The sequence below is a fragment of the Tachyglossus aculeatus genome, chromosome 4 (genome assembly GCF_015852505.1).
Source record: "Tachyglossus aculeatus isolate mTacAcu1 chromosome 4, mTacAcu1.pri, whole genome shotgun sequence".
Classification (NCBI taxonomy): domain Eukaryota; kingdom Metazoa; phylum Chordata; class Mammalia; order Monotremata; family Tachyglossidae; genus Tachyglossus; species Tachyglossus aculeatus.
Window position 1 is genome coordinate 44,742,913 of NC_052069.1, and position 72,089 is coordinate 44,815,001.

The window sequence follows — 72,089 nt, forward strand, 5'->3', positions numbered from 1 at the left end:
GCGCTGGGATTTGAACCCAGTTCTGACTCGCAGGCCCGTGCTCACCCCAGTAGGCCACGCTGTACGGACTTACCTGAGATGATATCCTGAAGATCGGTCGGAGGATCTTCGGGAATGCACAACTGGTGCCTCAGTTTACAGAAGAAACCGAGGAGCCGGGAGAATGCACTACCGCAGACCCCTGGAGAGGCCCGAGGAGGGGCATGGAGATCATCATCAATCGTATTTATTGAGCGCTTACTGTGTGCAGAGCACTGTACTAAGCGCTTGGGAAGTACAAATTGGCAACACTTGAGCACACCAATCAATGGTATTTACTGAGCACTTACTGAGTGCAGACACCTGAACTAGGTGCTTGGGAAGAGTACAGTATAACAGAGTTGGTAGATGACGTTCTCCGCCCGTGAGCTTACTGTCTAGAGCAGGAGACAAAACATTAATATAAGTAAATAATTTTGGGATACGTACGTAACTGCTGAAGGGCTGAAGTTGGAGTCAATCCCAGATACCCAAAGGGTACGGATCCAAGTACAGAGACAAAGCAGTGGGAAAAGGGCGTTGGAGGTAAGAGGGCTTAATTGGGGAAGGCCTCATGGAGGAGATATCATCATCAATCGTATTTATTGAGCGCTGTGTGCAGAGCACTGTACTAAGGGCTTGGGAAGTACAAGTTTGCAACATATAGAGACAGTCCCTACCCAAGAGTGGGCTCAGATATGACCTCAGTAAGACTTTGAAGGCTGAGAGAGAGGTGGTCCGGCATATATGGAGAGGGAGGGAGATCCGGGCCAGAGGGAGGATGTGGGAAATCAATCAATCAATCAATCGTATTTATTGAGCACTTACTATGTGCAGAGCACTGTACTAAGCGCTTGGGAAGTACAAATTGGCAACATATAGAAACAGTCCCTACCCAACAGTGGGCTCACAGTCTAAAAGGGGGAGACAGAGAACAAAACCAAACATACTAACAAAATAAAATAAATAGAATAGATATGTACAAATAAAATAAATAAATACATAAATAGAGTAATAAATATGTACAACCATATATACATATATACAGGTGCTGTGGGGACGGGAAGGAGGTAAGATGGGGGGGATGGAGAGGGGGACGAGGGGGAGAGGAAGGAAGGGGCTCAGTCTGGGAAGGCCTCCTGGAGGAGGTGAGCTCTCAGCAGCCTTGAAGGGAGGAAGAGGGAAAGGGGTCGGCAGTGAGATGGACCAGACTGGCGCACAGTGAGCAAGCTGAGGCTACAAGAGCAGAGCAGAGAAGTGGAGGAAGTGAACCTGAGAGGCCTAAGAGGAGAAATACGACAGTGCCAGGAGAGTGCCATCCAGGCCATAACCCCAAGAAACAATGCCTCTGCCCATGATACTTCCTGCTGCTGCTACTGCTTCTTATCACCATGGTATTTGCTAAGTGCTTACCACATCAATCAATCAATTGTATTTATTGAGCGCTTACTGTGTGCAGAGCACTGTACCATTGGGAAGTACAAGTCTCAGTGGAAAGAGCACAGGCTTTGGAGTCAGAGGCCACGGGTTCGAATCCCGACTCCGCCACATGTCTGCTGTGTGATCTCGGGCAAGTCACTTAACTTCTCTCCCCCTCGTTCCCCTCTCCATCCCCCCATCTTACCTCCTTCCCTTCCCCACAGCACCTGTACATACGTATATATGGTTGTACATATTTATTACTCTATTTATTTATTTATTTATTTATTTTACTTGTACATTTCTATCCTATTTATTTTATTTTGTTGGTATGTTTGGTTTTGTTTTCTGTCTCCCCCTTTTAGACTGTGAGCCCACTGTTGGGTAGGGACTGTCTCTATGTGTTGCCAATTTGTACTTCCCAAGCGCTTAGTACAGTGCTCTGCCCATAGTAAGTGCTCAATAAATACAATTGATTGATTGATTGATTGATTGATTGATTCTCTGGGCCTCAGTTACCTCATCAGTAAAATGGGGATTAAGACTGTGAGCCCCCCGTGGGACAACCTGATCAGCCTGTATCCTCCCCAGCGCGTAGAACAGTGCTTTGCACATAGTAAGCGCTTAACAAATGCCAATTATTATTATTATTACAAGTCGGCAACACAGAGAGACGGTCCCTACCCAACAGCGGGCTCACAGTCTAGAAGGGGGAGACAGAGAACAAAACCAAACATACTGACAAAATACTGACCACATGCCAAGCACTGCACTAAGCGCTGGGGGAGACACAAGACAGTCGGTCTCGACAAGGTCCCTGTTCCCACAAGGGGCTCTTGGTTTTTAAGCCTCGAGTTTCCCCTCTAGGACAGGAAAGCATGGCTGGAAAGAGACAGATGACACCCAAAATTGAGATCAGAGGTAGAAAACGCTTCAAGATGGGAACCACACCACAGTGTCTCTGGCAGATAGCCATTGGAAATTTGTAGTTCCGAGTCTTTCACAGAAGAATACCTAACTCTGATGAGCTGTTGTGTCCTTGAGAGAAATGGAGATTTATCTTTATATATTCCCTAAGTGCAAAAAAGGTGACTTTCAAATCCACACAAGTACATTTTTACTTCTTAAAGCATCCTTATCGCTTACCAAACATCTATATGCATCATCAAATGCCATCAGCATCATCTATACCGAGTAGATATGTCTACACACGTATAGAGAAGCAGCGTGGTCAGTGGCAAGAGCCCGGGCTTTGGAGTCAGAGGTCGTGGGTTCGAATCCCGGCTCTGCCAATAGCCAGCTGTGTGACTTTGGGCAAGTCACTTCACTTCTCTGGGCCTCAGTTACCTCATCTGGAAAATGGGGGTGAAGACTGTGAGCCCCCCGTGGGACAACCTGATCACCTTGTAACCTCTCCAGCGCTTAGAACAGTGCTTTGCACATAGTAAGACTGTGAGCCCAATGTTGGGTAGGGACTGTCTCTATATGTTGCCAATTTGTACTTCCCAAGCGCTTAGTACAGTGCTCTGCACATAGTAAGCGCTCAATAAATATGATTGATTGATTGATTGATTGATAGTAAGCGCTTAATAAATGCTATCATTAAATGCTATCATTACACACACACACGCCCCCGCATGTGTGTTAGAGCTCTGACTGGGGGTGGACTCGATAGCTTCCTCTCTCTCACAAGAACTAAAAATGTGCCTTTTCTTCCACCGCCTCATCAAGTACAGCACTTTGCTTCTCAAAGAGTGGCGTCCCACAAACAGAGTTACGTACCTTAACATCACCGAGGAGGGAGTCCAATTTTCATCAAGAGAAGCCAACTTCAAATGGGCTTTTTTCCACCAACGATGCAAATAAGAAATGCTTCACATTATAGCCATTTACATTTTCTTTAAACTGTTTTATTTAGAGATTTTTCTGGTAAGGAGATATACCATAAGAAAGCAATTTCACTGGCAGTGAGGTATGTATATACTCTACCAAAATACTCCTCGTTTTAACTGCTTTTAACTTTATTTACATATAAAGAAAATATCAATGCATATCCTTGGTTTAACTACAGTATTAGTTATCCTACATGAATAAAATGAAATGGTACTTGCATACAAAAACTGGTATTTGTAAAGGAACTTGTTTTACGGATTAAAAAAAAAATTAATTCACTTTTGGAGACAGCTTAAATGAACATCACAATTTATCGTGACCAAGACACCTGCACCATATTTTCCATCCTCACAGCACATTTATTTCATTAATTCCTTTAAGTAGGTCCTTAGCATGAGCATAGTGTTACACAATTTTCATACATATAATCACATCCAAAACAAGTTCTAAAATTTAAATTGTAAACATTCTCTTCATATGTAGAAACATTTCAATCGGTGTATTAAATTTTGCTAAAATGATCAAATTTCCAACAGAATTATAAATGAAAAAAGTCTACTCTAAACCATGTAGTGAGCATTGTTTATTATTAGTACATTTCTACAGTGTTAAATAAAGTAGCAAAGACGCAAAACTGTCCTGTAAGCAAGTCAAACTTTAGGTAAAACGTTACAAAGAAAACAAACCTGTTAACAAAAGAATGTCTTGCAATAAAGAAAGGTCGGAGTCTAGTATGATACAAAAAGGTAAAGGGTAAATACCATCTTTGTTGACAAAGTCGGAGGTAGCATGAACGCACCACTTTATTGTCTGAGAAATGCAACTGGAGTAAAGAATATTTCCTTCTCACAAATAATTTCCAGTAACTATGTACATATTTCTTTTAGAAATATCTGTTTAAACAAATCTCCCTCCACTTTTTAGTACAAAAAAAACCTTTTCCATGTGATTTTAAAAAAAACACTGACACATCGAGATAGAATAGTACTCGTTGCCCTATTTGAATGAACAGTCTCTTGAACTATGAAGTACGTATTTAATGCCCTAAACTGAGTAGATTTAGTTAGCAGTTTCTGGTATTGTACAAAACACTACATACATACAAACAAAATATAATATCTTATTTTACTATGCAAGTCTCTCTCCCTCTTTCTCTCTCTTTATTTTTTTGGAACAGAGCCGGGGTCTGGTAACACTGCAGAGGGCATCTTTTTCCAATAAAGTCTGCCTGTAAGTACCCATGTGCAACGATTTAAAAACGGCTGCTTGCGTGTAATGATCTCTTACCGATAGTGAACACAGCAACTGACAGAAACTTAGTAAACCTTAAAAACACATCTTCCACCCGATATAAAATATAAAGACTACTCACTGCAACTTTTTAAGTACTCAATTTGCTTCGATGTCACCGTAATTCGCTTTCCCCATTTTCCTCCTTTAGGATTTATAAACAGATAATTTAACGTTAGCAACTTTAAAAAAGGACAGAGTATTTCAAATGTACATCCAATTCAAATTTATTTAAAAGATGCCTTGTTCTACGACGCTGCTTCAGCCACCAATAAAGAAAACGACGTTTCGGTGATCGAGGCAGGCTTTTTAAGTAGTGATGTGACTTCCACCATGCCAGCTCCAGTCCGTGGAAGATTAGCGTTGACAATATGTCGCTGTAAGTGCTTTATCCAGTCTTCCTGAACAGACAAGGGTCCTCGAAAGACCAGGCCACAAAACCTGCAGACAACGAGAAAAGAAATTCTCAAAATCATCTGTTACCCCCATTTGAAAATTTGTATCTAGGGGAAACGTGACTAAAAAGGTAATCTTCTTCCAACAACAATATACTTAAATAAAATCACAGACTTCTTACTACACCTTGGACTATCCCAATTGACTCTATGCTTAATCCATTATGATTTCTGCTGCTCTCGTGGTGGATGAGTTTTAAACTGCTTAAGTTTTCAGGCGAGCGTTTTTTGACAATGTTCTAAAATATCTGAACAGCTTACAAAATGCTAAAGCTGTCATTTTTAATAATAATAATAATGATAGTATTTGTTAAGTGCTTACTATGTGAGCAGCGTGGCTCAGTGGAAAGAGCACGGGCTTTGGACTCAGAGGTCATGGGTTCGAATCCTGACTCCGCCACATGTCTGCTGTGTGACCTTGGGCAAGTCACTTAACTTCTCTGAGCCTCAGTTACCTCATCTGTAAAATGGGGATTAAGACTGTGAGCCCCACGTGGGACTTGATCACCTTGTATCCCCCCCAGCGCTTAGAACAGTGCTCTGCACATAGTAAGCGCTTAATAAATGCCATCATCATTATTATTATTATTATTCTTATGTGCAAAGCACTTCCCCCTCCTAATCCCATCTTTTTTTCTAAAAATAAATTTTTGGCTTCAAAACAAAATCTTAGGAGGTGAGCTGAGTTTAATATATAAACCATTCTGATATATACCTGCATCGGAGAATGTAAACCTCGTCAGCGCTATGAGGTAATGGTAGCACTTTTTTCTTGCTTCCAGATCTTGACCGTGATTTCTTTTGCTTACAATCTAAGGCTAAAAAGGGAGGGAGAGAGAGAGAAAGTTGAATTTTCTTATATAGCTAAAAAAATGAACATCTCATCCTTTTCCAATTCAATGAAAATATGGCCAGTTAACATTTTATCACACTATAATGAATGTATTACATTGTTTTGTTTAGGCCACATAAGCTAATTGTTATAAATTGTGCTTCTGGCAAATAATACACCTCATTGCCAATGCTTTATCAAACAAGAAAACAGAAACGCTGCAAAAAATCTAAAGCAGCTTCAGTATCACTTTAGTGACTGATCCCCATAGGCTCAGTCAGATAAAATTTTAATATCTCAATAGACCTCTCATTTTCAGGTAGACAGTGGAACATTCAAAACAATTGAGGTCTGAATTCGATTCTCATATAATTTTTTTTACAATATATAAAGGAAATTTCACCCCCCAGTCAAAGACTCATGAATACAGACTATTAATGTATAATTTTCAAATGATGAGCAGTTTTTCATCATCTGATTTTGTATTAACATAATTAACTGTCAAACTGGTATCTTGAGGCTTAGCTAAAAGAATACAAGCTCACATTAATTTCCATCATCTAAGCCAACATTTAATGTTCTATGGGAACCAAGATCAAAAGTTACTTAAGATTAAAACTGTCCTGACTCAGATGTTTCACAACTATTGTTTTCACCACTGCATTTTTCCCTTACAAAACAAACCAAACCAAAAAACAAATAAAAACCACCCTTTCCCAAAAGGAGGTGGAAGTGGCATTTTTTTAAAACCATTTTTCAGACTCAGGAATGAGGAACAACAGTTCCCTGGGAGAAAGGGAAGAGGCAGGAATCCAGAGTGGCAAACCTACTGGGGTTAGAGAGGTGCTAAACATGATGGATGTGATGAGATGAAAATCAAGAGCCAGCCACGATTCTTCTGCTGCATCTGGATTTTCTTTTGGAACAGATCTAGATGGCAGTGACCAAAGCTGGTTGTCCAAATGTCAATTTGAGTTCACGGCCCTGGTTCTGTTTCCAAAGAGATAACGTAGACAGCAGAAGACCGCGTCTACGGTTGTTGTTAGTTCACCTATATTGGTGGGGGTTCATACTCACACTTCGATTGAAGTTGTGCCGCACAGGCACGACTGTCTCTTCCAACATCGCATTTGTATTCTATCCTGAAAGACAGAGCGACGAGGAAAGCACGTTCTCCGACGCCCACCGGCGTTCTACCCAAAACGCAGAGTGAAAATACGCATTTTGGGAGAACTGACTATACAACCCTGCATAAACTCCATCTTCGGTAATTTGATTCTCATAACCTTGGTTTTAACTTCCTTCACTATCTACTAAGGAGCAGCAACGTTGACTGATTTGAGTTTCACCAACTTTTTTTTCCTTCGCTTAGCCTCCAGAAGAGGGAAATGAAATGGCTAGAGGTGAAATGGGATGAGGGGACCAGAGAGAGAAGAAGCAGTGAAAGACGAGGATACTTCAGAACTAAATAAAATATGCCTGGATAATCAAGAGTTGTTTATAGGACATTTATCTCAGAGAGCATACATCATTATCTTCTTGCTAACTGGTATTATGGTATTCCTTAAGCACTTCCTGTATGCCAAGCACTATGCAAAGTGATAGAGACAAGACAACCGCATGGGTGTGTATATTGTCATGCTTGGGGAGGATAATTTGCCCCTTGTACACAAGAAAAGGAGACAACAGACTGTTAAGTTACACCCTGACTTTGAAGATCCAGGCAAAAACTGCTAGCAACATCCCTGGGCAGGGAGTACGCCTACTAGCTCTGTTATTACAGTGCTCTGCACACAGAAAGCGCTCAAAACATACTGTTGATTGATCTGGGAAGGCCCAGGCCAGAGCCCAGAGAGGGGCTCACGAATCCATGAGGAGTGGAGAATCATCAGGGAGTCATCCCGGCAAGGCGGAGAAGCCTCTGAAGATTTTCTGGTCCTAGAGGAAGGCCCAGGATCATCCGCCTCCAGAAGTGGAGACTCAGGTTGTGGAAGAGGGTTGCCTGTAGTCTTTAAGGAGTCAATACGAAGCAACAAGGACGTGGGGGATGAAGGGGAGCTTCATCAAGACCCGTGCACAGAAGTCCCAGACTCATTTACAGTGAACAAAGAAACAACGTGCTAATACCGCAAGTTTGTAGAGCTGAGAGCTGACTGGATAAATGGGGAAGTATGTGTGTGTCTGGGGTTTTTTCCTGGCGCAACCCGGGGGGACGGGACATGCGGAGCTGTTTGCTATTTTAGGAGGAGACTTCCAGAATGGGGTCCTTGGGGCTGTCTGTCTCTGGGCTGGGGACCAAGTCCTCATTTCATCTTCTAGACTGTGAGCCCACTGCTGGGTAGGGACCGTCTCTATATGTTGCCAACTTGTACTTCCCAAGCGCTTAGTACAGTGCTCCGCACACAGTAAGCGCTCAATAAATACGACAATGAATGAATGAATTCTCCCACTCCATTCTGCATCTCCCTTGCGTTTGGATTTGCTCCCTTTTTCCAACCCTCCTTCAGTTCCGTGGCACTTATGTACACATCCGTAATTGATGTATTTACAATAATGTCTGTCTCCTCCACTAGGCTGTTAGCTCAGTGGTCATTTTATTTTGTTAGTATGTTTGGTTTTGTTCTCTGTCTCCCCCTTTTAGACTGTGAGCCCACTGCTGGTTAGGGACTGTCTCTATATGTTGCCAATTTGTACTTCCCAAGCGCTTAGTACAGTGCTCTGCACATAGTAAGCGCTCAATAAATACGATTGATGATGATGATGATGATGGTCAGGGAATGTGTCTACCAGCTCTGTTGCATTGTACTCTCCCAAGGGCTTAGTACAGTGCTCCGCACACAGTAAGCTCTCAATAAACACAACCGATTGATTGGGATGCCCGCATCTTCCTAACCGCAAGGCTCCCAAGATGGCAAATAAAACCTTCCTGCAGCCCACCTATGACAACCGTCTATCGAATCTGCATCCTGGGAATCACCGCTGGCCGGAGAGATCTGCAATAATCAGGTCAGACGATCGATCCCTGTTCCCCATGGGATGGCATCTTCTTTACCTTATCCCCATTTTACAGACAAGGAAGCTGAAGCAGAGAGGTTTGGACTGTAAGCTCATTGTGGGCAGGGAACGTGCCTATCAACTTTGTTCTACTGTACTCTCCCAAACACTTAGCATAGTGCTCAGCACACAGTACGTGCTCAATATGATTGAATTGCCCACGGTTATATAGGAGGTTAGTAACAGAGAGAACCCAACCCTCCCATCAACACCCATGCTCTTCTGTTTAGGCTACTCTCCCCTTTCTTTGATGTTGAAAACGAGAACATGATATTCTTAGAAAAAGGTGTCATTTAAATGAAAAAAAGTGCTGCCTAAATATGAGAAAACTAAGCTATGATAACATGTAACTTTCCAGCACGGTACATATTAAACAAGTTCACGACTAGCTAGGCCAAACACACTGTCTTCATTTTCTGATGTCCCGGGAGCCAGGCAAAGTTTTTGTACTTCCAATTAATACACTCATGAACAGAATCTATTTGGAAAAAAAATAAAATATAACAGACATTTAACTGAATTTTTGAATCTCTTAACTAGATTAGGGCTAACTAATAAGCAATCAGAGCCACGATACACAATTTTTCATAATTTGAAAAATAAATCTCACAGATCTAGTTGATGGTCTCTTCACAACATTATAACAAGATTTACTCACAGCTTTGCATTTTCTCAATACAATTTTAAAGTTAAACATACCCTCATTTATTTTTCATTCACTTAACCTGTGAAGTTTATGTGACTGGAAACATTGAGCTTTGGTTTAACAGCCCTGAGCTACACAATATGGTTGGGTAAGATCCCTCAAGACTGGTTTAATGAGGGAGCTTGCACTGCTGTTGACAAATATCTATTGAAGATAGCGAAGTGCTCTTCCCGTTGGACTGTTGATACTACGTTCCCCGCAAATAAGAAACGTCTTCTAAAATCCTCTCCTCCTTTGCCTGCCTCTGATTTCATCGGTTCTCCAAAAACGAACAAGCCCAGCCATCCAAATCTTTTATAAATTCCAATTTAGGATGGCAGGAAGTTAACCAGTGATCAATTCAAACTAAAAAGCCTGTCCAAAAAAAACCCTTTGAAGAGGTCAGATTTCGAAGGGCCCTAAACTGCCTCTCTGAATATCCTGTTTAAAAAAGGAAGTGAATCAAGTATTGGGGTAACACATTTAAAGTGCTCTGGAATATACCGTTTTCTGATTAAACGAGAGGTGGATAAAAAGGAACAATAAGAAAAACACATACAATAATATGGATGTGCCCAACAAAAGGAGCATTACTTCCATGCTGCAGATAAAAAATGTGAACACGCTCGTCGCCCGAGGGCATGGAGATCAATGAAAAACAAGCCAGTCCACCCAAGGGACCACAATTAAAAATGCTTTGCTGGGACATACAGGTCTTCGGACAGAACAGGGTGCGAGACCTGGGTTTTTGGACTGGTGTTCTCAAATGGATTGAATCTTTTACCCTTTTCACCTCATCCCAATTCTTTGGATAGGAAAAACCCTAATCGCTGCATTTAATTTAATTGCTGTGTCTGCTTTGGTGTCCAAGGGCCCCCCCCAGGCACATTAAACATATCTATAAGAAGCTGATAGTTTAGCTAAAAGAAGCCTCACACTAATTGGTACTGATGACAAGAATGATAAGACGTTTGATTGACAAAATACATTTCAATCAAGGACCCTCAAACCACCATCAGATAAAATTGTGGCATTTCACCATTGGATAAATTAGGGCAATTCTAGAGATTAGCATAATGGGAGGCTAACAAACCTGCCCAGTTGATCACAGAGAGCAAAGTAGCAGAGCTATAGGTAGGCTCCATTCTCCCCATTAAACAAGAATGGCATCACATTCAAGATCATGCTCAATGTAATAATCTTATTTTAAGGCAGATTGCTTTTACCCACAAATACAAAGCCTTCTTAAAAAGTTACCACTAGTAACAGAGGGAACTAAACGGTTGCTAAATCAGTTTGACTTAATGTAAGATACCATTCAAGGATGGCAGCAGAATGATTCTAAACCTTGAACTGGGAGGATGAAAAAAACAAAAGTCAACAGATAATAGCAAATGTGTCATTTATTTTTGGCACCACCTAGATGGATAATGATAGTTTTATGCCCTTTAAAGACCATATATTTGCAAATATAGTATTGGAGAAGTACTAGAAATGGAAAATGTTTAAGATGAAAATCACACCAAACTGGACAACTCAAGTAATACTTCTAAATTGGCACATATCATTGTGTTAAAAAAAGTCTTAGTTTTTTTTTCCAATCTGAACTGATAAGAGCCATTACAATCAAATGAAACAGACAGAATTTGTCTTATAGGACTGAATGAAAAGAGAACACTAGTAAACGGCAAGGATTCAAGTACTGCGTCACTCAAAATCACAACCAGGATCTAATACGCAGAGTCTTTGGAAAGTCATACAAATCTGCATTATCACACTGAAACAGCTAACCATTAATTATACCTTAAAGCAGATGAGGAACAGCGACAACTTTAATAATCATCATAATAATGGTATTTGTTAAGTGCTTACTACGTGCCAGGCACTGTACTAAGCGCTGCAGAGTATCTGGAAAGTCATACAAGTCCGCATTATCACACTGAAACAGCTAACCCTTAATAATACCTCAAAGCAGATGAGGAACAGCGACATCTTTAATAATCATCATAATAATGGCATTTGTTAAGTGCTTACTACCTGCCAGGCACTGTACTAAGTGCTGCAGAGTATCTGGAAAGTCATACAAGTCTGCATTATCACCCTGAAACAGCTAACCCTTAATTATACCTCAAAGCAGATGAGGAACAGTGACAACTTTAATAATCATCATAATAATGGTATTTAAGTGCTTACTACGTGCCAGGCACTGTACTAAGCGCTGCACAGTATCTGGAAAGTCATACAAGTCTGTATTATCACACTGAAACAGCTTAATAACATTAATTATACCTCAAAGCAGATGAGGAACAGTGACAACTTTAATAATCATCAAAATAATGGTATTTGTTAAGTGGTTTTGTGTGCCAGGCACTGTACTAAGCGCTGCAGAGTATCTGGAAAGTCATACAAGTCTGCATTATCACCCTGAAACAGCTAACCCTTAATTATACCTCAAAGCAGATGAGGAACAGTGACAACTTTAATAATCATCATAATAATTGTATTTGTTAAGTGCTTACTACGATGTCAGGCACTGTACTAAGCACTGCAGAGTATCTGGAAAGTCATACAAGTCTTCATTATCACACTGAAACAGCTACCCCTTAATTATACCTCAAAGCAGATGAGGAACAGTGACAACTTTAATAATCATCATAATAATGGTATTTGTTAAGTGCTTACTACGTGCCAGGCACTGTACTAAGCGCTGCAGAGTATCTGGAAAGTCATACAAGTCTGCATTATCACAGTGAAACAGCTAACCCTTAATTATACCTCAAAGCAGATGAGGAACAGTGACAACTTTAATAATCATCATAATAATCAATCAATCAATCAATCGTATTTATTGAGCGCTTACTGTGTGCAGAGCACTGTACTAAGCGCTTGGGAAGTACAAGTTGGCAACATATAGAAACAGTCCCTACCCAATATTTGTTAAGTGCTTATTACGTGCCAGGCACTGTATTAAGCGCTGCAGAGTATCTGGAAAGTCATACAAGTCTGCATTAGCACACTGAAACAGCTAACCACTAATTATACCTCAAAGCAGATGAGGAACAGTGACAACTTTAATAATCATCATAATAATAGTATTTGTTAAGTGCTTACTACGTGCCAGGCACTGTACTAAGCGCTGCAGAGTATCTGGAAAGTCATACAGGTCTGTATTATCACAATGAAACAGCTAACCCTTAACTATACCTCAAAGCAGATGAGGAACAGTGACAACTTTAATAATCATCATAATAATGGTATTTGCTAAGTGCTTACTACGTGCCAGGCACTGTACTAAGCGCTACAGAGTATCTGGAAAGTCATACAAGTCTGCATTATCACACTGAAACAGCTAACCCTTAATTATACCTCAAAGCAGATGAGGAACAGTGACAACTTTAATAATCATCGTAATAATGGTATTTGTTAAGTGCTTTTTGTGTGCCAGGCACTGTACTAAGCGCTGCAGAGTATCTGGAAAGTCATACAAGTCTGCATTATCACACTGAAACAGCTAACCATTAATTATACCTCAAAGCAGATGAGGAACAGTGACAACTTTAATAATCATCGTAATAATGGTATTTGTTAAGTGCTTTTTATGTGCCAGGCACTGTACTAAGCCCTGGGGTGGATACAATCAAATTGTTTTGGACACAACAGTCCCTGTCCCAAGTGGGGCTCCCAGTCTCATTCCCCATTTGACAGATGAGGTCACTGAGGCACAGAGAAGTGCAGTGATTTGCCCAAGGTCACGCAGCAGACAACTGGTGAAGCTGGGATTAGAGACCACATGTTACAATTGATTGGACCAGTTTGCCCCACATTTGTTTGTGAAGGAAAAGCATGGCTTTTTTTTTATGGTATCTGTTAAGTGCTCACTATGTGCCAAGGTAATAATAATAATAATGATGGCATTTATTAAGCACTTACTATGTGCAGAGCACTGTTCTAAGCGCTGGGGGGATACAAGGTGATAAGGTTGTCCCACGTGGGGCTCACAGTCTTCATCCCCATTTTACAGATGAGGGAACAGAGGCCCAGAGAAGTGAAGTGACTTGCCCAAAGTCACCCAGCTGACAAGTGGAGGAGCCGGGATTTGAACCCATGACCTCTGACTCCAAAGCCCGGGCTCTTTCCCACTGAGCCACGCTGCTTAAGTACTGAAGTGAAATGCAAGCTAATCAAGGGTGGACACAGTCCATGTCCCACGTGGGGGCTTTTAATCCACACTGTACAGATGAGGCCCAGAAAAGTGAAGTGACTTGACCAAGGTCACACAGCAGACAAGATTAGAACCTAAGTTTTTCTGACTTAATGCTCTACCCACTAGGCCATGCTGCTTCTCTGTGTTTCCAGCAAAGGCATGACCCTGCCAACGGCACAGCCCCTCTGCTGACAAAAACAAGGGGGCAGCCAAGAAAAGGAAATGGCCCACATCAACAACAGTGGTTCATGATGAACTTTGATTTTAACTGAGCAGCAGCGTGAAAGTCACAGACCTGCAAGTCAGAAAGACCTGGGTTCTACTCCCGGCTCTGCCAATTGCTTGCTGTTGGGACTTTGGGCAAGTCACTTCGCTTCTCTGTGCCTCAGTTTCCTCAACTGTAAAACCCGTCCTATTTAAAACTGTAAGCCCCATACAGGGCAGGGACTGTCCCCGACCCAATTAACGAGTACCTACCCCGGTGCTTACAATGGTTTTTGATACACAGTAAGCGCTTAGCAAATACCTTTTTTTTTTAAAAAGATTCCCATCAGTTCCCTTATCCCATCTCATCACAGGCCTCTTTGCTCGCCCCAAAATAATCTTGCAATTTCCCTCCCTTGTCTCTCCCGCCTCCAGCTTACCGCCTTTCCCTCCCTGCCCGAATGCCTCCTCATGATGCTGTTGGAGGAAATTTGTCATCATCAATCGTATTTATTGAGCGCTTACTGTGTGCAGAGCACTGTACTAAGCGCTTGTCCTGGATCGAACACTGCACATACACAGGTGGCATTTTCTAGCCGCTTGTGGGGGTCAAGTTTGGAAAAGATGCTCCAGCCCCACCCTACCTGGGGTTGAGTCGAGGCACAGCCCCTCCCAGCCTCCCCGCCGACAGTGCTTTGCACATAGTAAGCGCTTCACCAATACCATCATTATTATTATTATTATTACCTGCCCTTCACCAGGCCGGCCTTCTCCACCGGGAAAAGGGTCAACATTTGGGCCGCTTCCCCCTTAGCTACCCCTGTCCCAAGCAGCTCTGGTTAGTCCTCCCCAATAACGTCTATGTAGTAGCATCCTGTTATCTTGGGGTCTTGAAAGATTTGGACCCCCAAGAAGAAACCCTCAGGGGGCGGCTGCTCTTCTTGCCCAGTCGGCTCAGCAGCTGGTTGGGGAATCAGTCGTATTTACTGAGCGCTTACTGTGTGCAATGTACTGTACTAAGTGCTTGGGAGAGTAGCATTTAAGAGTTGGTAAACAGGTTCCCTGTCCACAATCAATCAATCGTATTTATTGAGCGCTTACTGTGTGCAGAGCACTGTACTAAGCGCTTGAGAGGTACAAGCTGGCAACATATGGAGACAGTCCCTACCCAACAGTGGGCTCACAGTCTAAAAGAGCTTACAGTCTAGAGGGGAAGAAAGTCAACGGCCTCAACTTCATCCCCAAAGCAGCACAGGGGTCTCCCTGAGATAAGAGGTTCGCCACGGACTTCCCACGTACCCCTCTTTTTACAGAAAAGTCACAAAACCACTCACTACAGATGTGCTCCACTCTGCCACAATGACGATTTCACTATTCATGCCGACGAGACTGGGTGTAAGAGAACGAGGAAAGACTGGTCCGGCAACTCAAGGATGCTTGGGTACGGCGTGGCCGAACTGGACATGGCGAGTCCTGCGATCTGAGTTTTTCAGACCGTGGGGTTTTAAAGAAGAAGGGGACCCCTCAATTTAATAAGAGAACTGAGTGTTCAGAGGCATCAGAATTCATTCATTCATTCATTCAATCGTATTTATTGAGTGCTTCCCGTGTGCAGAGCACTGTACTAAGCGCTTGGGAAGTACAAGTTGGCAACATACAGAGACGGTCCCTACCCAACAGCGGGCTCACAGTCCAGAAGGGGGAGACGGACAACGAAACAAAACATATTAACAAAATAAAATAATCTTAAATCTCCTTTAGCTGGGATTACGTAACCTCCCAGTAACTGCAATTCTGCAGTAGGGACTTTAAACAAAAATCCTGGCTTTAATAATAATAATAGTACTAAGCAGTGGGGTGGATACAAGCAAATTGGGTTGGACACAGTCCCTGTCCCACGTGGGGCTCACAGCCTCAATCCCCATTTTACAGATGAGGGAACTGAGGCCCAGAGATGTGAAATGACTTGCTTAAGGTCACGCAGCTGACAAATGGCAGAGCTTGGATTAGAACCCATGACCTTCTGACTCCCGGGCCTTCCATTACACCAAGCCACTTCAAATTGACCACTGTATTGTACTGGTATTCAAGGTGGGTTACCCCAAACCAGGAACATCCACTTGTCTTTTCTCTTTGTGACACATGGAGCATCTTCTCTGGCTCCAAAAGGCAACGGGCTTGCTGGCTTCTGCAGATCCAGGGAGGCAAGACAGAGGCATAGCCTCTCCCGTTTGAACCTTGTCTTCTGACCTCCTTTTTGCCCACTCCTTCCCTGGAATTAGTTCAGCTCCAGCAGATGTCCAGCGAGCGAGCTCCCCTTCCCCTCCCCACAAAAGTGATTGACATGACATGAAAATGACCACCCCCCTCCCCTCCACCAACAGTCTGGGTGCCACACAGCGGAAAGGCCCCTTTTCTCATGTCCACGCTCCCCACCTCAATTCAACAAACTAAATTCCTTCTCTCTTTCATAGTACTTCTAGAAACTCCTCTCTCCAAGACAGAGCCCTTGATGGACTTCTCCCGACGTAGTCCACTCCAGTCCGTACTCCACTCTGCTGCCCGGATCCTTTTTCTACAAAAACGTTCAGGACACGTCACCCCGCTCCTCAAAATCAATCAATCAATCACATTTACTGAGCGCTTACTGTATGCAGAGCACTGTACTAAGCGCTTGGGAAGTACAAGTTGGCAACATATAGAGACAGTCCCTACCCAACAGTGGGCTCACAGTCTAAAAGGGGGAGACAGAGAACAAAACCAAACATACTAACAAAATAAAATAAATAGAACAGATATGTACAAATAAAATAGAGTAATAAATATGTACAAACATATATGCATATATACAGGTGCTGTGGGGAAGAGAAGGAGGTAAGATGGGGGATGAAGAGGGGGATGAGGGGAAAAGGAAGGAAGGGGCTCAGTGTGGGAAGGCCTCCTGGAGGAGGTGAGCTCTCAGTAGGGCCTTGAAGGGAGGAAGAGAACTAGCTTGGCAGATTGGCAGAGGGAGGGCATTCCAGGCCTGGGGGATGATGAGGGCCGGGGGTCGATGGCGGGACAGGCGAGAACGAGGTACAGTGAGGAGATCAGCGGCAGGGGAGCTAATCTCCAGTGGTTGCCCATCCACCTCCACGTCGAACAAAAACTCCTCAACATTGGCTTTAAAGCAGTCCATCACCTTGCCCCCTCCTATCTCACCTCACTTCTCTCCTTCTACAACCCAGCCCACAAACTTTGCTCCTCTGGTGCTAACCTTCTCACTGGGCCTCCATCTCGCCTGTCTCACCACTGACCCTTGGCCCACCTCTGGCCTGGAACGCCTTTCTTCCTCAAATCCACCAGTCACTCTCCCCCTCCACTTCAAAGCCTTATTGAAGGCCCATCTCCTCCAAAAGGCCTTCCCAAACAGAGCCCCATTTTTCCTCTTCTCCCACTCCCTTCTGCAGTGCCCTGACTTGCTCCCTTTGATCTTCCCCCTCCCAGTCCCATAAGCATTTATGTACAGATCTGTAATTTTATTTACTTGCACTGAGGTCTTTCTCCCCTCTAGACGGTAAGCTCGTTGTGGGCAAGGAATGGCACAGTTTATTGTTGAATTGCACTTTCCCAAGTGCTTAGTACAGTGCTCTCAATAGCGCTCAATGAATACGACTGAATGAATGAATGGACGGTCATGCCATCCTAAAAAGCTTTCATCACTCATTCATCCATCAGTTTGTTTATTCACTCATGCATTCATCTCCTCTCTCCCCAGTCCCTCAGCACTTACATGTTGCCAACTTGTACTTCCCAAGCGCTTAATACAGTGCTCTGCACACAGTAAGTGCTCAATAAATATGATTGAATGAATGAATGAATGTACATACCCAACTGTAATTTATTTTAACATCTGTCTCTCCATCTAGTATGTAAAGCGCCTTATGGGCAGGGATTGTCTATACCTACTCCTTTGTATTGTGCTCTCCCAAGTGCTTAGTACAGTGCTCTGCATGCAGTAAGTGCTCAATAAATAATAATAATAATAATGATAGCATTTATTAAGCGCTTACTATGTGCAAAGCACTGTTCTAAGCGCTGGGGAGGTTACACGGTGATCAGGTTGTCCCACGGGGGGCTCACAGTCTTAATCCCCATTTACAGATGAGGTAACTGAGGCGCAGAGAAGTGAAGTGACTTGCCCAAAGTCACACAGCTGACAAGTGGGGGAGCTGGGATTTGAACCCACGACCTCTGACTCCAAAGCCCGGGCTCTTTCCACTGAGCCACGCTGCTTCTCAATAAATACCAATGACTGACTTTACCTGTTTTCTCAATTTAACTATGGCACATTCCATTTGTGGCTATACATTCTCCTATTCGATTATACTTTTTTTGAAGGTAGAGGCTGCTGTTACTTCTTTTGTATATCCCCAAGGAGCTTGTGCAAGTGTTCTGCACAAAGTAAGCACTCGATAAATACTGCTGATGTAAACTGTGCTGTGTGATTTAAAAAAATATATGAAAGACTATAGGAACAATAACAGGACCATAATAGGAACAATAAACAGTAAATACCTGACAGTAAACTACTGAAGGTACAAAGGCAAGAAACCCAAGGGAGAACTAAAATATTTACCTCATGAAAATCTAAAGCAACTGGGTGGTCTAAATTTGTAAAAAGACAGGTAATTGGAGAGAGTCCAGAAGTGAGAGTTGAACTAAAATATTTAACTCATGAAAATCTAAAGCAACTGGGTGGTCTAAATTTGTAAAAAGACAGGTAATTGGAGAGAGTCCAGAAGTGAGAGTAGATAGCAATTAGATTACTCTTCCATGAGTAATGTAAGGTGTTGGTTAAAAACAAAAAAAAATCTCCCAAACTCCCTGATAGCTAGAGTTATTCTGGACTCTTAAAGTATGGCTGACATATCCAGAATGAGAGACAAATACTCAGTTCCCTACTACCCTTGGGGAACTATTCCAGGGGGGAAGGGGGAATAAAACTTAAAACCATGGTTTCCCAAACCCCCTCAATGGTTTTAAGAAGGCTTAATCAGGAGGCAGGGGTGGGGCGAATATGGCTGGGGAAACAGATCGTATCCCTTCATCTTAGCCATGATCAGGAAATTCCATGTAATTCCATGAAATTCCTGAGCACAGTGTGTCCTCCGCACGGTGCCAATTGGAAGTGGAGCAGAGCGGGATGCTAGTTCTTCAACCACCTGCATAGCCAGTCAGGGCACTTTAACTTATACTGTAAATTCTCTGTTCACATTAATGGCTGTCTCCCCAGCTGGACTGTAAACTTGCTATGGGCAGGGAATACAGTGCTCTGTACACAGTAAGCGCTCAATAAATACGATTGATTGATCGATTGATTGAATATGTCTGCTAATTCTGTTGTGTTGGGAGAGTGCAACGCGACAGAGCTGGTTAGACGTGAACCCCGCCCATCAGGAGCTTACGGTCTAAGGGGGAGACAGAAAGTGAAATAAATTACGGATAGGTATGAAAATGCTGAGGTGGGGGGATGCAGATCCAGCATTTTACGCAGGCCTTGTTTGTACATATTCATTACTCTACTTATTTATTTATTTATTTTACTTGTACATATCTGTTCTATTTTGTTAGTATGTTTGGTTTTGTCTCCCCCTTTTAGACTGTGAGCCCACTGTTGGGTAGGGACTGTCTCTGTATGTTGCCAATTTGTACTTCCCAAGCGCTTACTACAGTGCTCTGCACACAGTAAGCGCTCAATAAATACGATTGATGATGATGATGATGACAGGTTATGGGGAGGGCAAGAAGGGAACAGTAGACTCGGCACTGCCTCCCCCCAAGGCCCCACACCCGTTTTTGGAACTGCCTTGTTCTGGGCCCCCGGGAAGACGGTAAGACAAGGCCAGGAGAGCTGGGCTTTCACACAGGTGCTGGTTATCTTGGCCCCTGCTTAAAAAGCCAAGTGGGAACGGGGCACAGCAGGTCTACCAACAAAACCTCTCTTTCTCTGGGGAGAAGAAGGTCTCTGCAACTTCTGGAGGCATCGCTGCTTCTGAAGTGGTGACTCTGGGCAACAGGAGGGCAAGGGCTGAAATCTATTTTCGCCTTCCCTCTAATTCCGCCTGAACCATTAGTTTCACGTTTCCTATTCCCTTGCCATTTTCACAAGCCAACAGGTAAACACAGAAAATTTGCCTTTAACCTGCTTTACTTTGGCCAATTGAAACCTCAATGAACAGCACCCATTACAGAGAGGAAAGAAAATTTTACGACAGTTCATCCTCAAACCAGATATTTTCTGCACATCATCATCATCATCATCAATTTATTGAGCGCTTACTATGTGCAGAGCACTGTACTAAGCGCTTGGGAAGTACAAATTGGCAACATATAGAGACAGTCCCATGTGCACTCCAACACCCCAGGTACACACAGAAAAAGTTGGCAGAGCAATGAGCACATTATTTTTAACTTTCTTCAGTGGCCTGTATCAGAGGGCTTCAAATGAAATTAAGAACAGGAAAGATAGCAATAGCATTTAAGTGCCTATTGTATGCACAGCACTGTACAAAATGGTGGGAAAAGAATATACAATTCATAATGCCTAGTAATAGTAGAAATTAATTCAAAGTAAAGCAGCGTTCACTGAGAACTGAAAAGACTCACTATCTCTCAAAAGAGTCAATGCTCAACTAAGTAAAAGAAAGGAAAATATAATATATTGAAAATCTATCCTGTCCCAGTAGTAAAACAGATGATCCAACAGAACTATGAAAATAAGCTTTAAGGGGCCAAATCCATAAAACAAACAAACAACAACAAAAAACCTCTCAAGGAAATTATCTCCTCATTGTACTGTTTTGTTTGGCTTTCCTGGGAATCTATATTGGAGGAAAATGTAACTTATTTCAGTACCAAAGCATTTGTGCAAATTATTTATATTAGGGTCTGTCTACCCATCTAGACTGTAAGCTCAATGTTGAGAGGGGGAAGTGTCTACTGACACTGCAGTACTGTACTCTTCCAAGTGCTTAGCACAGTGTTTTGCACATAGTAAGTGCCTTCGACACTGTGGACCACCCACTTCTCAACACACTATCCAACCTTGGCTTCACAGACTCTGTCCTCTCCTGGTTCTCCTCTTATTTCTCCGGCCGTTCATTCTCAGTCTCCTTTGCGGGCTCCTCCTCCCCCTCCCATCTCCTTACTGTGGGGGTTCCTCAAGGGTCAGTTCTTCAATCGTACAATAGTATTTATTGAGCGCTTACTGTGTGCAGAGCACTGTACTAAGCGCTTGGGAAGTACAATTATTAGTAGTCTGTACCTTGGTATGATGCTCAAGTTGTTTGGGGGTTCCCTCAGTCCCGTTTTCCCCCCAGCCCCCCACCCCGTATTTCTTAAGCACTGGGGCTGAAACCAGCTAATCAGGTTGGACACAGTCCATGTTCTACATGAGGCTCATAGCCTTAATCCCCATTTTACAGATGAGGTAACTGAGGCACAGAAAAGTGAAATACCTTGCCCAAGGTCGCACAGCAGACAAATGACAGGGCAGGGATTAGAACCCAGGTCCTTCTGAATCCCGGGCATGGGCTCTATCGACTACGCCATACTGCTTCTCATAGTTGATTGGGGTTCCCACATGAGGCAGACTTGTTCAATAGTGGCCCAGATGGTGGACATTACGGTCCTCTAGACTGTAAGCTCACTGTGGGAAGGGAATGTGTCCATTTATTGTTATATTGCGCTTTCCGAAGCACTCAGTACAGTGCTCGGCACTCAAAAAATATGAAAAATACAACTGAATGAATTATAAGCATTGGCAACAACATTTACTGAGCACTTTCTAGTTACAGAGTGCTTGTCCTAGGTGCCCTACTAGATGAATTCCCAAAGGTTTAATATGGATTTCCAACATTCTGATTTCTTGGAATTTAGAAAAAAAAAATAAGCTATTTAATCTTTTTCTTTTTTCTTGATTGAATAAGACACCTAAACACTCATGTTTACTGCTTTTTGGATCATTGCCAAAGTCACCTGAAAGATGAAATGATGGTCTATTCAGGAAATTTTACTCATTCTAGGGATGAAGTGGTGGAGAATCCACTTGTTTAGGACAATGGCCATTTTTTGAGGAAATGTTGCAGATGATTCTCTGAAAGTCAGTTTCTAAACTGCGAGGTCCTCCTGCAGACTTGTAATCTCCTTGTGGCCAGGGATTCTGTCTACCAATTCTGGTCTACCGTACGTCAGCATGGCGTAGTGGATAGAGCATGAAGGTCATGGGTTCTAATCCCCGCTATGCCATTTGTCTGCTGTGTGACCTTGGGCAAGTCACTTGACTTCTCTGGGCCTCAGTTACCTCACCTGTAAAATGGGGGTCGAGACTGTGAGTCCACGTGGGACAGAGACTGCCCAACACAACTATGCACCTGCCACACAGAGCCTAACATATGCCATCATTACTGCTCAGTACAGCGCCCTGCACACAGTAAGTGCTCAATAAATACCACTGATTGGTCTAAACTGAGTTGGCTATTCCCAGCAGGAATGCTACACACCCTTCTCGTGGTATCACCTCTCACTGCTTAATCAATCGATTAACAGCATTTTTTGAACATCCATTGTGTGCACGGCATTTTACTAAGACCGTGGAAAACAACAACAGAATGGGAAGACATGAGCCCTGCTCTCGAGAAGCTTACATCTAGTGAGGAGGGGAATAACAGAGTCTACAAGATCTGTACCTAAATTCCACGTAGGGGGTTGAGAGTACTTTAAGGGTTTAGATGGAGCGGAAGAAATGAGGTGGTAATTGCGGAGCTAGAAGGCGGGGAAGACTAGAGAAGAGGCTTCTGGATGGAATGTGATTTTAGAATGGCTTTGAAGATGTGGAGAGCAGCGCTCTGTCGGATGTGGAGTGGGAAGGAGTTCAATGCAAGGTGGGAGAGCAGGAGCAGAAGGCTGGTGGTTGGGGAGATGAGTAAATTAGTTGAGAGGAATGAAGACTGAGAACAGGGGTAGAGTGAGGAAAGAAAAGGACTATCTAAGAGGAAGAGAGCCCACTGCCTTCAGGTCAGGAGGTTCTGTTTGATGCGGAGAGGAATGGGGAACCTCTGGAGGCTTGGAGGAGGTGGGGAGACGATGTGCAGAACGATGCTTTAGAAAAATGATCCGGACAGCAACGTGAAGGATGGACTGGAGAGGGGAAAGTCTAGAGGTAGGGAGGACAGCTGGTGAAGTAGTCGAACTGGTATATGACAAATGTCTGGACCAGCACGGTGGCCATCTGGATGGAGAGGAAGGGGAGATCCTGGAAACGTTGTAGAGTCAAAACTGACATTTGTCGTCAGCAGACTGAATATAGGAGTTCAGAGAGAAGTAGGAGTCGAGGATAATGCTTGAGAGATGGGGAGGTGTTGTCAACCGTGATGGTTAAATTAGGTGGCGGAAAGGATTTGGGGGAAGATGAGTTATTCAGTTTTAGACTTGTTGAGCTTGATGTACCAGTGGGACATCCATGTAGATGACCTGGTGGTAAGAGAAAAAAGACCAGACTGCAGAGGAGAGAAAGATGAGGGCTAGTGAGGAGCCCGCTACATAGGGGTGGTAAGGTAAAGCCCCAGGATAAGATTAATTTTATTGTGATTATAAAACTCCGGGAGCTCCCTTTGATGGTTTGCCTTCAAAGAGGAGCTGGGGCTATATTAGTTGCATAAGCTTTCCTTAGTAACTAGGTGTGTGGGTAGGATGGGTTAAATTCTATTATCTATTACTACTACCAATAATAATCTAAATGCCTGCATGTGACCGGGTTCAATACTATTATCTATTATTACTACTGCTACTACTACTAACAAAAAATGCCTGCATGCGATCTTGCTTGAGAATTCTTAGCTAGGACTCCTAATTGGAGCCAGAAACAGAGTAATACTACAGTCCAGGAAGTCCCAGCTATTTCTGGTTGCCTGAAGTGGGGAGACGCCTGAGTCCAGAGAATTCTCTACTACTGAACAACTGCTAGAAACGATTCCGGGAGGATGCTTCTCTCTTCCGAGGCTTTGCCTCTCAGAAGTCACAGAACTTCCCACGAGGAGAGCTGCGAAGTCATTTTATTGTTCCCCTTCCCCTCTAGGGACCCTGTAATGGGGAGATGGGGGCACCTGCGTACGTGCTCTGGCCAGCTTCGTCTGAAGACGTGCAAGACCCTTTCCTGACACTGTACTTCCCCCTTCTAGACTGTGAGCCCACTGTTGGGTAGGGACTGCCTCTCTATGTTGCCAACTTGCACTTCCCAAGTGCTTAGTACAGTGCTCTGCACACAGTAAGCGCTCAATAAATACGATTGATTGATTGATTGATTGATCGGGACCAGCTCTCCCTCTACGGAAAACAGGCAGCCCACAAGGAAGTGGACGGCGGCTTGAGACACACGGAAGCAAGCCAGGCAGAGACAGTGTTGCCCTGACTGCTGTCCATGGGCAGAAGAGGAGCTGGCTGTGGAAAGGAGGAGTGAAGAAGCTTGTCAGGCCCCCCAAAATGTTTGGCACTAAAGGGGAAGGCAGGGGCACCAGTAGGTGACTGCAGTGCCCTCCATTCAACAGCAATTTATTCAGTTCCCACAGTGTGTGGGGAGACAGACAGAAATAAACTGTCCCTCTCGGGAGAGAGCTGGTATCCTGGAAGGAGAACCCTCCTTGATAAAAACTGGAGCTTGCAGGTGAAGCCAAGGCAGCCCTGTGGTCAAAGATCAGGAAGTAAACCAACCCAGGCAGACCAAGGAGAGCCTCTCTTAGGAAGGGGGGTGATCTCCCAGACTCGAGTAGACCCTTCCCGGAAGGGTCCTGGGTCTTTCTTTTCGGGGCAAGTTTGGATCGCTATGTCGGTCAGACCGGCATAAAGCCATTTCTGCTTGGTTTCCGATGCTTTCAACCAGAGAAGCAGCGTGGCTCAGTGGGAAGAGTCTGGCTTTGGAGTCAGAGGTCACGGGTTCAAATCCCGGCTCCGCCAACTGTCAGCTGGGTGACTTTGGGCAAATCACTTAACTTCTCTGGGCCTCAGTTCCCTCATGGGGATTAAGACTGGGAGCCCCCAGTGGGACAGCCTGATCACCTTGTAACCTCCCCAGCGCTTAGAACAGTGCTTTGCTCATAGTAAGCGCTTAATAACTGCCATCATTATTATTATTAAGTCCCACATCAGAGAACTCCACTCAGCAGCATGGTCTGAGCTCAAGCCTACAGGCTATACGTTGTCCGTTATGCTCCTGCTGTATTGCCTCCATCTCTCTCCTCACCACACCCTTCCCTTATGGGGTGTGTGTGGCTGACTTTGTACATGCTTTCCCTTCCTGAGTGGTTCAGCTACTCTCGTTGAAATGGGGCTGGGAGCAGGGTGGTTTTTTAGAGTCATGGCGAGGCTGGAGGCATGCTAGGTCGTGACCGAGCCTGGTGGACTGCCATGCCCAGGAACAGTAAGGGGGTACGGGGGTTGGGGGAGGTGTGCCGATGCAGTTGTTGCTAGCACTCCTCTCTCTTACCCCTATGCAGCCCCCCAACCCCAACACCACTCCTCTTCTCAGGGGTCTTTCCTGTCATTCATTCTACACTGACCAAAGATTAAAACCGATTAAAAAAAAAACAGACTGTAAATCGAAAGTAATTTAAAAATCTCTTTGTGGAATAACAGCAAAGTTAAAGCATCGTAATGGGGGTGTTGAGAGATGCCTTATAAAAACCTAACTCTTCTGAACGTTTTCTAAATTTGTGACTACTGGAGACCGAATTCTCTAGGGTTGGTGGAAAAATGGCCCTTGGGTTTATCTACCCTTTTACTTATATTATTATTACATTATTATGCTTATAGTACCCTTTTACTTATCTTTAAGATTCATATTTTGAAAAGAGGAATAGAAGGGGTGAAAAGTATGGCTTTGTCTCTTCGAGAATTACTCTATAATCCAGCCACACAAATTAAGTCTGGGACAGCAGCAGAAGCAGGAGCCCACCAAGGGGAAAAAACACCCACCAAGTAAAAATAGCAACAAAACTGGAAAACGCCAGCTATAATCCAGACGTTAACTGATTAGGTAACTGGTGCTCAGATCAACCCCGTCGTATATGGTGGTTTTTGGGAAAAGGGCTAAGGAGAAGCTGCGGCTCAAGAGTTAAGTGCTTTTCAGGGACTTCTCCTGTAAGGCCTGTCCCACTTGTGAGGGGGGTATATCACTTTCATGGGAAGGGAAACTAGACAATAAAATAATCATACGACAATTCAGTCGTTCTTGATGATGGGGTCTCCTGCTGCGGCCTTACGCTCCTATCCCAGATCTCTCCTTCGGTATATGCACCAGTAACTGCAGGCTGTAGTGAGCTGGGTGGAGGGATGGTAAATCCAGGACCCATCTGCTCCGGTCCAGTTGGCAACGCAAGTGGTAAATGGGCCACATAGTCCTGCTGCAGAAATCATATGGACACAGAAAAGCAGGGCACTTGGCTGGACTGACTGGTGAAATTTGGGCAAGCCTGGTGAACTTTGCCAGGCTACGGGTTGAGATTACAGATTTTACATATAAAACCTGAAGTAAGGGCACTTAACCTATATCTGCATATCGCTATCCTTAAACCCAATTACCTACAATCTTGAAAAGAGTGATCAAAAAATAATCATCACGCCTACAAAATCAGCTACTTGGCTGATAAAATAAGGCATCTCCACATCCTGCCACTTCCCTGAGTTTGGCCACGTGAACATTTTTCCAGCCTGCTATGAGGAGATGTCTCGGGGAATTTAAGGCCTACGGCAAAATCCCCTGTCTTTCTAAACTTAAGACTCATGGTTTAATTTAATTTAATTTAATTTTCATTCTCATACAACAGGTCCGCTTTATTGGAATCTCCTAACACTGTAGTGCTCTTAAAATCACTCTGTAGAGGACTTTAAGTTTCAGTGGGCATTTTGTAGAGTCTGAGAGTGTGCGGGCCTTCCCAATTGGACTTGTGTATTTCCAAATCGAGTCAGCAATAACCAAATACTTTAAAAAAATGGATAAGGAATGACATCTAATAGTTTACAAGCTGCTGGAGTTCAGGGTCTGTTTTCAAAATGACGCTTTCGAGAGAAAGCTACAAATATCGTTTGGACTTGCACCCGTCTGGTGAGAAAATGTATCGTATCAGACAGACTTGCTTTGATATCTGTAACAAACATACCTGTACCAGTCAAAAGTCCAGCACTCTTCTTTCGTGCATAAGCGCGTAAGTGGTTGGACAGGCTAACAGCACTTGTAAACGTCGTATTGCAATGCACACATGTTCTAAGCTTCACAGGCATACCTATCATTCAAAAGAAAACTATAATCCAGTTCTCTCTTCAAAAAATGAAATTTTCTTAGCTTAACGCGTGGGGAAAAAAAGTACTGCAATAAAGATGACTTAAAATACGTACATTGCATTAAGCTTAACTTAACATTTAAGAATGAGGAATGAAATGAACCATTATTAGTTTTGGGGTTAGTGTTCAAAGCCAACCCACGTTCTTTGGAAAAGAGGGAAGAGGTGCGCCTTGAACCGCTGAACTCTTCGGGATGTAACACCTATTATCACTTCCCTACTGATTTCGGGGTTATGCAGATCTCTCCCTAAGCCTAAAATACACTCCTGCGATCTGAATAGCGCAGTTCTGTGGAGAAGTTTCAAAGCTCACCACATTACCAATAAGGGGAATTAAAAAGTCTAGTTGACAAAGTGGTAATTAAAGTGTTTTACCCACAAAACTGTAAAAGGCTCAATACTAAATTAGGCTTTTGATGAAGACGGGGAGGAAAGGTGGTAAAACACACCACTGAGCAGCTGTTAGACACAACATTTTATTCAGGGCATTTGATGTTCATTACTTTGGATGCGCAATCAATAATGAAAGTTAATGATCTGAAGTTTTTTTTCTGCTAAAAATCTTTGTGCTAAATAAATGAACAACAAACTAACATCTTAGTCATCACGGGAAAGACAGCGTGGTGAAACAATAAGAAAAAGCCTAAGTTGGCAGGCCAAACCCTCCCCCAGCTCTCCTGGCCCACCCCCCACCTTTTTGGTGAGATTTCAAAATTATTCCCTTCCTTTCACCAAAGATGGATTGTTTTGGCAAATGCACCCAACAAACTAATCCCACTCCCCTACACTCTACCCCCAGGTAGAAAATGTTTAAAGCTATTAGCTCTGAAAGCCCGTTAGAAGGAGAGTGGAAAGAGCCTATTACCTAGCAAGTCCATACCAGAGAAATGAGTCACTTTTCAGACAAATTACAGTACAACAATTCAATTTACAAGCAATCTTTGCTTAGAGTCATTTGATAGTACTATTTTTTTTGCCCCAGACCAAAAAAACGTAAAGGCCATAGCTCATTTTTTAAAAAATCGAACGAACATATTCTCTGATCTTAGTCTCATCTAGTTTAAGGCTCTATTCCTTGGAACAAATTAAGCTCATCTTTAGTAATTCCGCTCTGAGTGTGCCTAATAAAACATACCTAAGGTTTTCACACCAAAGGTATTAAAAAAAAAGCTCAACACAAATCAGGTTTTGGCTGACTTATAGTTCACAGTTTGCTATTACACACAGTTTTTTTTGAAATGGAAGAAACATTCATGCACAAGCTAAGCAAAGCCATCTGCTCTATTCCATTGGAACACAAAGAGAAGCTCTAAATTCAAAAATAAATGTGTGTAAAACAAGATTCTAGTCTCCAGTACCCAACCACTGTGCAATACCGCAAAAGTAATAAGGGATTAGGACATGGGGGAACTCCTGGCTGGACACAACATAGGTTCTTCTGTTCAGTAAAAGGGAATTTAATAAAACAGGTCAAAAATAATTCAATTTGCAAAGTACTATATGGCTGGAAACAATAACGCTACCCTAGTCTGTCTCTTCGGTGGTGCTGTGTTTTTTTTTTTCCCGAACAAATTAGATCTTCTGGAGAACTAGTTTGAAAATTGCTTCCAAATAAGAGTTTTTGGGCAAATAGGCATTATTTTCACTTTTGTTCACTCTCGGATTCCCTTTTGACTTGTTCCCTTACCCAAGAACTCTTGCATGCAGAGGACTCTGTGCTCCCAATTACCTACCAATCACTCAGTCGGTGCTTTGCTGACGACACAGGTAGGATCCTAAGGGAAAATATTCCCTAGACCAACGTTAAGAGACCTAAATGTCAAAACACTACTAAAATCCAAAAACGACTGTTAGAGAGTTTAGGGTAACTATAAGCATCCTCTTACCTGACTGCATAGTCAAGTCCATTTTTTGCGGTTGATACATCAATGGACTGTCTTCATTTAATGGAAGAACACATTTTTGAACAAATCTCTTTCGTGCGGTTTGATTATGGATCTTTTGAGGAGAAATATCGGCATTCCTCTCTTCTAACCTTTTATTTTTGAGCAGTTCAATCAGTGTAAGAGACTGACTTTTTTTTTCAGTGGGTAGTTCTTGTTTTGTTTCATCACATTCATTTAGGAAACTCAGCCCTTCTTCCTCTGATGCAGACACAGACACAGCTTCAGTCTTTAGGCCATTACGGTATGCTTCAAGAGGTAAAACATTTTGGGATAAAAAGTCATCACTTGATGCAAGTTTCTGAGCTACAAATGGTCTGGGAATAATACGGCGACTGTTCAGCGCCTTCAAGATTTTCTCGTATTTCTCTTCATTCTGCATCATTTCGTTGAGGACACAGATTGGCGATTTATGAGCGTCCCACTTGGTTTTGCCAAGTCTTTTCAGGTGTCCTCGAACGTGATTTGATAATCCGATTTTTGTGTCAAACCAGCCTCCACAGAGTTGACACGTATGTTCAGAAGCCGTTTCCGATTTCTCTACAGCTAGAAAGAGAGTGGTGTTAATTTCTGTACATCAATTTCACGAAGCACCATATGCTCCTAAAATTTGGTGCTATGCTAGCCTCTGAAAACAGAAGCTGCCTAAAAACCTAAGCATTAGAGCATGCACACACACACACGAGAGCACACGTGCACACACGAACACACTCACACGCCCCCCGCACAAAACACAAAAGAAAAGCTCACCTTTTCTAACTCGTTTAACCGGTGTCCCCGTGCCGGTCCTTTTGAAGTGTTGCATTTTGTCACTTGTTGCTATCTGCTCCGGAGAGACAACGTGGCGGGCTTCGTAGCTTAATCCGGCTCGGTGCAGGTGTCCTCGGACGTGATTAGACAAGCCGACGCCTGTCTCAAACGTGGCCGGACAGTAAGGGCAAGATTTTTTCTCTAGAGACAAGTCAGTCCAATGGAAAACTGAGTTATGCTTTGGCAATGCCGTTTCGGCATTTTCTAGATGCTGAGGATCGTGTATCTCATGCAAAAAATTGCTTGTTTCAGCATCTTCGTAATATTCAAAATAAAACCCGTCATTCTGCTCATAACTAAGCGGGGCATTCTCTCCAGCTTCTTGGTCCTCCACTTTACTTTTAAACAGTGGGAACAAGTTGACATGCTCCTGGTTGAGCTCACCATAAGCTTCCTCTTCTATGGATTGGGCAGAATAGTCACAGAGTTCAACATTATCCCAGGAACTTTCGTCCTCTGTCTCATAGCTATCTTTTTTTTCTGCAGAATTGAGTTTCTGCAGGACAACGACAGTCATCTTGTGCAGAAAATCTGGATAGCAGTCCAAATCCTCTGCTGCACCAGAACTTTCCCTCTTGGACTCTTTCCCTACTCTTTTCACAGCCACACGTCTATTGTCTTTAAACCCTTCTGGCCTCTTTGAGTCAAGGTTATGAGAATCCATGATGAAACAGTTATTGTGGGAACTACTAGACGACGAAAACAGATGCAAAGAACTTAGCGGACCCGTCTCCTCCTTCTTAAAATGCAAAGGATACGGATCGCTTGATTTCTTAATCGTCCTGTAGTTCTCGTATTTGTGTCTGTATAAGTAATTGCTGTTTGTTTTGACACTAGACTTTTGCTTTGCTGCCTGATGGAAGTATCTGGGTTTTTGGTCAATGCTGTTTTTAAGGAGCGCAGTCTTGTGAGGAGAACTGTTTTGATTGCACACGTTTACACCCGACTGAGAGATGCTTTTCCGAGCCTTCTGTATTCTGTGTGGCCTCTTGTGGACTTTGGAAAAATGACTTGATTGAGATGCTGACCCAAATGTCCGTTTCACATCTTGCTTTAAAACGGAGTTCTTTGGAAACGTAGATGACTGCTGCTTATGTAACGGTTTCGTCCTCCCCAAATCTACGGGTTCGTCGAGGATTTCGCCCTTTCTTTTTTCCAGCCTCAGATGACTGCCAAAGGGGTTGATGCACGAGGTCGGGTGCAAGTACTCCATGTGTTTCTTCAGAATACTTCTCGTCGACGTGGTGAAAGGACACAACTTGCACATGTACGTAGATGACTTTTTGGACGAACTGATGAAAGGGTCTTTCATGGATGCCTTTTTCTGCGCTTTCCTCTGGGGCATATCGGCATTAATGATCGAGCACTTCACTACCGCTCCGTGGGCAATGCCTCGATGGCATTCCAGTTCGTTTTCCGTCACCGCCATGAAGTTACACTCCTCACAACAGTAGTACCTTTTGTCCTTCTCGTGGGTCTTCGCGTGCTGCACGAAGGTTTTGGGGCAATTGGTGCCAAACACGCACTGGGGACACTGCAGTCGGGCACTCCTCCCTTCATCCTGGAGTTCTTTCAACTCCCGAATTTCCTCCATCAGCTTCTGCCGCCTTTCCTGATGAATGATCATGTGCTTGAGCAGCGAATTGCGATCTCGAAACGTCCGCCCACATTCGCGGCAGGCGTACGGCCTCGGGACGTTGAGGTGGCGGAAGTGACTGTTCCCGTCTAGATGATACATCATATGCCGATGGAGGTGTTTCTTCTCCCGAAAATTCACATTGCACTTGGTACAGGGGTAAAACGATGGCTCTTCGGTACTGAAAGTGGCAGGGGATTCCGAATCATTGTCTTCACATTTCTTTTTCAGAGTATTAGAAAGAAAAGTGCTGGTGTGAACGGGTGAACTGTCTTCTCCACATTTTGCTGGGCTGTAGATCAGCTGCTGGATGGCATCCACAGCCTCCAGCTCCTCGTCTGTCGATTCGGGCTTAATGTTCGACAGCGCGTATTTTGGCGGTTCTAGGATCTGGAGCTCTTCGCTCTGCTCCAGGAATTCCACATTGAGCAACTTGGATTTACCGGCTGTGTAATTTGAATCGCTAAAACAGTCCTCGGTGTAGCGAGTTATCTTGCTCACGTCCATCTTCCGTTTTCTCTTTTTCTCTAGGCCGACTTTACAGTGAAGCGGAGACTTTTCCACCGTTTCTTCGTTGTTCATAAGGAACTGTATGAACTCCTTCTGGGGATCCCAGTTGGCATCGTTTCCCGATCTGAAGTCATCTGTACCTGAGGAGATTTCCGTTAACGTTTTGCCACAGTCGTCTTTCGCTAATAAACCTGCACTATCCTCGCACACTTCTCCTTCGTTTATTAAAGTGCTATCTGACTTTACGCTATTCCCCATTGATTTTCGTGTCTCGCAACCCACTGAAGCAGAGGTAGGTAGTTTTTGAATGGAATGAGTCAGATTCTTAGCATGTGCTACATCAGGTAACAAAAACAAAAGTTGGGGTTGGCTTGGTTTCGGTGGAGTCGACTTTGCGGGAGGCTGGAGTTCGTGCACCACCTTCAGAGTTGAACAGGAATCTGTTGTCTGCTGACCCACAGGCTGGCCGGTGGTTAATGAAACGCTGCCTTTGTTCATAATGGAAGCCTTAGTTAAGGAGGAGTGTGAAACTGGTCCATTAACGGCAGTCCCTTTAGGCAAGATAAAGTTTTCACTACAAACGGTAGGAGCACCAGCATGGAGAAATAGAGTAGACTGGCCTCCGCTTAAGGCTTTTTCAGATCTCTCCCTTGAGAGCTCTTCGGGGAGAGTCAACGTATTGTTTTTCTGAAATGACGTTTGACACTCTTGGGGTTTCAGAGCCTCACTCTCTTCTCCTGAGATGAAATTGGTGTCATCTAGGAGGTCGTCTTTAGCACCAGGAATCTCAGTATTTATCTTCGATTCATCCATATTGTCAAGTCCATGAAACACATTTACTCTAGCAAAAAAGAAGAAAAACAAAATCATTAGCCATGCATGAATAACTCCTTTAACTTTCGTGACGATGATGATGATGAATTACTTTTTTTTTAAGGTTCATATCTTGGAACATTTCAATCTTCAGATTTTACACTCTGGTCCGAGCGAGACATGCATTTCCAAAATTTTCTGCGCGTTCTAATGTTACAAGTCTGCAAAGAGGAACATACATTGTGCGGTACATAAAAATACAGAACAGAAACCAGCATAACATAAATGCAACACAACTGATTAAAGGGCAAAAAAAAATCGAACATATCAAAAAAGGAAACTAAAAGCAAAAGTTTTTGGATTCTCTTAAAGCACTACAAAATCCACCTCTTTTACTCCGTGTTTGTTGTGAATGTAAATGCCTGTTTGACAGCAATGTAGAATATGCTTCTGAAGATCCAATAAAGTCTAAGTATGTCAAGTTAGAGTAGCAGAGAATGGATCTTGCCTCTTTTTCTTTCTTATTTTGATATGAGATGAAGCCACCATTGGCATCAGCCCAGACTACGGGACCCGGTGTTCAAATTGAAAAGTTGTCATTATTCAAGTAGATTAAAAGATCTCGGTAACCAATGGGGAAGAGCCAGTTCGGCAAAATGGGTGGCCGAATAATTTTACGCATTAATCCTTGAAGATAATTCTGTCAGGAGAATAGACAATTGTAATGTATTCTTTATATAAATAACTTCATTAACCTTTAAAGCAAAAAGTGAAAACAGTACCAAGAAGAAAATCAAGGGCCAAGTGAGTGAATGCCAAAAATAATGGGTAAAAGGGCTGCATGAAATCTGACAGAAAAAAATGATGAGGGGATAATGTGTGCTTTGTGAAATGACTGCAGCTGGAAAATGAGAAAAAATTACTACAAAGTTAAAATGGAGATTTGCAGCAGACAACAGGGAGGACATGACGTGAGATGAGAGATACAAAGTAGCATTGATGGGTGAAAATAAGGAGTGTGACAAAGAATCGAGATACATAAAAGATGGACAAAGTACTTCAATAATCTACTCATTCTGTCACAACACGTAGCAAATGGTCAAGAGCAAACCCAAATCCTGGCTTGGAAACTATTAACAAAGAAGGTGACAATTGCAGTATTTGTTAAGCGCTTACTATGTGCCAAGCCCTGACATAAATGCTGGGGCGAGCGGCCACTGTTCCTAAACCACGTAGGTACTTGACAGGGAAGGGAGAATAGATGCTGTTTACGGGGATGGATAAATGGTTTAATATGAAGAGCACGAAAAAGTGCCCTATGAATAAAAGGGAAAAAAAAACCCCAAAGACAATACGGTTGAAAAAGAAAGGGGAACATCTTCAAACTATTACTTTGTAATTATCCTCAAACAAAGACTCAGTCTTACTAGGGCCCAAGGTGACCTGGAATTGCTCATCAATGGGGGAACAAGCCAGATTTCACTCAAATACCTACTTATTGACCACATTCACTTTTGGTCAACCAACAGGAAAAGAGCCAAGAAAACCAAATCGAATATGACTCGGGGAAATTTCACTACTTTCAATAGGATGGCAACTGATTTAAACATGTACAGCACTTGGAAATGAGCTGAAATTCTCTCCTCTGATGCCAACCTACCCAGTATCCCTCCAACCCATTCGTCTATCATCATCATCATCATCAATCGTATTTACTGAGTGCTTACTATGTGCAGAGCACCGTACTAAGCGCTTGGGAAGTACAAATTGGCAACATATAGAGACAGTCCCTACCCAACAGTGGGCTCACAGTCTAAAACACAGTCTATCTCGTCACCGACTTCTCGCTCATGTCCCGCCTCTGGCCTGGAACGCCTTTCCTCCTCATATTTAATAATGAGGATAATGATGGCATTTATTAAGCGCTTACTATGTGCAAAGCACTGTTCTAAGCACTAAACGATCACGCTCCCCCCTCTTCAAAGCCGTATTGATGGTACATCTCCTCCAAGAGGCCCTTCCCGACTAGTCCTTATTTCCTTTTCTCCTGCTCCCTTCCGTGTAGCCTTTATTTGCACTCTTTATTCACCTCGCCCGCAACCCCACAGTACTTTTGCACATAACAGTAACTTTGTTATTTATATTAATGTCTGTCTCCCCCTCTAGATTGAAAGCTCCTTGTGGGAAGGGAACATGCCTACCATCTGTTACACTGTACTTCCCCCAAGAGCTCAGTACTGTGCTCTGTACACACTAAGTGTTCAATAAATACGACTGACTGACTGCAATTGTCCGTGTTCCGGGGGGAGAGAAGCAGCCTGAGCAAACTTTAGTAGAATCAGAACATTAACAACAATAATAATGGCACTGATTAAGCGCTTACTATGTGCAAAACACTGTTCTAAGCGCTGGGGAGGTTACAAGGTGATCAGGTTGTCCCACATCATCATCATCATCATCATCAATCGTATTTATTGAGCGCTTACTGTGTGCAGAGCACTGTACTAAGCGCTTGGGAAGTATAAATTGGCAACATATAGAGACAGTCCCTACCCAACAGTGGCTCACAGTCTAAAACACAGTCTATCTCGTCACAGACTTCTCGCTCATGTCCCGCCTCTGGCCTGGAACACCTTCCCTCCTCATATTTAATAATGACAATAATGATGGCATTTATTAAGCGCTTACTATGTGCAAAGCACTGTTCTAAGCACTGAACAATCACGCTCCCCCCTTTTCAAAGCCGTATTGATGGTACATCTCCTCCAAGAGGCCCTTCCCGACTAGTCCTTACTTCCTTACTTCCTTTTCTCCTGCTCCCTTCCGTGTAGCCTTTATTTGCACTCTTTATTCACCTCGCCTGCAACCCCACGGCACTTTTGCACATATCAGTAACTTAGTTATTTATATTAATGTCTGTCTCCCCCTCTAGATCGAAAGCTCCTTGTGGGAAGGGAACATGTCTTCCATCTGTTTTTAGACTGTGAGCCCACTGTTGGGTAGGGACTGTCTCTATATGTTGCCAACTTGTACTTCCCAAGCGCTTAGTACAGTGCTCTGCACACAGTAAGCACTCAATAAATACGATTGATTGATTGATTGATCTGTTACACTGTACTTCCCCCAAGAGCTCAGTACTGTGCTCTGTACACACCAAGTGTTCAATAAATACGACTGACTGACTGCAATTGTCCGTGTTCCGGGGGGAGAGAAGCAGCCTGAGCAAACTTTAGTAGAATCAGAACATTAACAACAATAATAATGGCATTGATTAAGCGCTTACTATGTGCAAAACACTGTTCTAAGCGCTGGGGAGGTTACAAGGTGATCAGGTTGTCCCACATCATCATCATCATCATCATCATCATCATCAATCGTATTTATTGAGCGCTTACTGTGTGCAGAGCACTGTACTAAGCGCTTGGGAAGTACAAATTGGCAACATATAGAGACAGTCCCTACCCAACAGTGGGCTCACAGTCTAAAAGGGGGAGACAGAGAACAAAACCAAACATACTAACAAAGTAAAATAAATAGAATAGATATGTACAAGCAAAATAAATAAATAGAGTAATAAATATGTACAAACATGTATACATATATACAGGTGCTGTGGGGAAGGGAAGGAGGTAAGATGGGGGGGATGGAGGGGGGACGAGGGGGGCTCACAGGCTTAATTCCCATTTTACAGATGAGGTAACCGAGGCACAGAGAAGCTAAGTGACTTGCCCAAAGTCACACAGCTGACAATCGGCGGAGCCAGGATTTGAACCCATGACCTCTGACTCCAAAGCCCGTGCTCTTTCCCCTGAGCCACGCTGCAGATGAACTCTCTACCCAGCCTTAGTGGGTAGCGCCCAGGGATGGGGATGAGCAGGACTTTGACCGCGGCTTTGCTGTCAGTGATAAACCAACTGGGATATTGGCTGACAGCATGTGCCATGGAAAAGATGACCAGAGGGACAAGTTAGCAAAGTCTCACTTCGTCAACATATTCCAAACTCAGCTGTCAAAGAAGCCCGTGCAAGTTATTCGGCAAGCAAACCAAAGATGGAAGTGCCTTGCAGTTTGGACGGCAGAAACGACATTCAGTCTAATTGGTCGGACCCTAAAAAGCAGAAAATGCTAGCACGGAGGTCAGAATATGCTAGGAGGATCGGATGACAACCCATTTTGAAGGGGAAGAACTGTGGTACGTTGAAAAGAAGAGCAGGGAATGCCATCATTAACTTGGGTTCACTGAAGGAATCAACGTCACGTCAGTTGAAAGGGTTCCATACTTTGACAACTTAAGAGAAGCAGCTGGATAAAGCACGGGTTTGGGAGTCAGAAGGATCTGGGTTCTAATCCCTCCTCCACCACTTTACGCCGTGTGCCCTTAGGCAAGCCACTTAACTTCTGTGCCTCAGTTACCTCTGTAAAAGGGGGATTAAGACTGTGAGCCCCATGCGGGACAGGGACTTTGTCCAATCTGATTAGTTTGCATCTACCCCAGTGCTTAGTAGAGTGTTTGGCACATAGTAGGCACTTAAATACCATTTAAAACAAAAAACAAATGGGAAAAAGTTCCCCCTTCTAGACTGTGAGCCCGCTGTTGGGTAGGGACTGTCTCTATGTGTTGCCGACTTGTATTTCCCAAGCGCTTAGTACAGTGCTCTGCACACAGTAAGCGCTCAATAAATACGATTGATTGATTGATTGATTTAAAAACCCACCAACACCTCCCCCCGCAAACCCACCTTTGCCCTAGAATTACAAAGCACTTTCAAATTGGTGTGCTGTTTTCCACTGAAGACATTTAAGCACGAAAGCTATACTTTCTGCTTTAAATTGCCTTGAAGTCTATCCGCTAGGTACTTTAGATACACTGTTGCTTGCTCAGAACTGACAGCGTTCCATAATGAACCAAAAATAAAGACTATTTATTCCCATTTACTTTTGATGTAGTCCAGATGCCAGGAGATGTTTCTATACTTCTCTGAAAGGTGACTGAGAATTTCACTTTTATTAGGGCTTTTACTGATTTTGACAATAATAATGATGGTATTTGTTAAGGGCTTACTCTGTGCCCGGCAGTTTGGCGAGAAAAACGTAAAAAAGAGACGCTAAAATATCTCAAAAATACCCGTGGATAAGCATTAAGTAAAATTAAAATCTGTATAATTTAATATATAGCAGTTATTAACGGTTTATGGTACTGATACAAAGGATACCTGCCGCTTGCTGTTAACTTCAGTGCCTGGCACATAACAAGTACTTAAATACCACATTATTATTATTAATTTTTTAAATTTTTATGGCATTTGCTAAGCAGTGTTCTATGCACAGAGGTAGATGGAAGATAATGAGATTGGACACAATTTCCATCCCAAGCGGGGCTCACAGTCTGACGTGGATGGGGGAACAGATATTGAATCCTTATTTTACACATGAGGGGGCTGAGATGCAGAAAAGTGAAATGACTTGCCCAAGGTCACATAGCAGGCAAGAGGTACACATGGGATTAAAACCCAGGCTCGGGCTATTTCCGCTAGGCCACACTTCTTCTCATTAGTTATCCTGCTCTGTCATGGATAGTGGCTTTGCGATGGTGGCTTTTCTTCTTGCTGGCAACAATGCACAATCCAGACAGGCAAACAAAGAAGGACATCACTACACTAACACTAATACTACATCATCAATCATATTTACTGAGCACCTATTGTGTGCAGAGCACTGTGGACAGGGAACCTATCTACCAACTCTCTCATATGAGCACCTATTGTGTGCAGAGCACTGTGAACAGGGAACCTGTCTACCAACTCTCTCATATTTTACTCTCCCAAGTGCTTAGTACAGTGCTCTGCACACAGTAAGCACTCAGTAAATACCCCTGATTGATCATAACCACCACTGTACATGGCAAAAATATCTGACTTTTATCAAACTTGGGGTAACTGAAGGAAGGGGATAGGTAGAAAACGGGGAAGAAAGAAATCTTGCCCTTCCAAAATAAAGTTTTCAGATGGACGTTTCAAGCAAAATTATGCGGTGTTTTAAAAGAAATGTGGCTATTGCCTAATAGCATAAATATAATTTGATATGTAGAGTAACTCACTTTGAGTTATTCACCACGTTAATTCACAAAGTTGGATTGGGGGCTTCTTACTCCATTTTTAAAAAACTTGTTTTTTGTCAAGAAAATAATTCTCCATTAAAATGCCGTCATTGGCCTCTTCAGAGGATCAAATTTCATACTTTTGATCAAAATTAACAGAACTGAGCATGAGAGAAAACAGTTTCAGTCTTTTATCAAATCACAATTTAACTCACATTTAGCACTGGTAATTTTGCCCCACTTGTCCAAACTGCCGGTAAGAAATTTACATTTACACAAACTAAGAGCTACGTAAGGTATGTAAGATGCGGACCTGACAGATTTCTAAGGTAGTCCCCATCCTTATAAAAGCTTTCTACCATGATGAACAATCCCCTCTCCTCAATATACGTTCTAAAATCCTCCGCTGTTTTGAGATTGGCACATTTCCACAGTAATAAAAATAGCCTTCCACTAAGATCATATTCAATGCTATCACCCCAAAATGGTGCTAATGCAGCACCCAGCAGGAGACTCTAGTTGACATCACGTAGAAGTTAAAAACGGGCAGCACAAACATGTGCTAGAGAGCCGTAGTGCAAATGTCTGAGACAAGGAAAAGTAAGCTCTAAAGAGCTTCATCCACTCACTAATTTCTCAGGAAATGAGTTAAAAAGAAAACATCTTCCCTCAATTGCAGCAGCCTGCTATTTTTGGGAAAGAGACTGCACGAGGGATGCTTTGAAGCCGTTTAGGCCTCAAAGATTTGGATTTCCCGTTCCACTTTATTATAATCAGAGGTAGCAAATATATGCTCAGTCAATTTGAAAGCCTATATTAGCTTTTCTCAACAGGAAGCAACGTTGCTAACGAAGTGGTAAATTCAGTGTTAATGAGTGGCTTCACTGTTACCACCTCAGAGGTAAAACCTTCCATGTTCCATGTTCCACCCATCTGTTCTGGTGTTAGGGGTTCAGAGAAAGAACAGACGCTTCCCCATTTAAAGCAACTTCATTGGTACCCCCTGAACAGCAGGGTGGCAAACTACGACAACATCATGTCTGCTTGGAGACTGCAGTCCTCATTATCAGAATGGCTCACCTACTCAAGACACCAAATGGTTTTCCTTTTACACACGGGCAACAGAATACGCGCCAACATTACTTAATCTACAGAGTGCCTCTTCTCATCCTTTAAAAATAAGGACATCTACGCCTCCGACCAGAAGATTCTTTCCTAGATGAGAAATATTTCAAAATTTTATTACATCAATAAAGTGCTCATTGCCTGTAAATGATATGAACCATTTTTCAAAAAATGAAATCCCAGTAACTTAAAAAAAAAAAACACCCACAAACACAGATTAATCAATTTAAATGATGGGTGTGTTTCTACAGCAACAGACAAATACTCTGCAGTAATCGGCAGTTATAATGTGCTTTACTAATCTCCAGGACAATAGCAAATAACCGCGTGAGGCCATCGGCAAATATCAAGAGGAGGGAACAACACATACAATATCAAAGGTCGAGTTGGCAAATTTCCTTTGGCAGGATTAATAAACCGAATCGCTGACTACAGAAACAGAACTTAAGCGCGAGGAAATACAGACTGTGGAAGAACAATCTACTGCAACGGTGTAAATAAATGATGAAATTGCGAAAATCTGAGTTCTCTTTTGGGAGAGGAACTTTGCTTTATTAATTTTCACTAGTTTCAAATGTTGTAAAAATGGATTTGTGGCTATGCCTTGCATTGCTTCTAAATTAAACGCATTTGTAGAATGGAGAAGAGTTTAGGCACAGTTTAAAGTATTCTTTACGTGCAGATGAGCATAACTAGACTGTAAGCCCGTTGTTGGGTAGGGACCGTCTCTATATGCTGCCGACTTGTACTTCCCAAGCGCTTAGTACAGAGCTCTGCACACAGTAAGCGCTCAATAAATACGATTGAATGAATGAATAACTGTAGCAAATACAAATTCTAATCCAAAATACAATTACATCTGATCACCAAATACGTACACCACACACAGACGGTAGTAGTCCAATGGCCAGCATGAGGGTGTACAATCCGGGGGAGGACAGACATGGAATCCCACTTTGCAGATGAGCGAACTGGGACATGGAGAAGTTAAATGACTTATTCTGTATATATGTATATATGTTTGTACATATTTATTATTATATTTTACTAGTACATATTTATTCTATTTATTTTATTGTGTTAATATGTTTGGTTTTGTTCTCTGTCTCCCACTTCTAGACTGTGAGCCCACAGTTGGGTAGGGACTGTCTCTATACGTTGTCAACTTGTACTTCCCAAGCGCTTAGTACAGTGCTCTGCACACAGTAAGCGCTCAATAAATACTATTGATTAACTGATTGCCAAGCACTATACTAAGCGCTGGGGGTAGATGCAGGATAATCAGCTCCCACATGGGGCTCATAGTCTAAGTAGAAGAGAGAACAGGCACGGAATCCCACTTTGCAGATGAGCGAACTGGGACATGGAGAAGTTAAATGACTTATTCTGTATATATGTATATAGGTTTGTACATATTTATTACTCTATTTATTTATTTAACTTGTACATATCTATTCTATTTATTTTATTTTGTTAATATGTTTGGTTTTGTTCTCTGTCTCCCCCTTCTAGACTGTGAGCTCACTGTTGGGTAGGGACTGTCTCTAGATGTTGCCAACTTGTACTTCCCAAGCGCTTAGTACAGTGCTCTGCACACAGTAAGCGCTCAATAAATACGATTGACTGATTGATTGATTGAGAATTAATCTGTAATAAGAGCTGATTTTAACTTTAAAAATAACATGCGCTCCAGTGCTAACAATTTGTATGCCAATCGTCAAATAAACTGCTCTGCTCAAATCTACCAAAGTAAAACCTGACCATTATCATCAAATAAAATTTGGAAACCAGAAGGACACCAGAGTTACTGTCCACCCCAACGGAAACACTTTAATGAACTCAAATACCGTTGGCTGAATTTACAATATACGGATATTTAATTCACACACTTTAAAATAAATCCCATTTGCAACTTTATATCATCTACATATAAAAACATGCTTTGAGCTTCAAGAGAATCCTAATGAGTTCTACAGCTATAAATGCCTGTAGCCATACACTATAAGCATTAAAAAAGAAGTACAAAGGTCAGATCTGTCTTCAAGATGACAGATCATCACTTATGTGCCTCAAGGTAGATTTATTGTCTAAGAAATCTCAAACATCAGTATTTTTGCAAACTATCAGCACTTGCTATAACACCCTCACTACACTACATCTTGAGGTTACTACAGAAGAAATGAGGTGATAATTGCATATTAACATAATTATTCTGTAATCCCTCTGAGCTAGTTTCCTAGGTCACTCAGTAATTCAGATTAGATACAACCTTTTTGTCATCAAATCCATGCTGTCCACTTTTTGTTCATTAATAATTCTTTTTGATGGGAAATTAGCTTAATTTCATTCTCTTATGTACATTATTAATTGTATTTATTATAAGCAGGTTAACATTTCTGGGGTACTCATCGCACAATGCCAACCTCTGTCACGCAATATACTCGCACGCAAAATTAAAATATCAGTGCTAGTTCATTAAAAACTACATTATCCAGCTAAATACATTATAAATGTTGCCCACTAGCAGAGTTATGCTTAAAGATCTGTCAGATTCTATTTCCATTTATAACGTCCTACCAGAGCACAAAAGTGCTTCAAATTAGCAATTCGGGGACAACAAATTGGCTCAAGAAGCAAAAATCATTCACGGCTATCAGTTCGAATATAAAACAAATTTTAATTAGTTGAAGTACCACAGCCGAAATTACTGTAGCTTGGGTGTGCTCACACCCCCACACCATACACACACAAAATAAATGCACACATATTGACCTGGAAAAGGGTCTTTAGGTCAGGCTTTCAAGAATCAAAGTTGTATTACGCACTGTACTAAAATATCCTCCACTCCCTTCTGTGTTGCCCTTAGGCTTTGATCTGCACCCTTTATTCACAGCACTTATGAACACTTCCACAATTTAATCCTTCTTCTTTATATTGTCTGTCTTCCCCACAGCACCTGTATATATGTTTGTACATACTTATTACTCTATTTATTTACTTATTTATTTTACTTGTACATATCTATTCTATTTCTTTTATTTTGTTAGTATGTTTGGTTTTGTTCTCTGTCTCCCCCTTTTAGACTGTGAGCCCACTGTTGGGTAGGGACTGTCTCTATATGTTGCCAACTTGTACTTCCCAAGCGCTTAGTACAGTGCTCTGCACACAGTAAGCGCTCAATAAATACGATCGATGATGATGATGTTGCCAACTTGTACTTCCCAAGCGCTTAGTACAGTGCTCTGCACACAGTAAGTGCTCAATAAATACGACTGATTGATTGATTGATTCCCCTCCAGGCTGTAAGCTCGTTGTGGACAGGGTATGTGTCTACCAATTCTATAATCCTGCGCTCTCCCAAGTGCTTAGGACAGAGCTCAATAAATACGATTGTTGCTCGTTAATAATCAGTGGTATTTACTGAGCGCGTACTGTGTGCAGGACGTTGCACTAAGCACTGGGGAGCGTTCAAGACATCGGAGTTGGTAGACACGTTCCCTGCCCACAGTCTGCTTACACACTAGAGTGGCAAGCGTCATTACCAAGTCCCTGACTGCTCTTGGAACGGTCACTGTGGAGATTTCAACAAGAATCAATCAATCAATCAATCGTATTTATTGAGCGCTTACTGTGTGCAGAGCACTGTACTAAGCGCTTGGGAAGTACAAGATGGCAACATATAGAGACAGTTCCTACCCAACAGTGGGCTCACAGTCTAAAAGGGGGAGACAGAGAACAAAACCAAACATACTAACAAAATAAAATAAATAGAATAGATATGTACAAGTAAAATAAATAGAGTAATAAATATGTACAGACATATATACATATATACAGGTGCTGTGGTGAAGGGAAGGAGGTAAGATGGGGGGATGGAGAGGGGGGCGAGGGGGATCACTGTGAAATCACTGTGGTGATTTCCAACAAGAATCACTGTGGTTTTCAAGCAAAATATGCACGTCTAAAAAATATACCGTATAAAAATGTGTTAGCGCTTAGAGAAGCAAACTGTTTTAGTGGCAAGAGCCCGGCCTTAGGAGTCAGAGGACGTGGGTTCTAATTCCTGCTCTGCCACCTGTCTGCTGTGTGGCCTTGGGCATGCCACTTAACTTCGCTGTAACTCAGTTATCTCATCTGAAAAATGGGGATTAAGACTGTGAGCCCCATGTGGGACAACCTGATTACCTTGTATCTACCCCAATGCTTAGCAAACAGTAAGCGTTTAAAAATACCATTGTTATTATTTTTACAGTGCTCGACACATATTATGCGCCTAACAAATCCCAAAGCCCTACTTAAGTCTCACCTCTAATCCAGGCCTACCCAGACTAAGCCCCCCTTTTCCTCAGCTACCCCTTCCCCCGACTTGCTCTCTTTGCTCTACCCCTCTCTTCTCCCCATCCCACAGCAGTTGTGTATATATGTACATATCTATAATTCTATTTACTTATATTAATGCCTGTTTTAATTGTTCTGATGTGCATATATATTTCCAATTCTACTTATTTATACTGATGCTACTGATGCCTGTTCACTTGCTTTGATGTCTGTCTCCCCCCCTTCTAGACTGTGAGCCCGTTGTGGGCAGGGGTTGTCGCTCTTCGTTGCTGAATTGTACTTTCCAAGCACTTAGTACATATATTTCCAATTCTATTTATTTATATTGATGCTACTGACGCCTGTTCACTTGCTTTGATGTCTGTCTCCCCCCCTTCTAGACTGTGAGCCCGTTGTGGGCAGGGGTTGTCGCTCTTCGTTGCTGAATTGTACTTTCCAAGCACTTAGTACATATATTTCCAATTCTATTTATTTATATTGATGCTACTGATGCCTGTTTACTTGCTTTGATGTCTGTCTCCCCCGCTTCTAGACTGTGAGCCCATTGTGGGCAGGGGTTGTCACTCTTCGTTGTCGAATTGTACTTTCCAAGCACTTAGTACAGTGTTCTGCACACAGTAAGCACTCAATAAATACAATTGACTGAATGAATGAATGAAATCCATTATAATTATTATTTCTATTATTATGGCACTAGGCTCCTGCTGAGTACAGTGCTCTGCACACAGTAAGCACTCAATAAATACGATTGAATGAATGAGTAAGTAGAGGGATGTCAATCGAAAAAGACAGATATCAGGCACCAGGCTGGAACAGGGAATCTACATAGTTGGATGATTTTCATAACACCACACAACTGAAAGCGATTACCAAGTTTCAGTCAATTGGTGATACTTACTGAGCAAACAGCACTGTACTAAATGCCAGAGTATAACAGAGACATGATTCCTTCCCTCTGTTACTTTGACTGCACATTTTCCCCAAGATATCTGCAAAACCTGCTCTTCCTTTTCGACTGTGAGCCCCACGTGGGACAGGGACTGCGTCTGACTGTATTGGATCTACCCCAGAGTTAAGTACAGTGCTTGGATATAGTAAGCACTTAATATCACAAACATTATTATTGCAAAAACGAAGTCGAGAAAACTAGCATTTTTTCTGGGCAGCTGAGAAAGAGTTTGCGTCACTGTTTATATCAAGTGCTTGTAATAATAATAATCAATCAATCAATCGTATTTATTGAGCGCTTACTGTGTGCAGAGCAGTGTACTAAGCGCTTGGGAAGTACAAGTTGGCAACACATAGAGACAGTCCCTACCCAACAGTGGGCTCACAGTCTAGAATAATAATAATGGTATTTGTTAAGCGCTTACTATGGGACAAGCACTGTTCACTCATTCAATCCTATTTATTCACGTGCTTGTAATAATAATAATAATGGTATTTGTTTAGCACTTACTATGGGACAAGCACCGTTCATTTATTCAATCCTATTTATTCAAGTGCTTCTAATAATAATAATAATGGTATTTGTTAAGCGCTTACTATGGGACAAGCACCGTTCATTCATTCAATCCTATTTATTCAAGTGCTTGTAATAATAATAATAATGGTATTTGTTAAGCGCTTACTATGGGACAAGCACTGTTCATCCATTCAGTCGTATTTATTGAGGGCTTACTGTGTGCAGAGCACTGTTCTAAGTGCTGGGGTAGATACACGGTAATCAGGTTGTCCAGCGTGGGGGACACCGTCCTAATCCCCTTTTACAGATGAGGGAACTGAGGTTCAGAGACGTTAACTACACTGTGAGCCCACTGTTGGGTAGGGACTGTCTCTGTATGTTGCCAGCTTGTACTTCCCAAGCGCTTAGTACAGTGCTCTGCACACAGTAAGCGCTCAATAAATATGATTAATTGATTAACTGACTTGCCCAAGGTCACACAGCAGACATGTGGCAGGGCCGGGATTAGAACTCACATCCTCTGACATCCAGGCTCGGGCTCTTTCCACTAGGCCACGCTGCTTACTGTATGCGGAGCAATCCTTCTTATAACAGAGTCGGTTGACCACATTCCCCGTTTCCGAGTTTACAGTCTCTAGGGGGAGGAAGGCACTGAAAAAAATAAATTACAGACAGGTACGTAACTGCTGTGGGGCTCAGGATGGGGGTGAGTCGAGGGGGCAATCCAGGTGCAGGGGTGAAGAAGAAGAGAGTGGCAGAAGAGAAAATGAGGGGCCCAGCTGGTAGGGCCAGCGCTGAGTCGCGTCAGCCACTACCTCTGGCCCGGAACACCCTCTTGCTCCCAGCTTTGGGGCTGGGGTGAGCAGAGAAGCCGAATGTGGGCTCCAATCAATCAATCAATCAATCAATCAATCAATCAATCGTATTTATTGAGCGCTTACTGTGTGCAGAGCACTGTACTAAGCGCTTGGGAAGTACAAGTTGGCAACATATAGAGACAGTCCCTACCCAACAGTGGACTCACAGTCTAAAAGGGGGAGACGAAGAACAAAACCAAACATACTAACAAAATAAAATAAATAGAATAGATATGTGCAAGTAACATAAATAAATGAGTAATAACTATGTACAAACATATATACAGGTGCTGTGGGAAAGGGAAGGAGGTAAGATGGGGGGATGGAGAGGGGGGACGAGGGGGAGAGGAAGGAAGGGGCTCAGTGTGGGAAGGCCTCCTGGAGGAGGTGAGCGCTCAGTAGGGCCTTGAAGGGAGGAAGAGAGCGAGCTTGGTGGATGGGCAGAGGGAGGGCATTCCAGGCCCGGGGGAGGACGTGGGCCGGGGGTCGACGGTGGGACAGGCGAGAACGAGGCCTAACGGTGAGGAGGTGAGCGGCGGCAGAGGAGCAGAGGGTGCGGGCTGGGCTGGAGAAGGAGAGAAGGGAGGGGAGGTAGGAGGGGGCGAGGGGATGGACAGCCTGGAAGCCCAGGGGGAGGAGTTTCTGCCTGATGCGCAGATACAAGGTGATCAGATGAGGGAATTTAGGCCCAGAGAAGTGAAGTGACTTGCCCAAAGTCACACAGCTGACAAGTGGCGGAGCCAGGATTTGAACCCATGACCTCTGACTCCCAAGCCCGGGCTCTTTCTCCAGAGCCACGCTGAGATCTAATTCTTCCACCCTCTGGAGCCCACAGTCGGCTTCTCTGCTCACCCCAGCCCCTCTGATCACCTTGTATCCTCCCCAGCACTTAGAACAGTGCTCTGCACATAATAATAATAATGGCATTTATTAAGCACTTACTATGTGCAAAACACTGTTCTAAGTGCTGGGGAGGGTACAAGGTGATCAGGTTGTCCCACAGGGGCTCACAGTCTTAATCCCCATTTTATAGATGAGGTAACTGAGGCCCAGAGAAGTTAAGTGACTTGCCTTAAGTCACACAGCTGACAAGTGGCGGAGCCGGGATTTGAACCCATGACCTCTGACTCCCAAGCCCGGGCTCTTTCCACTGAGCCATGCTGCTTCTCGTGCTTACTATGTAAGCGCTTAACAAATGCCATTATTATTATTATTATTATCTCAATGCGCCTCTCGTGTGTGTGGCGGGAGGGGAGAGGAGACGAAAATCTCTTTCCTAAGAGAAGGAAATTGAGAGGCAAGATATCCTATCCTGAGGCACAGAAAAAGAGGAGACAGGAATGCCAAGTATGGGTGTCGGAAAAAAATTCTATCACAGGTTTTTTGGGCAGTTTCACATCATCTTCCCGATTTAGAGATAGATGGTAGATTCGTAGATTCTTCTTCCCAAGGAGGGGAGATTTAAATCACACTGCTCATGTGCGATGCTCAGCACAAAGTATAGGCATGACAAATATTGGCATTCTAAGGATCGAAAAAAATTCTGTTTTGAGCCAATTACTGATGGAAATTATAAGATGCAAAAAAAGCCTTGCATCATTTTTCAAAATGGGGGAGACAGATTTTTCAAATGACCAAGAATGCTACTACTATCAAGTAAGTTTTCCCACTAACGCAGTCAAGCAAAAGACAGAGATGAAAATAAAGGTATATTCTTAGAATGCCAATTAAACTGTGTACTTTACTTCCGTCTATGTTATTCTGGATCCTGCGGTGAAATAATTGGTGCTTGTGAGTGGCTGGCTTAATCTTCCTGTTTTGAATTTATTAAGCATTCTGACCTCTCTCTTTCCTGATTAGATCACAGTGTAGATCTTCCCAACACTTTCCCTGAACTGGGAAACAAACAGAATCTGGCAGAGTCAGGGTCTTAGATCCTTAAAGGAACTGTGAATTTCTGTATTCAGCCAACAACTCTCAGTTTCTCCAGTAAGTATTTTCTTTTACTGTATTAGTCTAAGCGGTAAACCAAGGCTAGGCACTTAAAAAGTGATAAAAATTTCCAAAACCAAAAATTGCATTATAAAAAAGACAACCTAACTGGGCTGCCTGGACTCATCTTAAAACTCTCAGCGAGCCTGCCTTTTCAAAACAAAAGCAAAGACAGATGGCAAATAAGTGAAAACATTTACTATTTGGGTACGGGAAAATTCTGTTAGCCTCTTAGCCCTTAGGTTAGTTTTGTGTGCCCGTGAGTGTACATGAACTCTGTTAGGTTTATTCAGAGACATGTAATGAACCTCCCCAGCGCTTAGAACAGTGCTTGGCACATAGTAAGCGCTTAACAAATACCAAAATTATTATTATTATTATTATTATGTTACACAGCTAGTCACACTCCTGGAGCCAAGTGGATCCGCTGGTTTAGTTAGGGCTGCCAACACATTGTTGTTTACTCTGCATTTTGGATACACTGTAAGGGCAAAATCCAGGAGCGTTCGTCTAACGAAGCCTGTCTGTTGGGAGAGAATGCAATTTTTTTTAATGGTATTTGTTAATAATAATACTAATAATTGGCACTTGTTAAGCACTTACTATGTGCAAAGCACTGTTCTAAGCGCTGGGGAGGATACAGGGTAATCAGGCTGTCCCACGTGGGGCTCACAGTCTTAATCCCCATTTTACAGATGAGGTAACTGGGGCCCAGAGAAGTGAAGTGACTTGCCCAAGATCACACAGCAGATATGTGGCGGAGTCGGGATTCAAACCCATGACCTCTGACTCCAAAGCCCATGTTCTTTCCACTGAGCCACGCTGCTTCCAGGCACTGTACTAAGCGCTGGGATACAGATGCAAGGAGCGACATGGTGCACTGGATAGGGCATAGGCTTGAGAGTCAGGGGGTCAGGGGTTCTAATTCTGACTCCGCCACTTGTCAGCTGTGTGACTTTGGGCAAGTCACTTCACTTCTCTGGGTCTCAGTTACCTCATCTATAAAACGGGGATTGAGACTGGGAGCCCCATGGGACAGGGATTGTGTCCAACCCGATTTTCCTGTATCCACCCCGGCGTTTGGTACAGTTCCTGGTACATAGTAAGCACTTAATGTATTTAGTATTCTTATAGTCATTCATTCATTCATTCAACCGTATTTATTGAGTGCTTACTGTGTGCAGAGCACTGTACTAAGCGCTTGGGAAGTACAAGTTGGCAACTTATAGAGACAGTCCCTCCCAACAGCGGGCTCACTGTCTAGAAGGGGGAGACAGACAACAAAACAAAACATATTAACAAAATGAAATAAATAGAATAAATATGTACAAGTAAAATAGAGTAATACATACGTACATATATACAGGTGCTGTGGGGAGGGGAAAGAGGTAAGGCGGGGGGGAGGAGGGGGAGAGGAAGGAGGGGGGCTCAGTGTGGGAAGGCCTCCTGGAGGAGGTGAGCTCTCAGTAGGGCTTTGAAGGGAGGAAGAGAGCGAGCTTGGCGGATGTGCAGAGAAGCAGCGTGGCTCAGTGGAAAGAGCCCGGGTTTTGGAGTCAGAGGTCATGGGTTCGAATCCCGGCTCCGCCAACTGTCAGCTGTGTGACTTTGGGCAAGTCACTTCACTTCTCTGGGCCTCAGTTCCCTCATCTGTAAAATGGGGACGAAGACTGTGAGCCCCCCATGGGACAACCTGATCACCTTGTAACCCCCCCGCAGCGCTTAGAACAGTGCTTTGCACATAGTAAGCGCTTAATAAATGCTATCATTATTATGTGTGGAGGGAGGGCATTCCGGGCCAGGGGGAGGACGTGGGCCGGGGGTCGACGGTGGGACGGGCGAGAACGAGGCACAGAAGCTTATAGCTTATAGAAACTATAGAATACGATTGATTGATTGTATTAAAATCCTTTATTGGCTAATATCTTAAATATGATTCTACTGCTGATTTTTACTACATATACTTTTCTCTTACTCATCCTCCCTTCCCCCATCCATCTGGGGTTTTTTTTTTTATGCTTCACAGGAAAAGTAAGCGTCTTCGCAACCCAGTGACTTTATCATCGGGAATTACTTTTCTGGGTTTGTTAGTGGGAATTTCCTGATCATCAGGAAAGCAGTGTCGCCTGGTGCGAAGACCTGGATTCTCCGGTAAAAACAGTGATTGCTGCATAAAGTTTCACTGTTGTTTTAGAACGGTTATGGGAAAATAGGATCTCCGTATCATGGTTGCAGCAGTCTCTACGGATTCTAACTACCTAGTAAAAACTACCTGTTTTTAGACTGTGAGCCCACCGTTGGGTAGGGACTGTCTCTATATGTTGCCAATTTGTACTTCCCAAGCGCTTAGTACAGTGCTCTGCACATAGTAAGCGCTCAATAAAGACGATTGATGATAGAAACTAATCAGGTCACAAGCCTCTCAGGGTCACACCTGGAGAGTTTCCAGTCTTCTACCAGTCTCGACTATAGGAGGGAGAGTCAAGCAGAGGCCTACCCATTCCATTCCTACCTTGGCCAGTGGTTAGCCGGAGGAAGGCAATCTGCTTTTAGACTGTGAGCCCAATGTCTTTTAGACTGTGAGCTCAATGTTGGGTAGGGACTGTCTCTATATGTTGCCAATTTGTACTTCCCAAGTGCTTAGTACAGTGCTCTGCACATAGTAAGCGCTCAATAAATATGATTGACTGCTCCAAGTCAACACTCACCTGTTCTGGGCAGCAGCAGCATGGGAGAGAGTCACGGGCAGAGATTCAAATTTACTTCACGGAAGGAGGCAACGGTAAACCACGTCTGTATTTTTACCAAGAAAATTCTATAATAATGGTACTTGTTAAATGCTTACTATGTGCCAGACACCGTACTAGGCGCTGAGGAGAATACAAGCAAATCGGATTGGACACAGTCCCTGTCTCACTTGGTGCTCACAGACTCATTTTACAGATTCATTCATTCAATCGTATTTATTGAGCGCTTACTGCGTGCAGAGCACTGTACTAAGCGCTTGGGAAGTACAAGTTGGCAACATATAGAGACGGTCCCTACCCAACAGTGGGCTCACAGTCTAGAAGGGGGAGACAGAGAACAAAACAAAACATATTAACAGAATAAAATAAATAGAATAGATATGTACAAGTAAAATAGAGTAATAAATATGTACAAACATATATACATTAGCCCACGTCACCTAGTGGGCTCACAGGCTAGAAGACGAGGTAACAGGCCCAGAGAAGTGAAGAAACTTGGCCAAGGTCACCCAGCAGACAAGCGGCAGAGCCAGGATTAGAAGCCATGAGCCTCCAACTCCCAAGCCCATGTTCAATCAATCAATCAATCGTAGTTATTGAGCGCTTACTGTGTGCAGAGCACTGTACTAAGCGCTTGGGAAGTACAAGTCCCATCCACTACGCCATGCTGCTTCCCATATGATTCCACTCTACTGGAACCGATTGCAGATGGAAGTGGGAGGGATGTGTCTGTGGCGTCGCTAAGCGTCTGACACGACTCGCCAGCGTAAGACAACAAAATCGGGTCGGTCCCGGTCCACGTCCCACCCAGGGCTCACGGTCCTAGTTGCCCACTTTACAGATGAGATAACTGAGGCATAGAGAAGGTAAAGGCATTCGCTCAAGGTCCCACAGCAGACAAGTGGGGATGTAAAATGGGGATGAAGACTGTGAGCCCCACGTGGGACAACCTGATCACCTTGTATCCCCCCGGCGCTTAGAACAGCGCTTCGCACACAGTAAGCACTTAAAAAATGCCATTATTATTATTATTATTAAGTGGCAGAGCTGGTGGGAGGCCTTCCCAGACTGAGCCCCTTCCTTCCTCTCCCCCTCGTCCCCCTCTCCATCCCCCTCAACTTACATCCTTCCCTTCCCCACAGCACCTGTATATATGTTTGTACATATTTATCACTCTATTTATTTATTTTACTTGTACATATCTATTCTATTTATTTTATTTTGTTATTTATTGTTTATTTTTATTTTGTTAGTATGTTTTGTTCTGTGTCTCCCCCTCTTAGACTGTGAGCCCACTGCTGGGTAGGGACTGTCTCTATATGTTGCCAACTGGCACTTCCCAAGCGCTTAGTACAGTGCTCTGCACACAGTAAGCGCTCAATAAACATGATTGAATGAATGAATGAATGAATTCACTTCTCTTTGCCTCAGTTACCTCATCTGTAAAATGGGGATTGAGATTGGGAGCCCAACATGGGACAGGGACCGTGTCCAACTCAATTTGCTTCTATCCACCCCAGCGCTTAGTTCAGTGCCTGACACATAGTAGGCACTTAACAAATGCCATCATTACCATCTGCTCTGCACACTGTAAGCGCTCAATAAATACGATTGATTGATTGATTGATTGGTATCAGAACCCAGGCCCTTCTGTCTCCCAGTCCCGTGCTCTATCCACCAGCAGGCCAGGCTCCTTCTCCTCTGGTGTTGGAAGAAAGTGTGCACACGCTTTCTTGTGCTGGACACGGGGGCAAGGCTAAAATGGGAGTTTTTCTCAATACGGGATTTTTTGAGGAAGGCAAGTCTAGGGTAAAAAGGAAAACTGACGGTCGGGGGAAGATGCCAGTGATTGTGAGAGTCTCTCTGGGTCGAGTGCGGCCCCGGATAACTGTTTACGGGAGCAGGTAAGGACTCAAACAGCGGCAGCAGAGTGAGATATTCCCCCATCTGCACACCTCAGGCCTATGTTCCCTCTGCTAGGCCTCACTGCTTCTCGTTCCCTGCCCAATTGGAATATAGGCACATTTATTCTATTTACTGAGCGCTTACTGTGTGCACAGCACTGTATTAGGGGGGTGGGAGAAATAGAGACATTAGTGTTAGAGACAACTGATGGGTTGTCAGAGAAGCAAGTTGGCCTAGCAGATACAGCACGAGCTTGGGAGCCAGAAGGACCTAATCTCAGCCCTGCCAATCCTCTGCTTTGTGACCCTGGGAGAGTTACTTCACTGTGCCTCGGTTACCTCACCTGTAAAATGGGGATTAAGACTCCGGGCCCAACATGGGACAGGGACTGTGTCTAACCTGATTAGCTTGTACCTATGTCAGTGCTTAGTATTGCGTCCGGCACCTAGTAAGTGCTTAACAAATACCATTAAAGAAAAAAAATGGGTTGATATGATTCTGGGTGTGGATAATGATTTGTGGCAGACTTACTGGAGAAGATGGGATTTGAGGAGGCCTCTGAAGGTGAAAAAGACCGGGGCCCAGTGCATTTGTGGGGAGACGTGAGTCCCAGAATTGGAGGAGAGCAGGATGAGGGGTCAGGCAAGTGGTCAGATGGGGGGCAAGAACAGAATGAGGTACAGTTAGGAGATGGGCTTGAAATGGAACAAAGATTGACAAGTGGTACGGCTGATAATAACCATAATAACGATAAAAAGCTGCAGAGTACTGGTGAGGAGAGTCGACAGTCAAGATGGAGTGAGGCGGCAGAGACGCTTGAAGGCAATAGCAAGGAATTTTCCCTTGATGTGGGAAGGAGATGGATAACTATGAGAGAGTTTTGAGGAGGACAGAGGTGTTCTGGTTGATCTTTCTGGATGATGATGATCCCGGAGTGGGCACAGGGTCTGGAGAAAGGCAGACCAGTGAGGAGGGTGGTGTTCTGTGGGATGGGAAAAAAATTCAAGACTGATTTTACGGAGATTTTTTTCAGCTCAAAATGCTTTCCATCTTTACAGTTACTCATGGGATTTTCTTTCTTTCTGAGGATGGCCCTTGGTGGTGGGGGGGGGGGGGGGGGGGGGGGTGTCTTACAGTTTTCACGGAACTAGTTTCGAATGGAGGAAAAACTATAACAGTTTTACTCCACGTGGAGTTTCCTCTTATTTAAAGCAATAGAAAAAATTTTCAATTAGGGATTGAAAGGATAAAGGATTTGTATAATTTGATGTGTAATGAAAATTAATGGACAGACTCTGATTTTTATCTACAAGGCCATAAAGTAAACAGTCACAGCATAAATCTTTTCCGAAAGCCACGTAGGAAAACCATTTGGGGTAAGTCAAGCTTAATTCTCGGCCTGGAGTGCACAACAGGACGAACTGGACTCTATCCGCCAGACTTTTCCCATTAAAACAACAGCTCCTTCTAAATTTCAATACAGTGATATTCATTTACCTCCCCTCTTTTCTTCCTCCTTTTCTCCCCAACAAGACCCAATTAGTCATTAATCTATGCTAATCAACACCATGAGCCTAACTTAAAACGGTGAATCTCTAGAAACAGGAAATTTGTTAGTCTGAAACGCCGTGTATTAGTATGCATTCTTGTCACATGGTAACTTCAAAAATGAATATATTTTTGTGGTGGGAAATAACCAGCAGTTTCCTTTTGCTGTGATTCAACACTCATTAAAGCTGCTAACAAGTTTTTACTTATTACATGCTCAATGTTAGAGTTTCATTTACCAGTGCAGACATCTGTTTAGTATAAATTTCAGTGGGGACTAAATTTCAAAACAGAATTGCCAAGAGAAAAGCTATAGGAAGTATTGACAGCAGGTAGGTGTGTGTGTGTAAATATGTATATATATATGTGTAGTATATATACACCCCCCGTTCTCCATCCCCCGTCTTACCTCCTTCCCTTCCCCACAGCACCTGTATATATGTATATACGTTTGTATATATTTATTTATTTTACTTGTACATATCTATTCTATTTATTTCATTTTGTCAAAATGTTTGGTTTTGTTCTGTCTCCCCCTTCTAGATTGTGAGCCCACTGTTGGGTAGGGACCGTCTCTATATGTTGCCAACTTGTACTTCCCAAGTGCTTAGTACAGTGCTCTGCACACAGTAAGCGCTCAATAAATATGACTGATTGATATATAGTATATATAGAAGTCAAAACATGCATTTCCCGAACGCCTTTTTTTATTTTAATGATTTCTATGATTGCTCTAGTTTTATTCAGTGCTTACTCCATGCTAACCATTGGGAAAGACGCAAGATAATGAGCTTGGACTCAGTCCCTGTACCAAACAGGGTTCACAATCTCTCTTAATCCCATTAACAAGGGTGAGACCCAGAGAGGTTAAGTCACTAGCCCAACAGCACACAGCATCAAGGTGTGATTCAAACCTATGTCTCTGGACTCCCATTTCCACAGTCTTTCCACTAGGCAACTCTGCTTCCTATCAATCAAGAGCAGATTTTTCTCAGTCCAAGTTTACTAAGAATAACAAATTCAGAGAGGTTCACGATTCAATCAATCAATCAATCGTATTTATTGAGAGCTTACTGTGTGCAGAGCACTGTACTAAGCGCTTGGGAAGCACAAGTTGGCAACATATAGAGACAGTCCCTACCCAGCAGTGGGCTCACAGTCTAAAAGACTGTGATTCGGTGGTGGTGTTGCTCCACCTTATACAGACTTTCACAGTTTCACTCCGTTCTCTGCTTATCAGCTTATCTCAACCAGTGTACCCAAATACGTTACCAGTACAATGGATATGCTAAAATTCGTATTTTATAAAAATTAAAAACTGCTTTTAAGAATCTGATTGCACCTATTGAGTGTTTTAAACAATCAATCTAGACTGTGAGCCCACTGTTGGGTAGGAACTGTCTCTATATGTTGCCAACTTGTACTTCCCAAGCGCTTAGTACAGTGCTCTGCACTCAGTAAGCGCTCAATAAATATGATTGATTGATCAATATAATTTATTACACGCTTTGTGAGCCCGCTGTTGGGTAGGGACCGTCTCTATATGTTGCCAACTTGTACTTCCCAAGCGCTTAGTACAGTGCTCTGCACACAGTAAGCGCTCAATAAATACGATTGAATGAATGAATACAGAGCACGCTAATCAATCAATCAATCGTATTTATTGAGCGCTTGTGTCCAATACCTCTCCCCCTCCTACCTCTCCTCCCTTCTGTCCTTCTCCAGCCCAGCCCGCACCCTCCACTCCTCTGCCACCGCAAACCTCCTCACCGTGCCTCATTCTCGCCTGTCCCGCCGTAGACCCTCAGCTCACGTCCTTCCCCTGGCCTGGAATGCCCTCCCTCTACATATCCGCCAGGCTCTCTTCCTCCCTTCAAGGCCCTACCGAGAGCTCACCTCCTCCAGGAGGCCTTCCCAGACTGAGGCCCCTTCTTCCTCCCCTCCTCCCCATCCCCTCCTAAATGCTTATCGTTAGACACATCTCCCCCTTCTAGACTGTGAGCCCACCGTTGGGTAGGGACCGTCTCTATATGTTGCCAACTTGTACTTCCCAAGTGCTTAGTACAGTGCTATGCACACAGTAAGCGCTCAATACGATTGAATGAATGAATTACTTTATTTTACTTGTACATATTTATTCTATTTATTTTATTTTGTTAATATGTTTTCTTTTGTCGTCGGTCTACCCCTTCTAGACTGTGAGCCCGCTGTTGGGTAGGGACCGTCTCTAGATGTTGCCAACTTGGACTTCCCAAGCGCTTAGTACAGTGCTCTGCATACAGTAAGCGCTCACTAAATGCGATTGAATGAATGACACATCTACCACCTTCTAGACTGTGAGCCCACCGTCGGGTAGGGACCGTCTCTAGACACTCCAACTTGTACTTTCCAAGCGCTTAGTACAGTGCTCTGCACACAGTAAGCGCTCAATAAATACAATTGAATGAATGACTGAATGCAGAGCACTGTATTGAGCGCTTGGAAAGTACAAGTTGGCAACATATAGAGACAGTCCCTACCCAACAGTGGACTCACAGTCTAAAAGGGGGAGACAGAGAACAAAACCAAACATACTAACAAAATAAAATAAATAGAATGCCAGAGCCCGGGTCTGAGGGTCAGAAGGTCACGGATTCTAATCCTGGCTTCACCAGTGGTCTGTTGTGTGACATTGGGCAAATCACTTCAATTCTCTGGGCCTCAGTTACTTCATCTGTAAAACAGGGTTTTGAGATTGAGCCCCACGTTTGGGCAGAGACTGTGTCCAACCAAATTTGCTTGGGATAATATTCATAATTGTGGCATTTGTTAAGTGCTTAGTGTGTGCCAAGCACTGTTCTAAGAACTGGGGTAGACACAAGGTGATCAGGTATCCACCACAGCGCTTAGAAAAGTGCCTGGAACCTTCCACAATTATTACTATTATTATAAATTAAGTACATCACAACAGTGAAAAACGGTAACAAGAAGTGATGTTGTTTTTGGGGTTTGATCCACAATCCGGGGGGAGGGGAAGGAGAAGAGATGGGTGGAATACTAGGAGGCCTTCCCAGACTGAGCCCCTTCCTTCCTCTCCCCCTCGTCCCCCTCTCCATCCCCCCCATTTTACCTCCTTCCCTTCCCCACAGCACCTGTATATATGTATATATGTTTGTACATATTTCTTACTCTATTTATTTATCTGTGAGCCCACTGTTGGGTAGGGACTGCCTCTCTATGTTGCCAATTTGTACTTCCCAAGCGCTTAGTACAGTGCTCTGCGCATAGTAAGTGCTCAATAAATACGATTGATGATGATATCTATTCTATTTATTTTATTTTGTTAGTGTGTTTTGTTCTCTGCCTCCCCCTTCTAGACTGTGACCCCGCTGTTGGGTAGGGACCGTCTCTATGTGTTGCCGACTTGTACTTCCCAAGCGCGTAGTACAGTGCTCTGCACACAATAAGCGCTCAATAAATACGATTGACTGATTGATTGATTGATTGAATACTCAGGGGAATGAATCTAAGCAGTGGGGAAAAATGACCTCATTACTAGTACTACTGGTAACGGTTAGAAATCAAACTTTGCTGAAGCCCACAAAGAACTCACAGCCAGCTGAAAATCCTTGCTTTCTCCCCTCTCCACCTGCCCGGCTGCAGCCCTTTCGGTCCGGCTCTTCTTTCATACCGGCTTTCACTCGGCCTTTCGGTCCTGCTCTTCTTTCACACCGGTTTTCACTCGGCCTGCATTTTCCCTCCCACCCTGGTTCCCGGGCCCTCTCAGCTTGTTTCGCTCCGGATTCCGGGAGGTGGTCTGGGCCCACTTAGATTTCCCTTCCCTTTCTCCACCCACCTGCTTCGAGTACGCTTAGCGCAGCTCTGATAAAATACCTATGGATTTTTGAATTAAGCACCTATCTCGGGGACGGGCCGGCTCTTTTTTCAACCGTCAGCTTCCACGCAGAGTCACGATATTGCTGTGAAGTTTAGGTGTTTACTATTATGATCAACATCAAATTAATAGATGTGGTCGCTGGGGCGGAAACTGATTTGCCCGGCCTCACGCTACAAGTCAGTGGCAAAAAGCAGGAAGAGAATCCCGGTCTTCAACCTCTGGTGCGGTGGGTGAGTCCTTAAGCAATCAATCAATCAATCAATCGTATTTATTGAGCGATTACTATGTGCAGAGCACTGTACTAAGCACTTGGGAAGTACAAATTGGCAACATATAGAGACAGTCCCTACGCAACAGTGGGCTCACAGTCTAAAAGGGGGAGACAGAGAACAAAACCAAACACACTAACAAAATAAAATAAATAGAATAGATATGTACAAATAAAATAAATAAATAGAGTAAAAAATATGTACAAACATATATACATATATACAGGTGCTTAAAGTAAAACGGCAGTGCGTTGGCATTATTCTATCTACTCTTACAGCCCTGTCATCTATTATAAAGATCCCCTAAGTCAATTCTTTCTTTCCCAGGTCTTCACCCTTAGATCATCGAAAGCTGCACTCCGATCCATTTGGCTGCGTCAAATCAATCAATGAATGGTATTTATTGAGCACTTACTGTGTGCAGAGTCTGTGCTAAGTGTTTGGAAGGTGGTGGACACATTCCCTGCCTGTAAGCGGTTTCTAGTCTAGATAGAAAAAATAATGAAGTTAAGAGATTTAGACGTTCCCTGTTGAAGGAGGGATAGAGTCTTCATTCTATTTTCCTCTAATTTTTATACACTTCGCTCTGATAGCATCCTGAAATGTTGCTCAACGTAGCTGTCTTTAAACCGTAACTTTGCATTTCTCAAATCAATGGTATTTGAGTGCTTAAGATAAAGGCATCCTTTTAATGATGATGATGATGATGGCATTTATTAAGCGCTTGCTATGTGCAAAGCACTGTTCTAAGAGCTGGGGAGGTTACAAGATGCTCAGGTTGTCCCACGGGGGGCTCACATTAATCCCCATTTTACAGATGAGGGAACTGAGGCCCAGAGAAGTTAAGTGACTTGCCCAAAGTCACATAGCTGACAAATGGCAGACCCGGGATTTGAACCCATGACCTCTGACTCCAAAGCCCGGGCTCTTTCCACTGAGCTACGCTGCTTCTCTGCTTCTCTTCTCTGTGTTCTTCTTTTAGTGAACAATTCTTATCCCAAAGTTCAATGTTTTGCATTACGCTTCTTGGGAAGAACAGTAGACTGTTCACCATTTCTCTACAACTTACCTTAGAGCATTAAGCTCTTTAAAAAATCAATCAATCAATCATATTTATTGAGCGCTTCCTATGTGCAGAGCACTGTACTAAGCGCTTGGGAAGTACAAATTGGCAACATATAGAGACAGTCCCTACCCAACATTGGGCTCACAGTCTAAAAGGGGGAGAGAGAGAAAAAAAAAACCAAACATACTAACAAAATAAAATAAATACAATAGATATGTACAAGTAAAATAAATAGAGTAATAAATATGTACAAACATATATACATATATACAGGTGCTGTGGGGAAGGGAAGGAGGTAAGATGGGGGGGGATGGAGAGGGGGATGAGGGGGAGAGGAAGGAAGGGGCTCAGTCTGGGAAGGCCTCCTGGAGGAGGTGAGCTCTCAGCAGGGCCTAAAAAAGAAAGTGAAGCTAAAAGAATTAACTCTGTGACCTCATGATTTTCCTTGAAGCGTCCTGACCCCCTCTGCCCAGCCCCGCGTGCAACGTCACAGTCTTTTTTGCTTCCTCTGGGGTTCCTGACCCACTGGGGAGTCTAGTACAGTTAGGCAGTGGCAGGAAGGCCCAAGCCCCTCTGACGCAGGGCAAGCGTCTGCTAAATCTTTTGTACTGGACTCTCCCAAGCGCTTAGAACAGTGCTCTAGAGCAGCCTTTCCCCACTCCAGTCCACACTTCACTCCGCTGCCCGGATCATCTATCTACATAAACATTCGGGACATGTCACTTCCCTCCTCAAAAGTCTCCAGTGGAAGCAGCGTGGCTCAGTGGAAAGAGCCTGGGCTTTGGAGTCAGAGGTCAGGGGTTCAAATCCCGGCTCCGCCAACTGTCAGCTGGGTGACTTTGGGCAAGCCACTTCACTTCTCCGGGCATCAGTTCCCTCATCTGTAAAATGGGGATGGAGCCTGTGAGCCCCCAGTGGGACAACCTGATTACCTTGTATCCCCCAGCGCTTAGAACAGTGCTTTGCACATAGTAAGCGCTTAATAAATGCCATTATTATTGTTATTATTATTATTATTATTCTTATCCACCTCCATATCAAACAAAAACTCCTCAGGATTGGCTTTAAAGCACTCCATCACCTTCCCCCTCCTACCTCACTTTGCTTCTCTCCTTCAACAACCCGGCCCAAATACTTCACTCCTCTAATGCCAACCTTCTCACTGTGCCTCAATCTCGCCTGCCTCGCCGCCGACCCTTAGCCCATATCCTGCCTCTAGCCTGGAACAATCAATCAATCAGTCAATCGTATTTATTGAGCGCTTACTGTGTGCTGAGCACTGGACTAAGCGCTTGGGAAGTACAAGTTGGCAACATATAGAGACAGTCCCTACCCAACAGTGGGCTCACAGTCTAAAAGGGGGAGACGGAGAACAAAACCAAACATACTAACAAAATAAAATAAATAGAATAGATATGTACAGGTAAAATAGAGTAATAAATATGTACAAACATATATACATACATCTCCTTCCCTCCTCCTTTCCCATCTCCTTCCCTCCTCCTTTCCCATCTCCTTCCCTCCTCCTTTCCCATCTCCTTCCCTCCTCCTTTCCCATCTCCTTTCCTCTTCCTTTCCCATCTCCTTCCCTCCTCCTTTCTCATCTCCTTCCCTCCTCCTTTCCCATCTCCTTCCCTCCTCTGTTCCCATCTCCATCCCTCCTCCTTTCCCATCTCCTTCCCTCCTCCTTTCCCATCTCTTTTAGACTGTGAGCCCACTGTTGGGTAGGGACCTTCTCTATATGTTGCGAACTTGTACTTCCCAAGCGGTTAGCACAGTGCTCTGCACACAGTAAGCGCTCAATAAATACGATTGATGACGATGATACAGGTGATATACATATATACAGCTGATATACATATATACAGGAACACCCTCCCTCCTCAAATCTGAGAGACAAGTACTCTCCCCTTCAAAGCCTACTGAAGGCACAACTCTGCCAAAACGTCTTCCCAGACTAAGACCCGCTTTTCCTCATCTCTCACTTCCTTCTGCGTCGACCTGCCTTCCTCCCTTTGATCTTCCCCCCATCCCAACCCCACAGAACTTACGTGCTTGTCTGTAATTTTATTTATTTGAATTGATGTCTGTCTCCCCCCACAAGACTGTAAGCTTGCTATGGGCAGGGAATGTCACTGTTTATTGTTGTGTTGTACTTTCCCAAGTGCTTAGTACAGTACCTTGCACACAGTAAGCGCTCAATAAATACGACTGAATGAATGAATGATCTGCACATAATAATAATAATAATAATGATGGCATTTGTTAAGCGCTTACTATGTGCAAAGCACTGTTCTAAGCACTGGGGGGATACAAGGTGATCAGGTTGTCCCACGTGGGGATCACAGTCTTAATCCCCATTTTACAGACGAGGGAACTGAGGCACAGAGAAGTGAAGTGACTTGCCCAAGGTCAAACAGCTGACAGTTGGCGGAGCCGGGATTCGAACCCACGACCTCTGCCTCCAAAGCCCGGGCTCTTTCCACTGAGCCACGCTGCACATCATCAGGCCTCAAAAAATACCATTGACTGATTGACTGAAGTGCCCCCAGGGGATCCCCAACAGAAAAATCTCTATTCTAAAGGATCCCATTTCTGCACCCTTTTTCTTTGCATCTTTCCTTACCCTCTACTGCACTGTGACACAACCAGCTGCTTTTTTGTTAAGCAAAGCCATAAAGGTGCCTAAATAAGGAGTAACAATTTAAGCAAAATGAGTAACAATTTTAAGAAAAAAAATGTAACACTCCCAAACTGAGGATTCACTTAGTGCCTACCATGCAGAACATTGTACACAGGAGAAAAAACCGTTAGACACAATCCCTGCTCTCAAAAACACATTAAAAACAAAAACAGGTAACCTAAAATTCTACATTATCAGACATACATAAAATTATGATTGCAACTTGTTTTGCTGAATCCACCTAGCGCTACAGATTACTATAAAATAAAACAATCGAGTAAAGGATCGGCTTGAACAAATTCATTCATTCATTCAATCGTATTTATGGAGCGCCGCCAACCCCTAGCCCATATCCTGCCTCTAGCCTGGAACAATCAATCAATCAATCAATCATATTTATGGAGCGCTTACTGTGTGCAGAGCACTGTACTAAGCGCTTGGGAAGTATAAGTCGGCAACATCTAGAGACGGTCCCTACCCAACAACGGGCTCACAGTCTAGAAGGGGGAGACAGACAACAACACAAAACATATTAACAAAATAAAATGAATAGAATAAATATGTACAAGTAAAAGAGAGTAATAAATCCGTACAAACATATATACATATATACAGATGCTGTGGGGAGGGGAAGGAGGTAAGGCGGGGGGAGGGGGAGAGGAAGGAGGGGGCTCAGTCTGGGAAGGCCTCCTGGAGGAGGTGTAGCAGTGTGAAGTATAGACTGAAGTGGGGAGAGACAGGAGGATGGGAGATCAGAGAGGAGGCTGATGCAGTAATCCAGTCGGGATAGGATGAGAGATTGAACAAATGAATCCCTTGTCTTTTTAATTGTATTTGTTATGTGCTTACTAGGTAAGATACTGTACAAAGAGCTGGGGTAAAGATGAGATAATCAGGTTGGACACAGCCACATGGGGCTGTCCAGCTTCAATCCCCATTTTACAGATGAGGTAACTGAGGCACAGGGAAGTGACTTCCCCAAGGTCACACAGCAGACACCGAGATGGAGCTGGGATTAGAACCCAGGTCCTCTGACTCCCAGGCTGGTGCTCTTTCCACTGGGCAATGCTGTTTTTCATTACCATCGGAGACTCCATTCCAGTGGCAAATTAGGACAACAAATAACATAGTCCTGATTCTCCGTCATTTATTACTGCAGCTCTCCTCACCTCACCCCGGCTTCGATGGACGACAGTAAGAAGAAGCATTAAAAGCTAAAGTTAAAAGCTAGAGATGGTACATCATACACTGAGCAGTTTGATCTGTGCCATTTATAATAATAATAATAATAATAATGGCATTTATTAAGCGCTTACTATGTGCAACGCACTGTTCTAAGCGCTGGGGAGGATACAAGGTGATCAGGTTGTCCCACGGGGGGCTCACAGTCTTCATCCCCATTTGACAGATGAGGGAACTGAGGCCCAGAGAAGTGAAGTGACTTGCCCAAAGTCACACAGCTGACAAGTGGCGGAGCCGGGATTTGAACCCTTGACCTCTGACTCCAAAGCCTGGACTCTTTCCACTGAGCCACGCTGCTTATAAAGACGTCTAGAGATGTATATTTATAAAGATTTTGCAGGCTGGCAAAATATCTGCCTTAAGGTTGATGCTTTGTTTCCAGTTTTATATCGAATCCCGGCTCTGCCAATTGTCAGCTGTGTGACTTTGGGCAAGTCACTTCACTTCTCTGTGCCTCAGTTCCCTCATCTGTAAAATGGGGATGGAGACTGTGAGCCCCCGGTGGGACAACCTGATCTCCTTGTAACCTCCCTAGCACTTAGAACAGTGCTTTGCACAAAGTAAGCACTTAATAAATGCCATTATTATTATTATCATTAAGAAATCTAAACAGCTGCTAGATGGTGAATAATAATAATGACGGCATTTATTAAGCGCTTACTATGTGCAAATCACTGTTCAAGGCGCTGGGGAGGTTACAAGGCAATCAGGTTGTCCCTCGTAGGGCTCACAGTCTTAATCCCCATTTCACAGATGAGGGAACTGAGGCCCAGAGAAGTTAAGTGACTTTTTCTAGACTGTGAGCCCACTGCTGGGTAGGGACCGTCTCTGTATGTTGCCAACTTGTACTTCCCAAGCGCTTAGTACAGTGCTCTGCACACAGTAAGTGCTCAATAAATACGATTGAATGAATGAATGCCTAAAGTCACAAAGCTGACAACTGGCAGAGGTGGGATTTGAACCCATGTGAACTGAAACTAGGTAAAGGAAGCAGTGTGGCCTAGTGGATAGAGCACTGGCCCGGGAGTTAGAAGGTCATGGGTTCTAATCCCAGCTCTGCCATTTGTCTGCTGTGTGACCTTAAGTCACTTAACTTTTCAGAGCCTCGGTTATCTCATCTGTAAAATGGAAATTAAGATTGTGATTGTGTTCAACATGATGAGGTTGTACCTGCCCCAGGGCTTAGCCTGACACAGAGTAAGCGCTTAACAAACACCATCATTTATTTGTAGAAGCTGCATGGCCTAGTGGACAGAGCATGGGCCTGGGAGTGGGAAGGTCATGGGTTCTAATCCCGGCTCTGCCCCGTGTCTGCTGTGCCCCTTCTAGACTGTAAGCCCACTCTTGTGTAGGGACTGTCTGTATATGCTGCCAACTTGTACTTCCCAAGCACTTAGTACAGTGCCCTGCACACAGTAAGCGCTCAATAAATACAACTGATTGATTGATTGCTGTGTGACCTGGGGTACGTCACTTCACTTCTCTGTGTCTCAGTTCCCTCATCTGTAAAATGGGGATAAAGAATGTGAGCCCCATGTGAGAAAGTGACGGTGTCCAACCCACTTATTTGTACCTACCCCAGCGCTTAAAACAGTGCCTGGCATATAGCGAGCGCTTAACAAATACCATAAATATTATTATTACTAGCATTATTAATGGGAAGAACATGGGCCTGGGATTCAGAGGACCTGGGTTCCAATTCTGGCTCTTCCACTTGTCTGCTGCGTGACCGTGAGACTTTTAGACCATGAGATTTTTAGACTGTGAGCCCACTGTTGGGTAGGGACTGTCTCTATATGTTGCCAATTTGTACTTCCCAAGCGCTCAGTACAGTGCTCTGCACATAGTAAGCGCTCAATAAATACGATTGATGATGATGATGATGACCGTGGGCCCATCGCTTTACTTCTCAGTTTCCCCCACCAGTAAAATGGGGATTACCTAGCCCAGTGCCTGGCACATAGCATACACGCTGAACAAATACCATTAAAAAGGGGAAAACATCCTGTGGACACAGTAACACAAAGCCTCAGATGACAATGTTGCAACTGGGCTCGCAACTGGGAGACCAGGGCAGCAGGACACGGCGATCAAGAAAGGAGCTGCTCCTTTGGAGCAGAATGTTTGGGAGAATCATGAGCCAGAGAAGGAAAAGTACAACCAGCACAAGCACAATCCCAAATCTGACAGACCAACAGGAAAACACTCATTTGGTTAAAAAATGGTCAAGACTCCACAGTCTGTACTGATAGTTTCAGCCAAATCCTTCACTACCCATAGCCCTGTTTTCAAATACAAAAGGCAACAATATCCCTCCTTCCCCTCCCCATGGCACCTGTATATCTGTATATGTTTGTACGTATTTATTACTCTATTTTATTTGTACATATTTATTCTATTTATTTTATTTTGTTAATATGTTTTGTTTTGTTCTCTGTGTCCCCCTTCTAGGCTGTGAGCCCACTGTTGGGTAGGGACCGTCTCTACATGTTGCCAACTTGTACTTCCCAAGTGCTTAGTATAGTGCTCTGCACACAGTAAGCGCTTAATAAATACGATTGAATTGAACTGAATTGAACTCGGCTCGCAACTGGGAGACAGCTGGGACAGACAGGGCAGTGGGACACAGCGATCAAGAAAGGAGCTGCTCCTTTGGAGCAGAATGTTTGGGAGAATCATGAGCCAGAAAAGGAAAAGTACAATCAGCACAAGCACAATCCCAAATCTGACAGACCAACAGGAAAACACTCATCTGGTTAAAAAATGGTCAAGACTCCACAGTCTGTACTGATACTTTCAGCCAAATCCTTCACTACCCATAGCCCTGTTTTCAAATACAAAAGGCAACAATATCCCTCCTTCCCCTCCCCACGGCACCTGTATATATGTATATGTTTGTACGTATTTATTACTCTATTTTATTTGTACATATTTATTCTATTTATTTTATTTTGTTAATATGTTTTGTTTTGTTCTCTGTTCTTCTAGACTGTGAGCCTACTGCTGGGTAGGGACCGTCTCTATATGTTGCCAACTTGTACTTCCCAAGCACTTAGTATAGTGCTCTGCACACAGTAAGCGCTCAATAAATACGATTGAATTGAATTGAATTGAACTCGGCTCGCAACTGGGACAGACAGGGCAGCGGGACACAGCGATCAAGAAAGGAGCTGCTCCTTTTGAGCAGAATGTTTGGGAGAATCATGAGCCAGAGAAGGAAAAGTACAATCAGCACAAGCACAATCCCAAATCTCACAGACCAACAGGAAAACACTCATCTGGTTAAAAAATGGTCAAGACTCCACAGTCCGTACCGATAGTTTCAGCCAAATCCTTCACTACCCATAGCCCTGTTTTCAAATACAAAAGGCAACAATACCCCTCCTTCCCCTCCCCACAGCACCTGTACACATTCGGTCGGATTTATTGAGCGCCGACTGGGTGCAGAGCGCTGGACTAAGCGCTTGGAAAGTACCATTATTAATCTATTTATTTATTTTACTTGTACATATTTATTGTATTTATTTTATTTTGTTAATGTTTTGTTTTGTTGTCCGTCTCCCCATTCTAGACTGTGAGCCCGCTGTTGGGTAGGGACCGTCTCTAGATGTTTCCAACTTTTACTTCCCAAGCGCTTAGTACAGTGCTCTGCACACAGTAAGCGCTCAATAAATACGATTGAATGAATGAATGAATGTATATGTTTGTACGTATTTATTACTCTATTTATTTTATTTGTACATATTTATTCTATTTATTTTATTTTGTTAATATGTTTTGTTTTGTTCTCTGTTCTTCTAGACTGTGAGCCTACTGCTGGGTAGGGACCATCTCTATATGTTGCCAACTTGTACTTCCCAAGCACTTAGTATAGTGCTCTGCACACAGTAAGCGCTCAATAAATACGAATGAATTGAATTGAATTGAACTCGGCTCGCAACTGGAAGACAGCTGGGACAGACAGGGCAGCGGGACACGGCGATCAAGAAAGGAGCTGCTCCTTTGGAGCAGAATGTTTGGGAGAATCATGAGGCAGAGAAGGAAAAGTACAATCAGCACAAGCACAATCCCAAATCTGACAGACCAACAGGAAAACACTCATCTGGTTAAAAAATGGGCAAGACTCCACAGCCTGTACTGATATTTTCAGCCAAATCCTTCACTACCCATAGCCCTGTTTTCAAATACAAAAGGCAACAATACAACAATTCAATGTTTTGTTTTGTTAATGGTGTTTAAGGGTCAAGCACTGGGGAAGATCAGAGGTTGGACACAGTTCCTGTTCCCACATGGGGCTCGAATGGTCTGAGGAGAGAGAACAGACACTGTGCAATTGAGAAAACTGAGGCACAGAGAAGTCAAGTGATTTGTCCAAGGTCACAGAGCAAGCAGAGCCAGATTCTCTGGGCTCTGGCTCCCAGGCCACGCTAATAATATACATTAAGTGGTGTTCTCCTTGACTTAATGAAGAATTCATTGAAGCTGGACCCAGCCGATCGATTCTTGACTGAGCAATGTTTGAATCACCCTTCGTTTCAAACCCAGAGACTTTTAGATCGTTGTGGAAGTTCCCCTTCACGGTCAGCAAAGAGAAAACCTTACCACGTAGAAAGCAACACATTGTCTAATAGGTAAATAACTATGCTATAGGAAGTTCAAGAAGGCTTTAAGCGTGTTCTGTTCATTTACTGTGTTACTCGTGGAACGTGATCCTTGGTAAAATGAAAATATAGGTAAATATACTGTAGTATGGTTCGAAATGGGTATGCCTTGTCTGCCCAGAGAATTATTTTACTTGTACATATTTATTCTACTTATTTTATTTGATTTATATGCTTTGTTTTGTTGTCTGTCTCCCCCTTCTAGACTGTGAGCCTGCTGTTGGGTAAGGACTGTCTCTGTATGTTGCAAACTTGTACTTCCCAAGCGCTTAGTACAGTGCTCCGCACACAGTAAGAGCTCAATAAATACAGTTGAAATGAAAATGAAAAATACGTGTCACTACGGAGACCACCTAGTTGCCCTAAATGAATCATTCATTCATTCAATCGTATTTATACAATCACCTGTACATATGTTTGTACATATCTATTACTCTATTTATTTATTTATTTAACTTGTATATATCTATTCTATTTATTTTATTTTGTTAGTATGTTTGGTTTTGTTCTCTGTCTCTAGACTGTGAGCCCACTGTTGGGTAGGGACTGTCTCTATATGTTGCCAATTTGTACTTCCCAAGAGCTTAGTACAGTGCTCTGCACATAGTAAGCGCTCAATAAATACAATTGATGATGATGATGATTTATTGAGCGTTTACTGTGTGCAGAGCACTGTACTAAGCGCTTGGGAAGTTCAAGTTGGCAACATATAGAGACGGTCCCTACCCAACAGTGGGCTCACAGTCTAGAAGGGGGAGAATGACTGGAAATAACTGCTGCAAACAGAGGTACTGATTAAACCTAACATAACATTTGGGTAATATCGGTCATGACAGTTAGCTGAACAGCTACTCCCAAATTACATTTATTACCTAGCCAATCAATTTCTGGAACAGTTAGCTGGATGCTCTACTCAAGGACTGGCTTCCAATCCACATCTCCAGTGAATCATTCATTCATTCATTCAATCGTATTTATTGAGCGCTTACTGTGTGCAGAGCACTGTACTAAGCGCTTGGGAAGTTCATGTTGGCAACATATAGAGACGGTCCCTACCCAACAGTGGGCTCACAGTCTAGAAGGGGGAGAATGATTGGAAATAACTGCTGCAAACAGAGGTACTGATTAAACCTAACATAACATTTGGGTAATATCGGTCATGACAGTTAGCTGAACAGCTACTCCCAAATTACATTCATTACCTAGCCAATCAATTAATTTCTGGAACGGTTAAGTGGATGCTCTACTCAAGGATTGGCTTCCAATCCACATCTCCAGTCCTGGACTGGTGACTGAGGCACGCTTTTAAGAGTGAGCCACACCTTCCAGATCAACGGTAGCATTTAGAGCTCTGCAGGGAGAGAGGGGGAGGATTTTGGAGCAGCTAACTGGACCAGATCCCGAAATACCCTGCTTGCTTCAATCCTATCTTTATAGAAATTCAGAGTTCAGATCAATTAGGAATTTTCCTAAGACTTACCTGGACCAGGATGACTTTTAGACTGTGAGCTCACTGTTGGGTAGGGACTGTCTCTATATGTTGCCAATTTGTACCTCCCAAGCGCTTAGTACAGTGCTCTGCACATAGTAAGCGCTCAATAAATACGATTGATGATGATGATGATGATGCCCTGGCTGACTTCAGCGGGGAGTAGCGGCCTCTGTGCGGCCGCTGAACGGCTTTCACTGACCACATAGGCTAGACCGACCGTTACTGCTTCCACGGTCACGTCACCAAACAGCACAGGATGCACTGCTCTCTCCACACCTCTCAACTACCTTTAGGACCCTCCCTGCTAGCAGATGCATTTCCAGAAGGGAACGCTGCGCAAAAAGTTTGAAAAGTACAAAAAATTACGCCGGAATAGTTAGTAAATTGAGGAGAAATTTTGAATAAAGCTAGTCCAAATTGCATTCATTCATTCAGTCGTATTTATTTATTTTACTTGTACATATCTATTCTATTTATTTTATTTTGTTAGTATGTTTGGTTTTTTTTTTTTTCCCTCTGTCTCCCCCTTTTAGACTGTGAGCCCAATGTTGGGTAGGGACTGTCTCTATATGTTGCCAATTTGTACTTCCCAAGCGCTTAGTACAGTGCTCTGCACATAGTAAGCGCTCAATAAATATGATTGATTGATTGATTGATTGATTGAGCACTTACTGGGTGCAGAGCACTGTACTAAGTACAATTCGGCAACAGATAGAGACAATACCTACCCATCAGTGGGCTCACAGTCTAGAAGCGGGAGACAGACAACAAAACAAGTAGACAGGCCTCCTTATATAAAGAATCCAGGAATCTTGGGCGGGGAGGACGGGTCAAAGAGATATGTGTGTTTTGCTTTCTGATTCTGGGGAAAAGTCCATTAAGAGTCATTCTCAATCCTCTGCACCCCTAAGTTCTGACCTAAAAGCTATTTCTAGCCTTCCTATCAGCCTGGGCTGCAGGGGAGGAGGGAATCCTAGGATCCTGTACCAGGGATCAGAGGTGCAGAGGTGGGGAAGGGAGATAGTTTTTTTTAAAATGGTATTTGTTGAGCACTTACTATGTGCCAGGCACTGTACTAAGTGCTGGGGTAGATACAAGATAATCAGGTTGGACATAGTCCCTGTCCCACAGAAGGCTCACAGTCCTATTCCCCATTTTACAGGTGAGGTAACTGAAGCGCAGAAGGCTCACAGTCCTATTCCCCATTTTACAGGTGAGGTAACTGAAGCGTAGAGCAATTAAGTGAGTTGCCCAAAGTCATACAGCAAACTATATTAATATATATAACGATTGTATTTATTGAGCACCCCTCTCAGGGTCGCACCAGGAGAGTTTCCAGTATTTGACTATGGGAGGGAGAGTCAGGCAGAGGCCTACCCATTCCATTCCTAGCTTGGCCAGTGGCTAACGAGTAGAAGGCAATCGGCTACAAGTCAAAACCCACCTGTGCTGGGCAGCAGCAGCATCAATCAATCAATCGTATTTATTGAGCGCTTACTATGTGCAGAGCACTGTACTAAGCACTTGGGAAGTACAAATTGGCAACATATAGAGACAGTCCCTACCCAACAGTGGGCTCACAGTCTACT

At 43.4% G+C, this 72,089-nt stretch overlaps 1 protein-coding gene across 1 annotated transcript; it reads right to left on the reverse strand.

The window, feature by feature from the left end:
* Window positions 1-4,111: 4,111 nt before the first annotated feature.
* On the reverse strand, window positions 4,112-58,878 carry ZNF644 (zinc finger protein 644). The gene is made up of 10 exons (XM_038745617.1): window positions 58,803-58,878; window positions 54,957-55,061; window positions 53,585-53,645; window positions 51,085-51,192; window positions 41,240-41,314; window positions 30,121-33,167; window positions 29,314-29,916; window positions 27,248-27,370; window positions 5,791-5,893; window positions 4,112-5,061 (listed from the first exon to the last, which is right to left on the reverse strand). Exons 1-10 carry the CDS (start codon window positions 58,876-58,878, stop codon window positions 4,869-4,871), a joined length of 4,494 nt encoding a protein of 1,497 aa, XP_038601545.1. The 3' UTR covers window positions 4,112-4,868.
* Between the last annotated feature and the right edge of the window lie 13,211 nt (window positions 58,879-72,089).

Excerpts from the sequence above, each read along its gene's own strand:
- ZNF644 (XM_038745617.1), bottom strand. The coding sequence starts at position 58,878 with ATGAAAGAAGAGCCGGACCGAAAGGGCTGCAGCCGGGCAGGTGGAGAG. Across the intron at positions 27,371-29,313 it reads GGACTTGACTATGCAGTCAG|GTATGCCTGTGAAGCTTAGA; the intron begins GTAAGAGGATGC and ends TTTGAATGATAG. Across the intron at positions 5,062-5,790 it reads GTTTACATTCTCCGATGCAG|GTTTTGTGGCCTGGTCTTTC; the intron begins GTATATATCAGA and ends CGTTGTCTGCAG.